This window comes from Grammomys surdaster, unplaced genomic scaffold (genome assembly GCF_004785775.1).
Source record: "Grammomys surdaster isolate TR1022 unplaced genomic scaffold, NIH_TR_1.0 126176, whole genome shotgun sequence".
NCBI classification, from domain to species: domain Eukaryota; kingdom Metazoa; phylum Chordata; class Mammalia; order Rodentia; family Muridae; genus Grammomys; species Grammomys surdaster.
The window spans coordinates 2612985-2685073 of NW_021620983.1; the positions used below are offsets into that span (position 1 = coordinate 2612985).

At 45.1% G+C, this 72089-nt stretch overlaps 2 protein-coding genes and 1 long non-coding RNA gene across 3 annotated transcripts in view; all 3 read right to left on the minus strand.

The window, feature by feature from the left end:
- Positions 1–10499: 10499 nt before the first annotated feature.
- Positions 10500–35682, minus strand: Smco2 (single-pass membrane protein with coiled-coil domains 2). Its single transcript, XM_028757537.1, has 9 exons — positions 35579–35682; positions 31670–31775; positions 28786–28919; positions 27661–27810; positions 26017–26092; positions 23698–23754; positions 17391–17447; positions 16358–16536; positions 10500–10698 (listed from the first exon to the last, which is right to left on the minus strand). Exons 1-9 carry the CDS (start codon positions 35671–35673, stop codon positions 10500–10502), a joined length of 1053 nt encoding a protein of 350 aa, XP_028613370.1. The 5' UTR covers positions 35674–35682.
- An 8428-nt stretch (positions 35683–44110) lies between these two features.
- Positions 44111–46016, minus strand: LOC114612545. Its single transcript, XR_003710045.1, has 3 exons — positions 45960–46016; positions 45239–45293; positions 44111–44219 (listed from the first exon to the last, which is right to left on the minus strand). It is a non-coding gene; the product is annotated as an uncharacterized LOC114612545 (long non-coding RNA).
- A 12247-nt stretch (positions 46017–58263) lies between these two features.
- Arntl2 (aryl hydrocarbon receptor nuclear translocator like 2) overlaps positions 58264–72089 on the minus strand; it is a 44796-nt gene continuing 30970 nt past the window's right edge. The window contains 9 exon segments of the mRNA XM_028757605.1: positions 58264–58400; positions 61264–61372; positions 63111–63195; positions 65643–65751; positions 67822–67880; positions 69368–69526; positions 69913–70023; positions 70472–70616; positions 70619–70711. Of these exon segments, the coding sequence (XP_028613438.1) occupies positions 58264–58400; positions 61264–61372; positions 63111–63195; positions 65643–65751; positions 67822–67880; positions 69368–69526; positions 69913–70023; positions 70472–70616; positions 70619–70711 (1007 nt within the window).

Consider the following 72089-nt stretch of genomic DNA (forward strand, 5'->3'; position numbering starts at 1 on the left):
CTAACATGTGTAGATTAGGTTGGCCTTGAACTCAAAGAGCTGCATCTGCCTCTACCTCTGGAACAGGAGTTGCTTACCGCTGCAACCCCCTCCCCTCATTTTCCTTACCTTACTTCAAAAAAATATTATTTTTACATTTATTTATTTGTGTGTGGAGGTCATGGTTGCAGTCAGTTCTCTCCTTGCACGGCGCAGGCTCTGGAGACTGGATCATGCAACTTGGCAGCAAGCGCCTTTACCCACTGAGCCATCTTGCCAGACCAAATGTGATAGGATTGACTTTACCCCACGGATCCTCACTTGACTCAGACAGTTGAGTGTGAGTTTAAATTGTCCCACACGCTTGTCTCTATCAGTGTCACAAGAATAGGGTCTCAGAAGCCTTTGTTGAATCTTCGCTTGGGCCCAATCAAGTCTTCTCAAAAGACAATAGGTGTGAGAACCTAAAGGTCAAACACTGGAGCAGATGCAAAGATGCAAAAACAAGCAACCCCGGTGAGTAGGATGTGAAGTGACAGAAAAAGAGATCAAAACAAAGCAGTTAGTGACTGAAAGCGAGGGGTTCTGAGAGTCCCATATGGAGTACTGGGTGGCCAGAAATCACCAGACAGTAGCCGGCATGGTTGGCAGTAGCAGTTGCAGATGCCATCGCAATGTAACTACTATAACAAAAAAATAGTAATTGTAAAAGTAAACACACACCAGTTTTAAATCTTTGCCGTATACTAGCATGAGTTCTGTAAAGCCTGTCTTATTTCCTAAATGGGTAGAGCCACAGAGAGCATGCATACTTCCTTGAGGTCACAAAACTCTGAACTAACGCTATTCCACCCCAGTTTGGCGCTGGTGCCTGCAGAAAGAAAGGCTATTAAGGCTGTTACAGCACTTGGGAGGCAGAGGCAGGCGAATTTCTGAGTTCGAGGCCAGCCTGGTCTACAGAGTGAGTTCTAGGACAGCTAGGGCTATACACTATACAGAGAAACCCTGTCTCGAAAAACCAAAAAAAAAAAAAAAAAAAAAAAGGTTGTTACATAGAGGGTGCATACAGACTGTCTAGGGGAGCTTGAGGCGTGCTCCCATGAGGCTCTGCGGCTCCGCACCTCCCCTCTCCCGCCCCCTCCCCTTCTCTCTTCGTCTCACACCCTTGTCTCTATCAGCTGGGATGATCTGAAACCCTTGAAAGAGCTTCACTAACCTATGGTGCTAATGAGGCACACTCGTGGGAGTGTTTCACATTTCCCAAGAGCCACAGGACAGGACAGGGCTGAGTGTTCTCTTCTGAATCTCAACGAGAAAATTCTGAAGCCGCTCGACCTAGTGGCTAAGATCATGTTTCTAATCTTGTTTCCTTCCTAGTGACTTGTTTTGGTGACAGTCTTAAGTCTGTCTTAGGGTCTATTTTGTCAGACACTACAGGAGTTCAGAATGTGTTACTCTACAACAGGTAATTATCATTGCATATTAATTAAATGTCATTATATTAATTACATGGTCCTGCTCCACCTCATTCCTTCCCTAAGCAACTGGAGTGAAAGAAGCTGTGATTACAAGCCCAGTGAACGAAGACCAAGAGAAAGAGGCCTGAACATCATGTTATCTTCCCAGAACCTCTCACTCCTCAGTCAGATCACGATCACTGAGGGTCCAGAAGAAGTTTAGCCGTGTTCTAATTAGGGGGGAGAACAAAGTCAGAGCTTATCTTGCTACCATCTTGTTTCAAAAAAAAAAAAGCAAAACTCTCTAGCAATCTTGCTTTGCTTTTATGAAGTATGAGAAGCACCAGCCAGACAAAAAAAACACTGCTTTTCTTATAAAGTTATTTGTAATGTTGTGAGCTTTCCTGTCAGTCAAAGGACAGGCGTCCATTCTTCTGTGAGGAGGGAAAAGAGTTGGACCAGAGCATAAGCCCTTCTGGGGAGAGGCTGAATTGCAAGTAAGTTTCGAAGAACAATCCAGAAAATCTACTAAAATATGTGTGTGTGGGGGGATCTAGTTAGATCTTTATGTCTTACACTAAATCTTACACTAAATTTTTTCCCATTATATCATCCTCTTTTAAAAAGAGTTTTTATTGGGAGTCTCATTGTAATATTCACCCCACTGGCTTCTAAATAATTCTAGAGAACAAAAAATATTTGTTTTTTATGTATCCTCCAGAACACCGCTCAAAATCCCCCCTGACTTTCTCCTTGTCCTGAGTGCTGTTTTTTCTGATCTCCGCTTTATTTGTCCTGCCCTATTTTAAGCCCCCGGGGCTGTGTTTGGTTCTCTTCTAAAGCTTTATTTATTTATAGAGTAAAGGAGTCATATGTGTGGAAATAATAACACCTTTGTCAGAAAGCGCTGGGATCCAAAGCTCACTTTAACTGGAGCATACTTCCTGCGCTGCGGCAGGCAGAAGCCAGAGAAGAGGAGGTCAAATCGGTATCTTTCCTGCAGCGGAGACCCCTCCTTAGACTGGAAGTGTTGGTTAAGCAAGGCTCTGCTCACTCCTGCAGAGTCCCTCAGCTCAGGTTCTGCTCTCTGGCCCCTCCTACCTTCCAGCTTCCTGCTTACCGACGGCTCCCGGACCCGACCATTCTTTTTCAGGGCCCTGGGACTTGACCCAGGCAAGACAATTCATGAGAAACTTTTTAACAACCTGCTCCTTGTCCTTTCATGTTCTCTGACTGCTTATCTAGAATCTTGTTTAATCTTCCCAGCCCTGAGAGTAAGTGGCGCTATTACCGCCACTTTCTGGATGACGAAACTGAGGCCTCAAAGTGGAACCAGCTTCATTCGCAGGTGAAGGTTGTAGTCACCCAGGGACATCCCCTGGGCATCCTCACAGGGCACCCCACATGGGTAAATATTCTGCAATGCTGTCTTCACATTTTGTAGTCCTGACCCCAGGCTAGCCTAGAACTTGCTATATAGCCCAAACTGGCCTCAGATTCTAAGTAGGTCTGCTTAGACATCTGCAGTTCTGGAATGACAGTTATAAACCATCACACTTGCTTGTAACTTTTTAACAAGAAGCCTCACGCTTCGCTCTGAACCTGCAAGTCACTTCTCTTATCCTGCCTCAGAGGGTTAAATCGATTTCCTCAGGTCACAAAGGCACTTTGCCAGGCCCCAGGAAACTTTGCCCAGTGGACCACTACAAGACAGAATCCATTTCGCACCTGCCTGGACTCAAAGTCCAGGTCAAGGAGCCTAGGGTCTGATGTCTTCTGACATGGTCCTTCGTGGCCTGTGGCTGGCTGCCCTCACTGTGAATCTCCACATATTCTTCAGGTTAGGATTATCGTAATGTCCTCTTTCTAACTAACACACTTTCCCCTTTAAAGTCCCCCCCCCCCTTTTTTTGGTTTTTCGAGACAGGGTTTCTCTGTGTAGCCCTGGCTGTTCTGGAACTCACTCTGTAGACCAGGCTGGCCTCGAACTCAGAAATCCGCCTGCCTCTGCCTCCCAAGTCCTGGGATTAAAGGCATGTGCCACCACTGCCGGGCAAAGTCCCCTATCTTTAAATATAGTCACATCCTGCATACTAGAGGTTAGCGTTTCTAGGGCTGCCCATAGCAGCCAGTAAGTAGGGAGCCACAAGACATTCCCTACGTGTTTGTTTGCAGTAAATCCAATGAAAGGATGTGTTTGGAGTTTTTATTATCAGAGTAGAAATGAAGGCACAGAGAGATCTGTCCTTGCTGCCCTGATACATGATACAAGCAACACAGGGAAAGCTTAGGTCTAACACCACACCGATGGGAACTTCAGTGCTGAATCCGCTGCTGGGCCCATCTGCTTTTCACAACCTACACAGACACGGCTGCCAGCGAAGACGGTCCCTCTGCAATAATAGGTTCTTGGGTTGTCTGCCTTCGGGAGATTTCAAAATAGCACAGTTAACTCTGATTTGAACCGAGGAGGAAGGGGAGGGAACCACCATTCCATTTCTACTTGGAAGCCGCACAAAAGCAGCTCTGTGGACTGAATCCCAAAAGCTGAGGTCTTTATTGCATGTTCAGCTGGCTCGGAGCAGCACACAGGGAGCAGGGGGCATTGAGTTTGCTGAGACAGCCAGGGATTAAGGTAGCTCTCTGAAATGATAAGACAGGAAATGCATTTCCAGTCTGGATGTGGACAGCGTTTGAATGCAGGCAGATTTGAAGTCTGGGAATGTTCCGGTACCAGGTGGCAAGGAGGGGAGGGCACACATTCTTCTTTCGATGTGTTCTTGAGTGACAAGCGAACAGAGAAGGCATTTCCTCTGCTTTCCGAATATGTACCGGGGGTTGAGGGAATAGCTGGGAGATACAGAACACACTGGCCTACCTGGCAAATTACTTCAGGTCTGCAGACCTCCATGTCTTTTTAGCACCCTGATGTTTCCTTGTCCCACTTCGCCACTAAAATTCAGGATCAGCAGTGGTGATAAGTGTCCTTTATATGTGAAAGACGGCGTAGAATTTTCATTTGCGCTAGTTTTCAAATGACTATAATGTGATCTCTTATAATTCACTATTGTAAAATGTTTTCCTAGGGGTTGGAACAATGGCTCGGTGTTTCAAAGCACATACTGCTTTTGCAGAAGACCTGGGTGGTTCAAGGTCCGAGCACCCACGTGGAGGCTCACCACCACCTGTAACTCTGGTTCTGTGGATCTGGCGCCCTCTTCTGGCCTCTATGGGTAATGCATGCATGTAGTACACATACATACATGCAGGGAAACACATAACGTTTAAAAGATTCTTTTGCGATTTAAAAAATTATATTCTAGTGGGGGGGAACAGACATCTTCCTGGAATGGTGAATAAATATCACTGATGATGAGCAGATGGGGTTTTCTCACTTCCAGAGATAACACCCAGAAAAGGATTAGAAAATACTCTGAAAAAAGAAAAAACTTAAAAGGATAGGACAAGATTATAGCACATGGAAATATGATATGGACCTAAATCCTATATGGAAAAAATTCAGTACTGGACAGATTATAGCACATGGAAATAAACTAAATCTATGGAACTGAATCCTTTGTGGAAAAAATTCTATACTGGACAGTTTTGAGACAACTGAAAAATTATATGGATAGCAATGTGTCAATATCAAGCTTTCCCCATTTCATAATTACACTTCAATCTATAGGAGACTATCCTGTTCTTAAAATATATGTATACACACACACACACACACACATTCAAAAATGATGAGGGGAAGTGTGACATATGCAGTTTCAAATGAATCAAGGAAATCTATTGAGAAACACACACTGAATGTGGCAGGGGGTTATTTCATGACTCTGAATAGAGAGTACGTGTGAACTTTTCATTTTATGTTTTGCAAAGTTTCTGTTTGATACTGTGACTGTGAGTGTAGTGCCTTCAGGGACCAGAAGAAGGCATCAGATTCCTCTGGACCTGGGGTTCCAAGTACTGGGATCTAAGCCCCAATCCTTGACCACACAGCAAAGCGGTGTTAACCGCTAAGCTATCTCCCCAGCCCCTTAGCACTACTGCAACTGTAAAACCTTCCCACATCTCTGCCCCTCTTTGTGTTTCTGGGGTTGGGGGAAGGGCAAAGAAAAGAAAAACCTACTCTGATGACTAGCCCCCGTGACTTAACTAGTACAGCTGCCTTAGAGACCCTGGGAAATGGATGCTCAGAGCAAGACTTCCACGTACGTGTGTGGGCCGCTCTAAGAACGGAACCATAAAGAAGAGGATGTTGGGGATAAGGTTGAGATGATGGAGAACTTAAGGTTGCCTGCAATGACTATATGACTTCGGCGGATCCCCAGTCAGTGCTGGTACCTGGGTGACGCTTCAGACATGTGCCCTGTGTTGGTCACGCGGACAATTCCCACAGAACAGGACTGTATCAGTTATGTTAGCTTACAGGGGACTCTGCTAGGCTCCTCCCAGGTACCTAGCAACGGCTTACGTCACCACCTGCTACCTCCAGGTGCTTCAGCTGTGGGCTGCCCCATCACTCCAGCTCTCTCGCGTGTGCATTCCCGGCCAGTCCCTCTCCCCGCTTGCTTTGTCTTTCTCTGTGCCCATCCTCTTGTCTTCCCTCATAGCTCTACTCCTATCTGTCTGCCTTTCCACATATCTTCTCGTCTGCCTCTACCCCTTCTCCAGGTCCTCACTCCCCTCCCTTCACCCAGATAGACCCCCTTATACCAGACCTGTTGCATGGCACAATTACTCAGGGGCACACCTTGGCAAGAGCCCACCAGGTAGCTCCTTGCCGCATTATATTTCTTTCTTTTTTGTTTGTTTGTTTGTTTGTGTTTTTCGAGACCGGGTTTCTCTGTATAGCCCTGGCTGTCTTGGAACTCACTCTGTAGACCAGGCTAGCCTCGAACTCAGAGATCCGCCTGCTTCTGCCTCCCAAATGCTGGGATTAAAGGCGTGCGCCACCACTGCCCGGCTCTATATTTCATAACACTAACTAAATACCTGAGAAAAAAGGGAGGATCTGTTCCGGCTTACAGCTTGAGAGGAATCAGTCCATCGAGGTGGGGACCGTGCAGCGGCTGGAACAGGAAGCAGTTGGTCACATTGCCTCTGCAGTCAGAGAACAGAAAAAAAGATGGATGCTGGTGCTCAGCTCACTTCCCCACCCCCACTCTTATTCCATTTAAGTTCCAGCCCCACTGGATGATGCCACCTACATTTCGGATGAGTCTTTTCCTCCTCAGTTCTACGTCTCTGAAACACTCCCACAGGTACACCCAGAGCTGTGCGCACTCAAACTCCTAGGTGAGTCTAAGTCCTCTCAGGTTGAAACTGAATGAAGATCAGTCCTCAGAGAGACCTGGGGTAAGGCAGCTTCTTGACCCGGAGCTAGGGAGGGAAGATCCTCACTCTGCAGCCAATACTCTCGGGGCAAGCAGGGAAGGCGCTGCCTTCCACGGGAGGAGATTAGATGACTCCACCAAACACACAACTGGGGTCAGAGGATACCTCTACCCTGACTCTGAATCCAAGTTCAAAGCGCTTATCACCACCGCATGCTTTCATTACTCAAAGAACGGCACACAGAGGCTTGTGGACGCTCATCTCTCCTCAGAGGCGGAGCCGAGCACATACTCATACAATGATTCAGACAGCTAACAGTGTGGAACAGTGCTGGGCTCAGCAGACCATGGCATTAAAAGATCTGGAAAAGATCTGACCCAACCAACCAAGACCAGCTAACAACTCCAAACACTCTTGATGTTAACAGTGAGTCACAAAGTTTCCCTCACTCTATAGAATTCTGTGTTTTCACTTCCAGCTTTCCAGGGTGAGATGCTGACAAAACTGAAAATAAAGAATAACACTTGCATGTCATGGATAATCTTTCCCTAGGAACAAACTTCTCAGCTTTGGTCAAAGTCCCAAGGAAAATCATCTTAGAAGTCAGTGCAATACTAACTTATCCTTTAAGGCTCTCTTCTTAAAACTATTATTTGTGCTATATAATTATCACAAGGCTTTGAGCTTCATTCGAGTTACTTAACCTCAAACTTCCTTTTAGGGTTTATAGAAAATCATTTGGTATCAAATCCAATAGTAAGAACTTATCTGAGAATTAGAAAATACATTCACCACCTTCTGCTTCCAATCTGGTCTGAACAGGCTTTTTATTTGTAAACAAGCTTTTATCCTCAACTTAAAAAAAAACACAGCATGAAGGGGCTGGAGAGATGTCTCAGCAGCTAAGAATACTGACTGCTCTCCCAGAGGTTCTGAGGTCAATTCCCCACAACCACATGGTGGCTTACAACCATCTGTAATGGGATCTGAAGTCCTCTTCTGGTGTGTCTGAAGACAGCTACAGTGTACTCATATAAATAAAATAAATAATATATATAAATTTATATGTAATTTTTATACATACACACACACACACACACGTAATGAAACCCTTTGAATGTTCATTGTTCCCAGAGGTTTTGATTGTGTGTGTGTCCTGGAAATTCCCTCTTTCCCCCAGCAGCCAAATCCCTTCCCCCAAGAAGTCACTCACCTCCTGATTAGCCTTGAGTGCTTCATGACTAATCTGTAATCCAGTTAGCTTTTGTCTGTAACAGCATGGTAGCAATTTAAACTCTGGAGAGTTTAAACTGTCTGGGGGATTTGTTAAAATAGAGACTTGGAAGGATTGGGACATTTGGAGGCAGAGCTAGATAAACAGGTAACGAAATGCTTCTATCTGGAATCCTGTGGATAGCTGATTCCAGAATTACACAAACCAATTACATCTACGACAACCAGTAAGGTTTTATAGTGATAGAACACCAGCATAAAAGTGATATTTGGGACTTGTGAGATGGCTCAGGAGGTAAAATCACCTGCCACACTGCATGCCTGATAACTTGAGTTTGATCCCCAGAATCCACAAAATACTGGATGAGAGGCACACATCCAAGACCACTCCTTCATGGTGACAGGCAGCAGAGACAGGAGAACTGCCAGAAGGCTTGCTGGCTTCCAGCAACTACCAGCTAATGTTCAGTACGCACAACAACAGAAACAACAAGAGGCAATTCACCAACAAGACGGAAGGAGAGCTAGCTCCCCAAACTGGTCCTGTGACCTTCATGTGTATACTCACATGCACATACACACGCACACTTACACACTTGCATATACACACTAACTGTTTATAGTAACATTTGGAGTCTTCCAGTGCTGTGTACACATTGGCAGTCTACACAAGTGGAAACAGACTGGATTTTGCAGCAGGGACCCATGTGTACGAGGTTTATATAAAGGTGACAACATGAGTGTGAAGAACAAACAGTACCTCAGCTTGGAAGTTTTCTATGATTAGCGACGGCTGGAATGTGAACTCAAGAATTCAGTGATGGAATTGCAAGTTATCTCAGAGATGTAAACCAGGCATGGTAGTACACGTCTGTAGTCTCTAAACTGGGCGTGCGGAGGCAGGAGGATTGCCACAAGTTTGACACCAGCCTGTTCTCCAGCAAGGCCAGCCAGGGCTGCATAGTGAGATCCTGTTTTGAAATACAATAAATAAATAAATAAATAAATAACCTCAAATAAACAAAATAGAAAAAAATAAAACCTTTCAACTTCTACTCCTGTTTCTTTTTTTTTCCAGGATGGTTTTCCTGTTCTTGCCATGAAAATACCCATGATTCAATTCAGGCATGAGGATTGGACCACATTCCACAGCTGTCTACCCGTTCGCCTTCCAATCCTCTATCTACACAACTACCTGCCATAAAGTCCATGTTCCCGTGTTTACCTGTCCATCCCTCCCTCTTCATGCCCACCCAGACCACCGAATGGGTTGTTTGCCTTTAGAGACAGGGCCCAAGGCTGGTCTCTGATTTGCTGTGAAGCTGAGAATGATTTTGAACTTCTGATCCTCTGGCCCCATCTGCTAAGTGCTGCGGTTACAGGCATGTGCCACCATGTCTGGTTTTATGCGTGGTTATAGGCATGCACCACCATGCCAGGGTCTGCACCATGCTAAGGATTAAAGCCAGGGCTTAGAGCATGCTATGAGACACCCCACCAACTGAGCTACATCCCAGCCGCCCCCCACCCCGTAACCGGTGGCTTACCCTCCGCCCTCCTGCCAGTTCCATTACAATTCTATCAGTTCTGAACAGCTCAGTTAGAACTACTTCCACATTACCTATGATTAGGTATGAAACATTCCAACATCCCCACATCAGTCAGAATTCTTTTGATCGTAAGCAACAGAACCAGATCTGGCAGGTTGAAGCAGAAAAAAAAAAAAAAAGAATGGACTTTCAAAAACAAAAATTCCACTAGATTTTCTTAAAATTCTTAAAGAATGTCTGACACAACACACTGTGTGTCTGCTCTCTCTCTCTCTCTCTCTCTCTCTCTCTGTGTGTGTGTGTGTGTGTGTGTGTATGTCTGTGTGCATGTGTGTATATGAGCATGTATGTACGTGTTTATGAGTGTGTTCATGAGTGTGCCTGTACGTGCCGCCTCTTACAGGAAGGCAGAAGCACAGTCTGAAGGGACCACCTGTAGTTGTCATTGCTAAGGGAAGACAGTTTTCTAAGGTTGTCAGAGGAGAAATGAACACTTTGAGAGATGCCCTCGAGCCCCAGTCCACAGAAGAAAGGAATTCTTCCGTCTCCAGGACCCCAGAGTTCAAAACAGCGACAGTAGAGAGTGGGGAGCTAGTGCATGGCTGTCTGGATGTGTCAGAGTGGGAAGAGAAAGGCTGGGGCCGGAAGTGATGAAAGCAGTCATTGCGTGAGCTCACCCATAACCCCAGCACTTGGGAGACTGTTGCAAGGGCCCACGAATTTGAGATTAGCCTCCCGTACATAGCAGCAAGATCCTGTGTTTAACTGACAAAATCCTTTTCATTTTTTTCTATGATCAAGTAAATAGTGTTTAATAACAAACAATACCCTTTATAGAATACTCAATGGTGTCATTTGAAAAAATAAGCTAACTGCTATACTATAGGAACATGTTTTATTGGAGGGGAAGAGTGCTATCGGTAACTTTGCATCTTTAGTACGGTAACAAATCTTCCGCTTCCAGATTCAAGAAAGGCGACATCATCTCCCGAAGATCCCACATGGTGCGGTGCCCCAGCAGGCTGGGCAGCACCCTTTCGAAGAGAAACGTGGCGTCCACAAACAGTATATAGCACGACAGTCCGGTGATGGTGACCACGTAGACCATGACGAACAGCTTCAGTGCGTGCTTCCTATAGTAAAGAAGACCCAGAACAGAGCCTCTTTGAAGGTGTGGACCCTCCATGCCCGCAGCTCCACCCTCCACAGTCACCCACCTATGACCGCAGTCAGTTCTGTAAAAGGTGGAAACAGCGCATGCGCATTCCCACAAGCTCGTTTGGTCCCTTTCGCTCTACGTTTTTGTTCCCTTTCTAGATATACCCGCATTTGTTTGTTAGCTACTACAGAATCACTGATGATGATTAACTCTTTAAAGATGTATTAATTTTCTCTCAAGCGAATGAAATTATATCTGTAGTATTTAAAGGGTGCACAGTCACCAAGCACACGAAGACATGTGCAGTGGCATATAAAATTCACTTTATATTATGCACTGCCCACAAGAGTGGGTATAAAGTAACTTCTAATGAACAATTCCATTGCGGAGCTCTTTATGAGGTTGCTGACCATACATACATACATACATACATACATAGATATAGATATAGATATCATACATTCTCTGACAAGATGTCTAAGTCCTTTGCCTATTTTATTTTAAAGTCTGGGTTGTATTTTGTTTTCTGGGTACTATAAAAGTTCTTTATGTGTTAAAGATACTAATCCTTAATTTTAAGAATTCTGAAAAAGATATATGTATGTATGTATATATACATATATACATATATACATACCTCTGTGTGTGTGTGTGTGTGTGTGTGTGTGTGTGTGTGTGTGTGTGAGACAGTACTGGCTCAGGATAACCAAGACCAAATTCTCAGCATAAAGGAGGTTTATTTGCCCCAGAGGGTCAGAGAGCAGAGAAGAGACAAAGACAGAAGAGAGAGGAGAAGGGAGGGGAAGGGAACAAGGGAGGGGGAGAGTATTTGTCCTAGGGGACAAAGGACTGCCTCTAAATAGAGAGAAGACAGAGGTGGCCCATAGAAAAAGGAAAGTTTATAAAGGTACAAGGGGAAACTCCACGTTAGGGTGAGGTGTTTAATTTTAAATCAGGCATGTTATTTAGGTGAGCCGAAGGGGACTTTTGACTGCTGGACTTCAATACTTTGATAGCTGGACCTTGGTAGTCAGCCTCAGGAGAAGGAAGTAGCCAAATAAGGGAACAGACCTTGGTGGCTAGCTTTAGGAATGTAACCTAACAGTTTAGTAAGGCAGAGGGAATGGGGGAGAAGGGCAAGGCCTGCCAGAGCTGTATTTTCCATACTTGGGCTAGCTACGTGTGTGTGTGTGTGTGTGTGTGTGTGTGTGTGTGTGTGTGTGTATGAGTGGGGGTGGGGAGGTCAGAAAACTTTTGGAGCTAGGTCTCTCCTTCTCTTGTCTTGAGGCAGGGTCTCCCTTGTTTCTGTGTTGTGTGACAAAAACATTTCCTGAGGAGAGGTAACACACAGTCTACACCCCCTAGAGAGGGAACCCACAACAGACCAAAGTACAGATACCACCAAAGTCCAACTTGGTGAACCATAACTTTTACTGGGGTTACTCGCAGGAATGTGGGTGAGGGGTCACTTACAGGATCAGAAGTGACTCAAAGACAGCTGCATCACCAAAGACTACCCCAGCACAGGTGACAGCTCACAAAGCTGGGGACCTGGAGCATACCACAGCCTGCAGGCAGCTCAACAGGCTGGAGAGTGTCCTTCCCAGGTACCTCAGCTGGACTAAACCTCTTCCAGGCAGCTCAGCTAGTTTCTGCTTCTTCCAGACAGCTGATCTCATCTCAGAGTCTCCCTTGAAGCCCAACTTCCTTCCATTGGAGGGGACTCTCAGTCTTTATTGGATACTCTGGCTAGGTGGGGTCTAGTGAGTCTGATCAGTTTCAGGGACTTCCTGAAGCTATTTTGAGTTGATTACCTTCCTGTTCAAGGAGCTTCCTGCAGGGTGGAAACTGTTACACACATTCTGCAAAGCTGATTACTACAGGCCAGGTGATCATAAGTTTCAGGGGCATCTCCTGTCCTCACCTACCAACCTTGCTGTGGGATTGCCCAAACTGCAGAAATATGCCACTGAAACTGGTTTGTTATGTGAGTTCGACCTGAGGATCGAATTCAGGTCATCATGATTCAGTAGAAAGCACTTTTGGGGTCAGGGCATGGTGGTGCACACCTTTAATCTCAGCATTTGGGAGGCAAAAGCAGGCGAATCTCTGTGAGTTTGAGGCCAGCCTGGTCTACAAAGCAAGTTCAGGACACTCATGGGTACAAAAAAGAACTGTCTCAAAAGAGAGAGGGGGGGGGGGGAGAGAGAGAGGGAGGGACCAGGGAGAGAGGGACAGAGGGAGAGGAACAGAGAGAGAAGAGAAGAAAAAGGGGGATGAGGATGAGAGAAGGAGAAGGGGAAAGGGAAGGGGAAGGAGGAGGAGGAGGAGGAGGAGGAGGAGGAGGAGGAGGAGGAGAAGAAGAAGAAGAAGAAGAAGAAGAAGAAGAAGAAGAAGAAGAAGAAGAAGAAAGCTAGCACTTTTCCCAATCAGCCATCTCCCTCCTCTCTGGTCTGATTCCTGACAATTTTCTACCTACTGACTCTATGGAGATGACTATACTATTTTAACTGACCTGACTCTTTTTTTTTGAGCCTGGTGTATGCCCCAAAATGATAGAGACAAGATCCCAGTTTCATAGCTTCATACATTGTTCAGAAGAAACAACAGAATTGAAACAATTGAACTACAATGTGACGTTGGCTCCATGGCGGAGATAATGTGCAGGCTACAGGGGCACATTGTGTAACAGCTCCGCAACAAGAAGACAGATCCAAACAACAGTACTCCAGAGAAGAGGCTGCTCAAGATTCTCTCTGGATTGGTGGCTGGAAATGAAGTGGCAGAGATTTTTCTTGGAGAAAGGACTGCTTCTATAAAGGTCAGCTCTATAAAGGGATCCAAGGACTCAGAAACCGAGCCTAGGACGGTGTGACACACTTCTACAATACAGCACAGAGCCCCAGGCTGATGCAGCTAACCTGAGCTATGTGCCTGCCTCAGATGAGAAGAGTCAAATGTTTCCATCAATGCCTCTCCAATACTTAATGAGGAAGAGGTTCCCAGACACATACCCAGAGAGCTCTGTTGTTTTCTAACAAAATCTCAATCCTTTTATTTTACCAATGAAGATTCAGGAGCCAGAGACTGGGGTGAAAGCCTGTTGGCTCAGAGAGACAGAGAAAGTACCCAGCTGACCTTTCTCCTCAGCTGACATCCCATCAGGATCCCCCTTCAGTTTGTTCCTCCATAAAACCTCCTTCAAACTCAATGTCCCTTCTTCTACTTCCTATGTGTCTCTCTATCCATCCTCCTGACTTGCTCTCACTCTCTATGTTTTTTTTTCTTAATAATCCTATGTTCACTTCCTGCCAACTGGTTGCCTGCTCTGCCTCTTGACCTATGGTTGACTTTATTTAATCCTGATCACAACATTCAGGCAGAAAACTCTTGGATTAAAGATGTATGCTAAGACTGAGCCACATCACAACTAAAAACAGCTTTTTTTTTTCCAGTAAATGACACAATCTCGGGGCTCACAGTGTGATCAGATATCCTGTAATAGAACTCCATATCCCACCACAGGGATACTGGTATATCCATTTTTTTATTACTACTCTATCTACAGTGGCAAGGAATAGAACCAAACTGACCTAGATGTCCATCAACAGATAAATGGGTAATGAAAATGTGGCTCATAGACACTATGGAAGTTAAATGAAAAAGAAAAATGAAATTTGCAGGAAAAGTAGATGAACTGAAAATACATAGGGTTAAGCAGGGTCATGCAGTTTCAAAAAGAAAGAAAAAATGTTCTGTCATATACAGATCCCTGCCTGTAATGTATACATGCTTATATGTAGTCATCTATAAGCGTGGGTACTGTATAGCATTTAGAAAGGGTAATATTGGGAGATAAGGAAGGACTGGACGCAGTCAAGGACGTGAGTGATGAAAGAGAGCATAAAGTTAATTGTTTTTCTAGTTTCAATTCTGTCATGGTTGTTTTCTTCCTTGTGGTTAGTAAGTGAATAGAAATATAATCGATAGTGAGGTGTAAACCCTAAGCCACACAGCCTCTGAACGCCGCATAGCCTCAGAGTACCTGACTGCACGGGAGCTCACCGAAATGCAAGGGTTTGGGAATGTGTGTGTCCGAATGGCTACCTTCATCTGGCTGTGTCAAAGTTTTAGTTGTGAGTTCTTAACAGTAAAGTGATTTCATTTTATTATTTGTTTGTTTGCTTGCTTGTTTCCTTGTTTATATATTTGGGTTTTTTTTTTTTGAGACAGAGGTTCTCTATGTAGCCCTGGCTGTCCTAGAACTCACTCTGTAGACCAGACTGGCCTCAAACTTATTTACAGAGATCCTCTCGAGTGCTGGAATTCAAGGCTTGTGCTACCATCGCATGGGGCAGGTTTCATTCTTTTAAAGAAGGAGGATGAGGGGGAGTGATCTTGTCTAGTAAACACAAGTTGTCAAATCTGTGTGATAAGTTGTTCCCTTTGATGGGGGTGATGACCAAAGCCTTTAGATTCTGATCAATAACGTGCAGATGGAGAGAAGGCTCAGCGAACTAGGTTTAGTTCCCAGCATCCGTGTTGTCCTAGTTAGGGTTTTATTGCTGTGACGAGACACCGTGATCACAGCAACTCTTCTAAAGAAAGACATTTTGCTGGGGCGGGCCTATAATTTCACAGGTTTAACCCATTAGTCATCATGGTATGAAACACGGCAGCGTGCATGCAGACATGGTGCTGGAGAATGAGCTGAGAGTTTGACATTGTGATCCACAGGCAGCAGAGAGACTGCCACACTGGGGTAGCTTGAGCATAGAAGACCTCAAAGCTGGCTTCCACAGTCACACACTTCCTCCAACAAGGCCACACCCACTCTAACAAGGCCACACCCACTCCAACAAGGCCACACCTCCTAGTAGTGCCACTCCCTATGTGCTAAGCATTCAAACACATGAGTCTGTGAGGGCCATACCTACGCAAACCACCACACATGTGATGGCTGGCAACCACCTGTAACTCCAATGGTAGGGGATCCAACACCCATTCTAACCTCCCTAGGTATCAGACATGCATACAGTATAAATACATCAATGCAATCAAACACCCCTACACATAAAATAAATGTAAAACATTTTTAAATTTTAAGAAAGGGTGTAGACGGATAAGAACTGGAGTCTCTGCTCAGTGATAGAACACTTGCCGGCCATGTGTGAGATCCTGAGTTCGGTCCTTTACATTGCACACATCTTAAAGTGGTTTAGAAAGATATTGTACATAGGTAAAATATATGTCACACGCCCATGTGACATATAGGAAGATTTATCTAAGGTAATAAGAAAGCTACCTATGCTTATATACTTCTTAATACAATATGTAAAACAAGAAAAAAATCCTACGACTTCAATCAACAGACAACATTCACAAAAGAAAATAACATTTTAGTCAACAGTCAGTCTTAAAATAGATCCTATGTTGAGAAGCTACACACATACACACATACACACACACACACACACACACACACACCATCTCACTATGTAGACCAGTCTGGCCTTGAACTCAGATCTACCTGCCTCTGCCCCTGGAGTACAGCCATTAAAGGTGTGTGCTACTTCTCCTGAGCGCATCTGATAAGTTTGTCAAGCCCATGCAAGCCCCATTTTCTAACTCACCACACTGCGCTGCAGGGAGGAGAGGGTAACGCTGACAGGCTTGGAGGAGCTTCGGGGAGCAGGGGCTCTTCTTGCTCCTCCGCGTCCACGTCTTCAGAGCCATGGGAGTCTGCGTCCGACCCCTGTGTGTAGTACATCTCCAGCTTAGAGTTCAAGACATTCATTTCCTTATGGAAGCTCTAGGGAGGAAATTCAAAGAGCAATCAACTACCTTTCCTTAATTAAAAAACAAAACAATTCTTGATGTCTCTCATTCTCACTGTGGGTGACAGAGGATGTTTTCCCTCGGTGACACCTCAGGTGGCCATCAGCAGGTGCATATCTAGTGACTTACACACAGCTGGGGAAAAGAGGGAGCCCACATGCTGACCTTTCCTTACTGGAATGGTACCCTTCTCCTAGATCTGTCTATTCGGTTTGATTATCTACTCCACGCATACGTATGTGGTGATGCCCACCAGCACTGTTCTCAGATACAGTGGTGCACATATATAGTGGTGTGCAGTTACAGGTATATGTGCACGGCTAAGCGTCCACGAACATTAGAGTGACAGCCACGTTAATGAGTGCGGATGAGGACCATGTCCCCAGTGAAATTGGTGAGCTAGCAGCTCTGTTTAGTGGGGTAGGTGGTGAGCCAGCACCACTGGTTGGGGGGGGGGTTGGTTCATTGTTTCTGCCACACACCCACATTTTTCCTCCTCTGGGGGAACAAACTCAAAGGCGAACTCATTTCTCTAGAGAAGAGACAAGAGAGGTCTGAGTCTGGATAAGAGAGACGGGAGAGAGGTCAGACGAAGAGCTGCCGCCTGCATTGAGCCTTGCAGAGTGCAGAGCGTGTAACACGGATCAGGTTTCAGATGAGTTATGGATCAGACACTCCGGAAACCGTCAGGTGTTCTTTTGGTCCAAAGCAGAAGCCCAAGAGGAGGAAAAGCAGACATCCAACTAACCAGAGAACACAATGAGGTGTAGTTTCGCTTCTTGGGAAACCAGCTAAACTGTTTGGATAGGTGAACTTGGAACACCTCACCTCTATCCGGTCAATGAGCTTCTCCTTCAATTCACAGGCTTCTTTGCAAGTGTCGACCTAAAAAGATATCCACAGGTCTGAGTAAACTGACAAGGTTGTCGTTCTGGATGACAATAAGATCTCTCACTTTTGTACCATGTACAAAGTGGCTGTGCTGAGTGGGACAAACGTGTACTGGTGAAATAGCTCCTTCGACAGTTGATTTCTGGGTCTGTGGATGCCGCCGAGTGGTGGAGTGCTTACCCAGCATGCACAGGGCCCTATGCTCCACGAACAGTGGTGAGCCAACAGGAGGCAAACTGCTTATGAACCTCGTATTGCAAGAAAAATAACCGGCAGCAATGAGGGATACTTTCAGTCCTTTACATGCTGTTTCCCACAGCATAGTGGTGCTTGCCTTTAATCCCAGCGCACAAGAGGCAGAGGCAGGCAAATCTCTTCGAGTTCAAGGCCAGCTCAAGGACTACATAGTGAAACCCCATTTCAAAAGTAAACAAACATAAATAAATAAATAAATAAATAAATAAATAAATAAATTTACAGGAATGAGAACTGCCTGAGAGGCAGAGACAGGAGAGTAGCAGAGCAAACTGGTTAGCTAGACAAGCCAGAACTAGAGCACATTGTATGTATCAGTGAGAGACGCCATAATTAGAGCACATTGTATCCAAGGGAGACCACAGAATTAGAGCACATTGTATCTGTGAGAGACCTTGCCTCAATAAATAAATAAATAAATAAATAAAGTGGAGCGTGACTGAGAGAAAAATGCCTGGTATCAACCTCAGGCCTCATGCACAGCACACACATACACATATAAATAAGGTAAAAGTATAAGTATATACAGCAGCCCCTTGCTGTAAGCCATTCTTTTCTGTTTGTTACTCCTTTTATGTCCCTTAAAAATCTTCTAGTGCTGAAGAGATGGCTTAACAGTTAAGGGCACTGGCAGTTCTCGCAGAGGACCACGAGTTCAGTTCTCAGTAACCCCATAGTGGTGGCTCACAACCTCTGTAACTCCAGTTCCAGGGAATCCATCGCCCTCTTCTGGCTTTCATGGGTACTACATTTGTGTGGTACATGGACATACATGCTGGTAAAAACATCCACATAAATATTATTAAAAACAAAAATCTTCCACTAAGAGAGAAGCTGGTGAAAAAAGTAAGTTTCTGTGAAAATAGGGAAGTATCTCTCTTAAACAGGTAAACATTTCTAAGGTATAAGTGTAAGATCTCATCATATCAGATTGAATATATGGGCTCTGGCTCAGCGGAGTGGCTCACTGAGAGAGGAACTCTTCCATTTGCTTCCCGTGTCTCCATCAGGTATTCTGAGAGAGAATTCCTCATCTTGTCTTGATTCTTAAGCACTAACAGGAGCAGGCAGAGGCTTTTCACTCTTTCTTCTTTTTCTTAATTTTTAAAATTTTTTATTTTTTAAAGATTTATTCACTTATTATGTATACAGCATTCTGCCTGCATATATGTCTGCAGGCCAGAAGAGGGCACCAGATCTCATTATAGATGGTTATGAACCACCATGTGGTTGCTGGGAATTGAACTCAGGACCTCTGGAAGAGCAGACAGTGCTCTTAACCTCTGAGTCATTTCTACAGCCTTTTTTTTTTTTAAAGATTTATTCATTTATTATATATATGAATACACACACGCACACGCACACGCACACACACACACACACACACACATATATATATATTTATCATTCCTTAATTTTTTTTAAAAGATGGGGTCTCGGATATTCCAGGCTGACCCTGAGTCTGCTGGGCAGCCAAGGATGAACTTGAATTCATATCCTCCCAGCCTTTACCTCCAAAGCACTGTGTGTCTCACCAGACCTGTTATGAGCAGTTGGTCTACCCAGGCCCTATTATTTGCCTGTCGCTGGTCCACACTCCTAGTCCCAAGACTGAGTTTTTGAGGCTTACTTTCTCATGGTAAACACTCATGTGCCAAATCCCAACTGCCCAAATAAACACAGCTGATAAATTCAGATGTCAATCTCGAGCTGTGAGGTGGTGACAAGAGGATGATGACATCTCACTGGTACAGAAAATTCCCAAGAAAACTGACCTGTTAAGAGCGGGTTTAACAGCTAGCCTGGGAACACACATGGAGGGACCCATGTCTCCAGCTGTATTTGTAGAGGAGGATGGACTTGTCAGGCATCAGTGGGAGAGGAGGGCCTTGGTCCCTTGAAGGCTGGATGCCCCAATGAGGGGGAATTCGAGGGCAGGGAGGTAGGAGTGGGTGGATGGGGGGGCACACCTCATAGAAATAGGAGGAGGGAGGATGGGTTAAGGGGTTTCTGGGGGGGGGGAATGGGGAAAGGGGATAACATCAGAAATGTAGATAAATAAAGTACCCAATTTAAAAAAAAAAAAACCAAACAGATAAAGGAACTGGGTATGGCAGTCAAACATTTGAGACTTTTTAGCAGCAATTTAACATTACCCATATTACAGGGTAATGTCAAGGACATTAAAATTGTCAAGGATAAGAGACTATGTAACAAGCCCATGAAATTTTAAAACAATATCTTCATAAAATAAAAAAGAGGGAGATATATCCCTGTATACCACAAATTTATTTAAATCATGTTCTTTTTATTTTTTATTTTAATTTTTTTTAAATGGATGCCAAGGAACTTTCTGCTAATGTCTATGGCACTCTACAACTAGGCATACTTATGCATAGGTGAAAGGGAGGATCTACTTACTGGCATAAGGCATGATCTTGATCAGGTATTTAATATGGGGAAGAGGGCATGTTTGTGTTTCTTCTGCAGGATGCTGAAGGAGCATGGTGGCTGCCAGAGCAATGGGTGAGACATCCTGATGCCAGGACAAAGAATGATGCTGACCTGTGAGCTTGCTGAGTGCCCTGACAATGGTGACAATGGTGACTGGGAAGCTGTATTGGACATATGTTCCCGACCCACCATTACTTACCTATACCCCTGATGGGACAAGCTGCCTTGCCTCAAGATTTTAGACCTTGTGGAGAGAGAATTGAAAAGAGGAGCTATAATGCCTCTTGAATTGTTATTAAATGTGGCCAGTTATTCAGATTCAATCATGGACTGGTCTGGAAATCAATCCAATATTGTAAATAACAATCTTCATTTGGAAGTCTGGTTCTAGACATTTTCAGAGACATTATGGAAATTAGCTGCAGTTCCCTATGATGTTATGTTAGCAAGAGATAAAGTTGGGGCAGGATCTGGATTTCAAACAGGTGTTAGCACATGTGTTAAGGCTCTTTTAATTGTCAAGTTAAAAATACTTTTGTTTCTTCTATAGTATTTAATGTAAGTTGCATTGATTGTATACCTTCAATATACAATATATATACAATATATATTCAATATATATAGATATAGATAGATAGATTGTATACCTGTGTTTGTGTTTTGAAATCCAGCATGTCAGTTATGGAGGTCAATCAACCAGCTTTTGTTTTAGTGCCCTGAGTATCACAGAACCTTGGTATTCTAAAAATAGCTTGCAAGTACTGGAAGAAATGAGTCAGGCTTTAAAAAGAAGCAAGAGGGTAGTGGGCTTGATTATTGCTGATATAACAGCTTTAATTACATTAATTTCTAGCACCACTGCTTCTGCAATTGCTGTGACACAAAAAGTTAAGACAGGTACTTTTGTTAATCATTTAGCAAAAAAATGTTACTAATGTGTTGAGTATACAAGAGGATTTAGATAGGCATTTGGAAGAATGGATTGGTGCTCTTTATCATATTCAAATTATCGGAAGGAGGTTCAGAAGTTAAGGGTAAGTAGCCATCTCAAATGTCATGCCAAATACCATTGGATTCATGTTAGTTCTAAAATTTACAGTGGTAGTCATTATAATTAGGAAGAAATTTAAAGACACTTTCAGTGTATTTGGCATAATCCTAACACCTCTCTTGATGTTTTAATTTTACATAGTGAGCTTATGAATTTCAAGAATGCTGCTCTACTGAGCACTGATACAGTAGATACTGCAGATACAATTACCCAAGGCCTGAGGTCAGTATTTCTATTTTGGTCAAGCTTTAAGAATGGCATATATAGCTTGATCATGCTAGCCTTTTTTGTCCTGGGAATACTTTTTTTCCTGCCCATTGTGTTAAAGCTTTTCTTTAACAATATCAACATGTTGGCAGCCAAAAAACATGGCTTGAACCTGAAAATGGACCCCCCCAGACAGAGTTTTTAAATTAACAGGCTGGCAAGCCAAGGATGGGTAACATTCTGCAAAGAGCCTTACCAATCTAAGACAGAATTGCATTGCTTTGGATAATACATATTCCATGACAGGTAAGGAAGGCATTATTGTCAGAATGACCTAAGACAGGCTCAGTCTGGTTAATGAAAAAAAAAAAGGGTGGGGGAGAGACAGAGAGCCTTTGGGGGCTGCTTGGCAAGAATCTGACATGGGACAAGGACAAGGAAATGGGATGCTTAGCAGGAATCTGACATTGCCCAAGGACAAGGAAGTAGGCTTCAGGCAGGAATCGGACATTAGGGTAGAACAAAGAAGTAATTTCAGGTAGGAATCTAAATCTTAGGCTAGAACAAAGAAGTAGACTTCAGACATGAAAATGACTTTGGGTTAGGACATGGAACTAGGCTCAGATACTTTGGTCATCCTGATAAGCCCTTAAAAACAGTGATCATGGGAGTGTTTACGTAATTGTGTTTAATGCCTTGCTTGTTCTTTGACTATTTGTGTTTATTGTCTTGCTTGTTCCTTGACTAATTGCATCTATTGTATTGCTAGACCCTCAACCTAGAAATGACCTTAATACATGCATGTAATTAAAATGGTATAAAAGCAAAAGGGAGGGGGGATGGGATAAGGGTTTCTAGGGAGAGGAAGTGGGGAAAGGGGATGGCATCTGAAATATAAATAAATAAAATATCCAATAAAAATATTTTTTTCAAAAAGTGGGTTTAAGACAAGGTGAGTCTGATGACATCACTCAGTATGTTAAAATGTGCAAATAGAATTTATAACTGTGGTTCTCACCCTGTGGGTCTTGACCCCTTTGGGGATTGGCCTGTCATGACCCTGTTGGTGATTAAATGAACCTTTCACAGGGGTCACATATCAGATATCCTGAATAGCAGATATTTACATTACAACTCACAACAGTAGCAAAATTACAGTTATGAGGTAGCAATGAAATAATTTTATGGTTGGGGGTCACCACAACATGAGTACTGTATGAGAGGGTCACAGAATTAGGAAGGCTGAGAACCGCTCATTTAGACAAAGACAAATACATAAAAATGTTCATTGTGCTTGTCTTTGAGGTTCCAGGTTCTTCTCTTTTTTGAGTGTGTGTTGTTTTTGTTTGCTTGTTTGTTTGTTTGAGACAGGGTCTCTTTACATAGCCCTAGCTGTCCTGGAACTCACCATATAGATTAGGCTAGCCTAGGACTCACAAAGATTCCCTGCCTCTGACTCCTGAGTGCTGGGATTAAAGGCGTGTGTGACCACACCAGGCTATTTTTCATTTGTATGTGACTTACTTTCATATTGTTTTAATTTTAAAATATGTGTTACTTTTGTTGGAAGGAGAAACACACACATGTATTATGTGATTGATATGTTGTGTGATGTTAATACAAATAGGGAAAGAAGAGCAAACGTGGATTTTTACTTATCTTTTTCACTTTTTATCACTGATTATTGATTATTACTGATTATTTTTAACTCTGATTATTTGAAGCAGGCAGCACTCATGTTGTGAAATGTGCTGGGGTCACATGTGAGAGAGAGTACGTAGAAATCTGTTCTCTTCTTCCATCGTGTGGGTTCTGGTGGTCAAACTCAGGTTGTCAGCTTTGGTAGCAAGCCCCTTTACTCACTGAGTCCCCTTGCTGGCCTGAGACTGGCTCTTTTTATTAACACACTAGTGTGTGTGAGTGTGCGTGTGTGTTCATGTGTGTATGTTCATGTGTGTGTTCGTGTGTGTGTGTGTGTATGTGTGTGTTTATGTGTGTGTGTTTGTGTGTGTTTGTGTGTGTGTATGTTTGTGTGTGTGTATGTGTGTGTTTGTGTGTGTATATGTGTGTGTATAGCTACAGATTGGACTTAGACTCCTCAAACATGTTTAGACAAAGCTTTACTGCTGGGCCACTTCATCTTGGAGTCACAGAGTTTTTCTTCTGAACTGAGTGTAGTGACATTGAGCCCTTCCCCCTAACCCCCAGGTCCTGACGTCTATGAATTTTAAATCTTATGCTTACGAGGGTTGTTTTCCCTCCTTGACGTCTCATTACCTGGGTCAACTTGATGTTCACTTCCTTTAATTGCCTTCTAATTTCTGTGATCTTCTCCTATAACATAAGGATAGCGGACACATAATATAAGGATAGTTAGAAGGAATGGTCTACGAAAAGGAAGTAAAACAGTTTTTAGGAAACATAAGATGTCCAACAAACTTCAGATTTCATAGTTCCCCTCCCCTGACAATGTGCTGATGTATAAAACCATCACTGAATCATGTCAGCAAGATGCAGTTAATTGGTGGGGCTGGAGAGGTTAAAACACTGGCCACTCATATAGAGGGTCTGGCTGTGATTCTCATCACCTACATGGTGAGTCATAACTGCCTCCTATTCCTTCTGCTCCAGGGAATCTGGTGCCATCATTAGACCTCTGTGAGCACTGTATGCAAGGGACACACATCCAGACAAGCAGGCATGCACACACATGCACACACAATTTTTTTTTTTGAGACAAGGTTTTTCTGTTTAGATCTGGCTGTTCTGGAACTTTCTTTGTAGACCAGGCTGGCCTTGAACTTAGAGATCCCCCTGCCTCTGCCTCCCAAGTCTTGGGATTAAAGTCCTGCACCATCATGCCTAGACACACAAACCTTTTTTTAAAGGTATGACTGACCACACCCGACAAGTGGGCGAGTACCAGGAGTACTGATCATCCTGAGCAGCCAGCACCCTTCAGCAGCATGTGGTCACACCTGGGTGTATGTATTCACCCTCCTTTTGAACCATGTTAATTCATCACCAGCCCCTGAATCTTGTGGTTTAATAAGGAGCTGTGCCATCCGGCCGCTGAGCTTTCACCCTGATCTTCTGCCTTCACCTCCCAGGTGCCGGAACTGTAGACTTTCTGTGTCATTTTCTGTTTCCTCCCTTCCCCCTTTAACTCCAGCAACTGCCAGCCTATCTTCTGTCCTCAGGTTTTGCCTTTTTCCGCGTCACACAGACGGAATGTGACATCTGCATCCGTCTGAGCTGACATCTTCAAATAGCCTACAGTGCCCGAGATCAGTCACACTGCTGGGATGATCAGAAATGTGTTCCTTTTTATGTCAGGAGTCCCTTGTGCACTCAATACATGGCCTTATCCATCTATCAACTTGTGGGCATGTGACCTGCTTCTGGTTCTCAAGCTCATGTGTGGCATTTGGCATGTTTGGCTTTTAGCATGTACACAACTTCGCACAGCTCCAGCATGCTTTCATACATGTGCATAACAATTTCTCCTTTTCCTGTTACCTCATGTCTTCCTGAGTGGGGTGGCTCACACCAGTAAACACAGTGCTGGGGAGACTGAAGCAGCTGGGTTGCTGAGAGTTCAAGGCTAGCCTAGGCTACAAAGTGAGTTCCAGACCAACCCATGATTAAGAGAAGACGCTCATCTCAAAGCAAAATGAAACAACTCAAATAGGCCAGAGAGATGGCTCAGCAGGTAATAAATAGCATTCGCCACCAACCTGACTTACATCCCTGGACTCCACATGGTAGAAGGACAGAACCAATTCTGGGAAGCTGTCTCTGAAATTCGTGCCTATATACATACATGCATACATACATGCACACACATAACATATCCATACATACATGCATGCACACATACGTGTACATACCCATACATATGCATACATATACACACATACATATCATACACACGAACACACATGCATATATATATGCACACATGCATATGCACACAAACACAATGCATACACATATACACACATATGTGCATATACACATATACATGCATGTTCACATACACACATGCATACATGTATACATGCATGTACACACATACAAAACATACAATAAACAACATAAATACAATAAACATTTAAAAATAAACGTCAAACAAACAAAAATTTTAAAAAGCTTTCTTTGAAGGGAATCTCTGAGAACACAAGGAAATAAAGAAATTGTACTCTTTGGTGGTTTGGAAATATCACAAGAACACATCAGGAGATCATCAAAGGCCACACAGTCAGCATCTTGCCTTCTAAGGACACAGTTAACTAATTCCCATTCCCGAGATGTTTTCTCTGGGTTAGTGGGGCTGGGATTCTGGGATTCAGTCAGGCAGTTCTCCTTAAGGCTCCTTACTTCATGACAGCATCATGACAGAAAGAAGACTACGGGGAGGCCTCACCCACTGTCTAGGAAGCTCAGTAGAGTCCAGCTTTCTGGGCATAGAACAAGGGAGGTGGTGTCCCCTGGAGGAAGGCTCTTGGCACTGTCTGGCCAGTGCCCTCCTGTGATCGAGATGAATCTTCCTCTGGCTATGGTACAGGCATCAGGAAGAGTCCGAACTCAGCTTACCTCAATGTCTGCTTCCTGATCAAGGTCCTCCAAATGTTTAGACTGGTTTTCCAGGGATATAACCTCAGTTAGCAAGCTACAAGCAGACAAAGAGATGGACTAAGTCTTGTGGACTGAGGGAAAAAAAATCATCCAACATGGGAGAGATTTCCACTCTTTCAAAACTGGAGTGCTGTTCTACACAGAAAGGCACAGTAAAGAGAATCGAGTCTCGGCTAGACTAAGCCTCTACTCCTGTTAAAAGGCACAGACTGAGAGAGAGGACTGGTTTTTCCAGCACTGGGGCTTGAACCAAGGCACTTGCTTGTACAGGAGAAGCAAGCACTGAGTTATGGCCACAGCCTGGGCTTTGGATTTCAAAATCCAAAGGCTGAGTATCTGGGATTTTATCTGAACTCTATCAAGGACCTTCACTTCACTAGCAAGTCGGGCACAGTGGTATACACCTATAATCCCAGCGCTCTGCGGTAGAGGCAGGAGGATCAGGAGTACCACGCTAGCTTAAGCTACATGAGACAGAGCTTTAAAGCACACACACAAGAAGAACAGAGACTAACGGATTCTGTGACCGATGGAGGTATTTTGGTCCTCACTGTGTTGGCTCCATAACTATGTAAAACCCACAGGACCTTACATGAAAGAACATAACTGTCCTGCAATAGAGTTATACTTTAATTTAGAAAGGAAATTTATAGCGTATGGGATCTGGATCCCTTTTAATGCTTTGGAGGATGAAAAGGTCCGACGTGGATACGGGTGAGCAGACGCTTTGAGATTGGTAAAGAGGAAACAGCTAGGAGTGTAGCTCCTTTGTGTTAGCAAGGAGGTGGGAGGTCAGACATGTATTTCTAATAAGAGCTTCTGTTTGTTAATCATTGACTGTGACTCACAGTGTGAACCTCACAATATGTCAGTGAGGAGGCTATAATTAATAACCTTTTATATATGAGGAAAGGCAAAGCCTTTAAAAAGTAATTAATTCATTCCCCCCCCCCAAAAAAAAGGGTCATCAGGATTCAAGCTCGGACTTTGTAATGGAGGTGTAGCTCAGTCGAGTGCTGGATTTTCATTAAGACGTGGGCTCAGATCCCAGCATAAAACAGGCTGTGGTAGCACACTCCATAACCAGAAGGTAGAGGCGGGAGGCTTAGGAGTTTGGAATTACATTCAGAATGCAGAAAGTTTGAAGCTAACCTGGGCTGTGTAACACTACTTCAAGGGAAATAAGTAGAGTTCAGGAGAGATGGCTCGGCAGTTAAAGGCAGAAGGACTTCGATCCTCAGTACCCACAAGGCAGCTCACAACCGCCTTCAACTCAAGCTCCAGGGGATCTGATGCTTCTGGTCTCCTGGGTATCTGTGCTTACATGCACACACGTACACGTACGTGCACGCACACACACACTCATAAGTAACAACAATAAAAATAAATAGAGAGTTATGCACACCCAGTATGTGAGAAATCTCTCAGAGACGAGACAAAGACAAAGAGCTAATACAGGTCTGGGATGTCGACTTCTAACCCTGAGATTATGCTCTTGCCCTCGTGGTACCGCCTGCTTGCTGTACCATGCACGGTGTCTTGAGCTTTAAAGCAGGAAGGCGTTCGACTATTTCCCTCCCAGTCCCAACATCCAGTGCTTACCTCTTCACCGTGTTTTCCGTATTATTTATTTTTTGTATAATGTTGTTGATTCTCTCCAGCCAGTCACAGTGGTCGGCTCCAAGTTCTTTCATCTGGAGGCCCATCTTTGCATGCCAGTAGTTCAGCTTGAGGATCAAGCTCTCTGGGATGCTGTGGAAGCAGAACCCTAGTCATTGGGAGGTAGGAAGTAAAAACACCTCCTATGGCTCTAAGTGACCTTCCTGTGCATTTTGTATTACTAAAATGGACCAATTGACGACTTGTTTATCCATGTAAACAGGTCTTTAAAAGTCCAGATAAAGCAAACAGTTTTTCAAAATATGTATTATGTTACCGAGAAGCAAACCTAGGGTCTCACACAAAGCAAACACTCAACCACAGAGCTACATGCCCAGCCTGGAGAATCGGCTCAGTTCCTTTCGAGCTCTTCTTGCTCTTGCATAGACCCTAGGTTTGATTCCCAGCACCCACAGAGTGGTCCACAACCATCCATAACTCCAAGTTTAGAGGATCTGACGCCCTCTTCTAACTCCCTTGAGCACGCACACAGTACACAGACATTTATGATGCAGGCAAAACATTCACACACATACTTTTTTTTTTTAAAAAAAAAAAAAAAAGCTTTATATATTTTTCTCGAGGCTAGGGTTGAGCCCAGGGCTTCACACATGCTAAGCAAGTACTCTACCACTGAGGCCCCAGTTCTAAAAACAGTTATATTTGAAATCTCCCTCTATAGAGTGAACATTGGGCAAGGATGGCGGCAGGGGAGGAGAGGCGTCCAACATGTGACATGCAAGGGCTTACTGGCAGACTTTTGATGATGATTGGAATAATTTTCATATAGAAGAAGTTATCTGAGACTGTTGACATACAAATCAAGTCTAAACTCCAAATCCAAGGACACACAGAGGGCCTTCTGACCCTATCAGCATCCGCAGCCAAGGACGGGCTGACTCTACTATCTTGCTAGGTAGGGTCAGCCAGTCCCTGTTCACGTGGATACTGCTTGGTTCAACTTGTGCCTAGAGTTTGTCAGTCTTCCAGGCTTTCTCTGAATGTCTTCCCAGGATTCATTCTCTCCCCCGTCAATCCGTTCTCTTCACTGGGTGTGTCCAAGCTTACTGGGTGCTCTCCTCCGAAGACGGTGACAGTGGAGGTGGAGACGCTTCGGGGCCCTTGCAAGCTAGTGTTACTTCTTGCTCATCCGGTTTGCTTGCCGGGTTCTGGCCGTGCTCGGACTCCTGCTCCAACCCATCCTGGACAAGATGATGGCGGAAGAGGAGTAAAACAAATGAGTCATCGAGAGAGGCGGCGGCTCCTCCAGCCCTACCCGACAGCCTGCCTGAGCCCGTGCCTTCTCATACATGGATGAGAGAGGGAGACGAGCCCTCTCTGTTCAGCTTGTCAGAGGCTGGGGCAGGCATCAGCCTCCCACAGAAGAGTGGTTTTCAGGGTGAACAGTAGAAATGTACCCGACCATACACTCCGAAACTTGACTCAAATGACATGGCTGTTCTGGTCTCTTCAGAAACTCTGTGTGTTAGCCGGGCAAGGGTGCGTATCTGTAATGCTGGCCCTCAGGAAACTGGAGTGGGAGACTGCTGTGAGTGTGAGGCTTAGACAGTGAGTCTTGGGCCAGCCCAGGCTCCATAGTGTGTTATAGGCCAGCCTGGGGTATATAGACCACAGCAAAACAAGAACAAATGAAACAAAACACACAGTGGGGGCCTTGAACTTATAAAACAGGTAGAAGTGTTTCCTATTAGGACAGTCTGTTGAGCTATGAAAACTAAATGCATGACATAGATTTTGTCCCAGTGTTAGTTTACATATATATATATATATATATATATATATATATATATGACATAGATCTTGTTCCATTGTTAGTTTTAATATATATTTATATATAAATAATACACACACACACACACATATATATGGAGAGAGAGAGAGAGAGAGAGAGAGAGAGAGAGAGTGCTGGGGAGATGGCTCAGTGGTTAAGAGCACTGACTACTCTTCCAGAGGTCCTGAGTTCAATTCCCAGCAACCACATGGCGACTCACAACCATCTGCAACGGGATCCGATGCCCTCTTTTGGTGTGTCTGAAGACAGCAACAGTGTACTCATATATATATCAGATAAATAATTCTAAAAAAGAAAAAAATACAGCTCTAGGACCCAGGTTCAGTTCCCAGCTTGGTCACCCATGACTCCAGTCCCAGGGAAGCTGATGTCCTCTTCTGGCCTCTGAGAGCACCAGGGATACGCACGGTACACAGATATATGTGAAGGAAAAACTCCCGTACACATAAAATACACAAATCTCTAAAAATGACATAGCTCTAAAAACCATTTGAGGCACAGCTGAAGAAACCAGAACACAGAGGGAAGGAGGATATTAGGCTTCTTTATGTGTTAAACTGCTAATTGCTCTAGATGTGATGACAGTGTTTTGGAAATGTAGAAGAAAATCTTTATTTTTAGAGATGCTTTCTGAAGGCAACAGGAACAAACTGTTACATGCTGTTTGACCTACTTTTAAATGGCTTAGTGAAGTGCATTTATTTATACGCACAAAGATAAAGCAAATGCCATGCTTTCTGCTAACTGACATGAATGCTATTTAAAAAATACCATGGTAAGGACATCGCCGACCATTGTTCTGGGCTTTTATGTTCTCCTGTTACTTATTTTCATGGCAAGGGGTTTGAGAGAAATAGCATACTCTGTTGTATTTAGTCCATGAAAGCCGTTCTTTCCTCTTCCCCCACCTCTCTCTTTTTTCTTTCTTGTTTTGTTTTAGAAAAATATTCAGTTCTCTAGCATCTCAATCCTATACATGCTAAATGGCTAAAAATAATAATAACCTACCTTAGAATACTTCTGTCTCTCTCTGCGTGTCTCTGTCTCTATCTCTGTCTCTCTCTGTCTGTCTCTCTCTCTCTCTCCCTCTCTCCTTCTCTCTCTCTCTGAAACTCTACTGTAAAACAGTTTTTCTGACCTTTGAAGAAGTTTTAAGCAAAACTCTCCTGGGCTTCAATCAAACAAATTTAAACCGGAAAGAGAAAAGTTTGGGGCGGGCAAAACAGATTAGTTCGCCACCAAAAGACCTGTGTAAACCCCAGCCAAGGCCACAGGCTCACACCTCAGCATTCCTCAGAAACAGAGTCTGCACCCTCAAGTCTATCTGAGGCTCAGGAATGCTCTCAGCCTTTGCAATGGTAACTCATTGACCCTCACGCAACACAGTGGATTAACCGGGGGGCACCGCGCAGGTATGTCCATGTCCCAATATGCTATGTGTCTCCTTATTTGGACAAGAGTCTTTAAGGTAGACTTTGTCATTGAGTTATAAAAGCTTGAAATCGGGTCATTGTAGATTATTTGGACAGCTCCTCAGTCCAAGGGGAGTGGCCTTAGCGTGAGACAGAGAAGGTATAGCTATGGGACAGGTGCAGGGAGGTGGAGACAGAAACCACAATGAGGCAGCCGCAGTCAGCGCAGGCGCAGTCCAGGAGGAGGCAGGGTATGGATTCTCACATAGATGGAATCAAAGCAGAATGAACGAATTCTGTTGGAAGACTTTCTGCAATCAGAGGATGATTTTACGCATAACCTTTGCTCTAAGGTGGCCTATGCCAATTGTAATTGATCCTCGCAGACAAAACCAGCACATAACATATGGGGGGGGGGTGTATAGGAAAGCTAGGAGGACCCCTCCGTGCGGACAGCAGTGGGAAGCAGTACCATCCCCTGCCTCTCTGTTTTAGTGTTAGACCTATGAAAACCCTTGGGCATTCTCTTCCTGCTTTGAGACACAAGGCGACGTCATTCCTTTACCTGCCGTGACATCGATGTCTCTCCTACTCTTCCTTCTTTTGCGTCTGTTTGTGGGTTTGGTGCGATTGTACCCAAGGCTGTCCTTGAACTTCTCACTCTCCCATCTCCATCCGCTAAGGGCTGGGATTACAAGCATATACCATCAGGCCCACCTTAGCTTACCCATTTTTCAGTGTCCGTCTTGTAAGGGAAATCAGTCTGTAGGTCCTCAGAAGGTTTGTCTTTTTCATCTGGTCTGTCTGAGATGTGGTCCATTTCGATCATTTCCCTTAGCAAATGCAAACAACACAGACAAAGCAGACAGAGGTAATTACTGTACAGTAGGAGTTTAGACTGGTCATCTGCCCTACACGATTCTAATGGAGATCTTCGGAACACACCTCAGCCTCAGGTATATCTGCTACGCTCATACTGACTTCGTCCTGTGTGAACAATGTCATGTACGGTACATTTTGCAGAAGAGAAATAGAAAGGCTGTATAAATATTTGTTGGGTGAATCCATAAATTATTTAGCAGTGAGGTCCCAAATTTCAAATTGCTGCTATTTGTGTTTATATGTATAAAAGTGTGGGAAAGGTAAACATTAAGCAAACAAGAAAGGCTAGAATCTCAAAACAATCTACCAAAGTGTAGATGGGCAGAGAGGACCAGGTCTGTGATGGGACAATGTGACAATGTTATTAGTGTGACACTCACTCTAAAATAACCTGGGAGGTGGGCCTCTGGGTATGTTCTGGAGGACTGTCTTGACTGAGTTCATTGGGCTTGAAGACCCGCCCACTGTGGGCGGCGCCATTCTTTGGTTGGGCTGGAAGCCTGCCCACTGTGGGCGGCGCCATTCCTTGGCTGGGCTGGAAGACCCGCCCACTGTGGGAGCTGCCATTCCTTCGATGGGCTAGAAGACCCGCCTACTGTTGGATTATATAAACAGAGAAAAGATGCTGGACAGATGCAGGGGTTCATTGCTCTAAGCTTCTTGTGTATGGATGCAATGTGGCCAGCTGCATCAGTCTTCCCCTGCCTTAATTTATCCACCAAGACGGACTGTGCCTTGAATTGTGAGCAAGATCAACCTTCTCTCTCATGGTTGGCTTTTGATGTTGTTTTGTTTTTTAATTGCAGCAACAAGAAAAGAAACTAAGACATACTGGTTACCTTTCTCATTGCTGGGATAAATCCCTGAGAAGGAACAGTGAGGGGGACAGTCCACCGTGGTGGAGAAGGTATTGGGGAGAGCTTAAGGCTGCCTGTTCACACTCAGTCAACAAATAGAGAGAGACCAGCAGTAAAGGAGCCCAGCTCCAACCGGCTAAGGCTCCGTCCAGCAACAGGCTTCCTCAGGTAGGCCTCATGAAGGTTCCCTGGCCTCCAAAATACCATCAGCTGGGACTAAGTGTTCAAACACACAGGGCCGTGGGGAAGCTCTATTTAAACCACATCTATAAACATTGAGTTCTCCCACAGCATTCTCTATTCTTCCACAGAGTGTGTGACAAGCATGCAGGTTCCCACAGGTCTATATAAATATGAGGGTATTTGTATACATTATTCTGCATTTTGAACTTCCTTTAGAATAACCTGTTTGGAGTCCATTTCATACTAGTACACTAGGATTTCTTCATATGTATGACTCTATGTTGGGGTTGTATAATTTTTTATTTCTCTGTGTGTGTGTGTGTGTTTGTATGTGTGCACGCGCACATTGTGTGTGTAGTGTGTGTATGTGTGCATGAGTGTGCATGTGTGTGTGCATGTGTGTGTATTCATGTTGTATGCATGTGTGTGTGCAAGTGTGTGCATATCCATGTTGTGTGCATATGTGTGCATGAGTATGTGTGCATGTGTGTGTGTATCCATGTTGTGTGCATGTGTGTGTGCATGTGTGTGCATAACCATGTCATGTGCATATGTGAGCATGAGTGTGTGTGCATATGTGTGTGTGCATGTGTGTGTATTCATGTTGTGTGCATGAGTGTGTGCATGTGTGTGTATCCATGTTCTGTACGTGTGTGTGTGCATGTGTGTGCATATCCATGTTGTGTACATGTGTGTGTGCAGAGATCAGAGATCAGCATAGAGGTCTTCTTCTAATGCTCTTCATTTTATTTCTTGAGTCGTCTTTCACGGAGCCTGGAGCTCACTGTTTTGGCCGCACTAGCTAGCTAGGCAAGCCCCTGGGTTCCTCTAGTCTCTGCCTCCCAACACTGGGGTTACAGTAAGAACTGCTGCACTCTTTCATGTGGATCCCTGTGATTGCACGACCAGCACTTTACCAACTGAACAGTCCCCACAGCACCCCAGGAAAATAATAATACAAAGCAATGCTGTAATGGCCATCCTCCTGTCTGTGTGCTGTGTGTGGGAGTCAGAGCCAGCACATCAACAGGCAGTTCCTGAACCCTGCTTTGCTAAACTTTCCCAGATTGCACTTTGCTTATTTATTGCTACTGCTTTGGCTTTTGTAGACAGAGCCACATATAGTCTCTTTGAACTATGTAGCTGAGACTGGCCTTGAACTCCTGACCCTGCTGCCTCCACTTCCAAATGTTGGGATAACAGGCATGCACCAATATGCCTGGCTTCTAACCTGTGCTTCAAAGATGTGGAATTGATTTATACTCCTGACAGAAATGGTGACTGAACCACAACATTTTTCCAGAATTGTCTATTTTTATTTTTTTAATTTTTTTTCAAATATTTATTTATTATATATGAATACACTGTAGCTGTCTTCAGACACACAAGAAGAGGGCATCAGATCTCATTACAGATGGTTGTGAGCCACCATGTGGTTGCTAGGATTCGAACTCAGGACCTCTGGAAGTGCAGTCAGTCCTCTTAACCACTGAGCCATCTCTCCAGCCCCAGTATTGTCTATTTTTAAAGTTCCTGTTCTCTGCTAATCTGATATTTAAGGTGGAATGGTGGTTTGATGTTAATTTCTCCAGGCAAGTGAAGCAGAGAATCTTTGCTTGTGCGTTCTCAGCTTAGTCCTGTTCTCACCTGTGTGACAACTGTGTTAGAGCCCCTGCCCATCTCCTACTGGGCTGTTGTTATTTTACTAAACTGCATTTATGTGATACATACACACATTTTTAAATGAATCAGAACAACTTTGCAATGTATGTCTGTGGTAGGTCATATCTGTGGACCCTGAGCCCAGAAGTGGTCTAGGGACTTATCACACCTACCTTACTCTGGTGGTTTGAATGAGATGCTCCTGTAGTCTCAGCCATTTGACTGCTTGGTCCCTAACCTTGATGGTGCTGTTTGGAAGGTTTAGGAGTGTGGCCTTGTTGGAGGAAGTTTGTAACTGGAGGTGGACTTTGAGAGTTCAAAACTCCTGCCGGTTCCAGTTTGCTATCTCCACTTCACGTTTGTGGTTTGAGGTGTGAGAGCCCTCGGCTGCTGCTCCAGCTGCTGTGTGTGCCACCTGCTGCCTCTGCTCCCCATCATGGACTCACCCTCTGAGAGGCCATGAAAGTTCTTCTGTAAACTGCCACAGTCCTGGTGCTTTATCACAGCAAGAGTAATGAATATTCACACGCAGGAAAAGGTCTTGGCATTTATAGGCGTATGTAAACTGTCTTTAATCCCAGCACTTGGGAAGCAAAGGCAAGCAGATCTCTGTGAATCTAAGGCCTGCTTAATGAGTTCCAGACCAGCCAGGGCTACACAGTGAGACACCATCTCAAACATAATTGGTAGCAACAAGAGTTACCCGTTGGATCCGTGGTTGCTTATAATCACAGGATTGTGTGACTAACAAAATGTAACTGTGCATTCTAAAAGGCTACGTCTTTAGCAACTGTAGATAAGGGAGCCGTGAAGGAATCTACAAGAAGCAATCGATTTCCTAAGTGGAAATTGGAATCTTGGCAGCTCTGCTGCTGATGCCTCCTTCACACCACAAGCCTCACAAGTGGCCCATATCACAGTAGATACTTATGAGCTAAAATTAGATGAACTGGAGAGGAGAATGTCCACCCTGACCCTGAACCAACGTCTCATGATGGGTCTCCTGCTGAGGCAGGTCCCAGAGTGGCTCTGGTGAGCTCAGGCCTACTTACATCGAACCTTCAGTCACGCTGATGTTTTGGAGAAGATTGCTGCTCTTCTCAGTCACCTGAAGTTCCTCCCTGGCTGTCCTCATCTGCAGAGACATCTTGTCTTTTCTGAGGGTCGCCGGTACGAGAGCCGTCACTTCAGTGCTGCAAGAACAGTGACAGGAATCTGTCAGCAGGATCAACAGTCCTCTGACATGTGGCTAATTCTTCCACAGAGAATGCAGCCTGTCTCCAATGCTGCCAAGATGGCTGTCATTCTATGAGACCCCGAAAGCAAGCTCTTGAGAATCTCTGTTCAAGTACACAGGGAAAGGATTTGTGTGTGATCATCTCCGAGGATGGCAGCTGATGTCTAAGTCGATAAATCACCCTTAAATAGGGACATCATAGAGAAATGTCTAACATTTTGGGGTAAAAGTCTCCAGGTTCGTAAGTTATTTCTGGTTATATAACATACTTGTTGCAAAAACTAGAAAGCAGAATATAAAGTCACTAGTATATCAGGGCCAAATAACCATAGATGGTCTCCAGGGATATCCAGATGTAAGCATTTACTACTGAGATGGTCTGTCCTCTCTGTCTTTGGAACTCCTGTGTGTTTCCCATTGCTGACAACTGAGTCATTGCTAACTCCTCACTAGTAGAATACCTTATCAATACAATGATGTAATACATTCTCATTAGAGTGACCCCTGCACCCCTAACTACTCAGGCTACTGTCCTAGAACTGCGGTTATTTAATCAAAGTGGGTATCATAAAGATTCTTCAGGATTTAGAGAAATACTTCTAAATTGAACTTCAAAACAACAACAACAATAACAACATGTGCCAGGCGGTGGTGGCGCATGCCTTTAATCCCAGCACTTGGGAGGCAGAGGCAGGTGGATTTCTGAGTTCGAGGCCAGCCTGGTCTACAGAGTGAGTTCCAGGACAGCCAGGACTATACAGAGAAACCCTGTCTCGAAAAAAAAATAAAATAAAATAAATAACAACATGTACAGAGTGAGTTCCAGGACAGCCAGGGCTAATCAGAGAAAACAAAAACAAAGAAAAAAAAGTTTGTCTGTAAGACTGTGAACTGAAATCGAATCCTTTGCAAAAGCAGCAAATGCTCTTAACCAAGCTCAGCCGCTTCTCCAGTCCCCACTCCCAAATTGAACTTCTAAAGGCTCTATCAACAGGTACCACCAGCATCTGTGTGTGAGCCCTGCCCTTCCTTCTGGCCAGGTGAGCTCACTAGAGAGCAGAAAATTGTGGAAGGGTTGGAGTACTTTAGCGACTTTAAAATAAAGGAAAGAAATACAAAGAAGGTCCCAGTGGTTCACATCTAATGTCCCAATACTTCTGAGGCTGTAGCAGGGGAATTATCTTCAGTTTGAGGCTAGCTCAGGCCAGTCAGGGCTATAGCATGAGGTTTTAGCTCCAAACACACAGGCAGAGAAGGGTGAGACAGAAACACCTGTGGAAAGCTTTAAGAAGGTGACAGGGAGAGGACTTTCTTGGTACAGAGACAAGGCAGATCTCTGGGTTTTGCTAGCCAGCCAGCCTAGCCTACTGAATCGAGAACTCTAGATCAGTGAGAAACTCTGCCTCAAAAAATAAATAAATAAATAAATAAAGTGGGGCCTTTGAGAGGGCTAAGTAGGTAAATGCACTCACTGTCCAGCCTGATGACTTGAGTTTGATCCCCAGAACCTGCCAGGTGGAGAGAACTGATTCCCGCAGATTGTCCTTTGACCTCTGCATGCACACCAGAGAAAATGTGCACACACGTAAATATCGATGGATTTTTAAAGAATCAAAAACAAAGTGAGTAGCAAACAATACACATCCACACACCCATGTGTGCACAACAGAAAAGGAAGTTAATCTATTTTATATTAACTTCACATAACACAGTGGTAACAGTAGTGGGTAACAGTACTGATTACAAACACAAAGCACTTTCCCGGTTAGTAAGGCATGATCGTTACATTGTTTCATTCAGTCCTCACCATTATGGAGCAGGCCATTAACAAGCCAGATCTTAACCTTTCCTACTTTTAGATCAGGAAACTGAGAGCAGTGGTGACCTATAATTTATCCAGTTTCATTGCTAAGACATAGTAGAAGCGAGATTTAAACTGTCAGTCTGCTTCACAATTGCCTATGAACAGAAAACTTTTTTTTCCACTTCCACAGGTTTGATGACAGCCGGTTGACCTCCGAGGCAGTTCCACCTTCTGAAGGTAACTTCTGATTGTCTATACAGCCAGAAGAAGCACACTACTCTAAGACAACACACAAGCTCTGTGCTTGCAGAGCACACAGAACCTCCCGTCCTCCCTAGCCTCACCTGATCAGCCACTTCAAGGAGAACCCAGCGGTTCCTATACACAGGGACATTTGGAAACATTCATTCTTTGGGGTTTATTTAACGGCAACCCCTCTTCTCCCTTGAGGAGGAACACAGAGGAGCCCATACTCTTGTCCTTCCCCATCTTGTTATCATTCGTACCTGGGACGTTTGACTGGTGGCAGAGCCTGTGTTCCCTAGCTCCTGGGGCAGAGAAGCCTTGCAGGTTGGTCCACACCTGGGCAGGAAAATTTGCAGTTGGGCCTGCTCTCTCTGGCATTCTACTTGGAACCCAGCATGCAAAGCTCCTAACTCCCTCCCCTGAGAGCAAAGACAGCAGTGTCCCGTGTCTCTAACCTGTAGCACCAGCTTGCCTCTTAGCCTTCTGATTTCTCCTCTAGGGTTAGGACCATCTCCCACCCTGTCATCTCTTCATCCATCAACTGGCCTCAGACACACAGTGACCTGGGGTGCTCATCTGACCACAGCTCCCTCCACCACACACCATCTTTCAACTTGTCTCATCTCCCACTGTCCTTTGACCTTGGAGCCTCCAACCTCCTCACAGATGCTCAAAGGCCTCCCACTGGACGACTGAATGCTCCTCTCTGTTCAGGAGAGCAGTTGACCTTAGAGGCAGCGGTTGCACGCCTAGGGTTCTGACCCTCAACGACCACACTTCCTCTTGAAGTCTACATTTCTGTCATTTCCAGCCATCATCTGTGGGAAGCCGGAATCCACAGCAGGACCTAACCGGCTGACCTCCACGACTCTCAACTCCTGAGTCTTTTCTCCTCTGCCGGCAGTATAGAGATGAAAGTGGGAAAGCTTACAAGCCTTACCTTTGTTTTGCATCCATGTTTGAAGCCTGGTTTTGCCACATGACTGCTGCTTGGTTTGGGGACAGAGTTAATTACTTTGTCTGGAAGCGGGGTTTGGTGATGTCTACCTAAGGGAAACACTGGAAGGATTTAGGTGATTATTGGGAAGGAGTGGGAAGCTGGGCAGTTTCAGGAGCTCCAGGTAGAAAGTAGGTACCTTGAGGACAGCCATGAGTGCTTGCTTCGATGGCTTTCCTAGCTAGAAGAGTGGCCAGCTCTCCGAAGGTGCTCAGAATCTTACCAAGGGTACTGGGGAATGCACAGCGAGGAGTTGAGATGTTTTGACAGGATCTCTGAGGCTTTGTGCTCATCACCACCTCAGCTCGAAGCTCCAGTCAGGAGTCTCTTTCCTATGACCTTTGCTTTACCTGGTTCAGAGGTCAGATTCTGTCCCCCGCCCTCTGGCAGTGCCTGCTGGGATAATCTCCAATCTTTGGGCTCCCACCTCAAATCATAACAATGCCCTTGTCTTAGGAGTCCCAGGACTCCATGTTTCTTTAGGAGGAAAACAAATCACAAAATTCTTCTTATTTAATCAACACCATAATAGGAAATACTTTTTGAATGTTCACTAATATGCCAGATATTCTTGTATATATATTTTACATATATAAGCTGTTTTTCTAAACAATTCTTCAACAGAGGAAGGATCTGTGACTCATATCCAAACCTAGATAGTATGGCCTCAGGCCCTTTAAGTATACTTAGCGTACTTAAAAGTGTATTGTGGTCACTCTTAATACTGGGTTCTCACAATGATGGTGGTGGTGGCGGTGGTGGTAGTGGATCCCCATATTCACCCATACAAAGAAAATAAATGTAGTTTAAAACTTCGGGAGAAATGGCTGGAGAGATGGATCACCAACTGAGAGTGCTCACTGCTCTTCCAAAGGACCCAGGCATGGTTTCTAGCATCTGTGTGGGAAATGCCTGTAACTCCATCTTAAGGAGTTCTGGTGCCCCTTCACGGCCTCCAAGGGCACTGGCACACATGTGAGACACACACACACATACACAGAGAGACACATGCTCGCACATACACACACAATTAAAAATAAAATATTTTATAACCAACACACATGCCGCTCAAAAAAAATTTTTTTAACTAGGCAAAGAATTTTATTAACCTTTTCCAAACTTTATTCCCAGGCTTCTTCAGCTTAATTTGCCACGAAGAATGAATCAGATATAAGCGAAAACTGAAAAGAGCTGTACTGTGTAGGGGTGGGGGGCTTGGGCTTAAAAATATTAGAGATCTAGATTTTATCAAATCCATAATAAAAAAATTTAAGGGGCTGGAGAGATGGCTCAGCGGTTAAGAGCACTGACTGCTCTTCCAGAGGTCCTGAGTTCAAATCCCAGCAACCACATGGTGCCTCACAACCATCCGTAGTGAGATTGGATGCCCTATTCTGGTGTGTCTGAAGACAGCGACAGTGTACTCATAAATAAAATAAATAAATAAATCTTTAATAAAAAAAATTTAAAAAGCAGTCATGATATGAAATAGCAGCTCCTGTAACTTCTGCAAGTGTCACCTCCTTCAGAAGCTGCTTCATTCCTAGAAGCCTCGTCAAAATTCTCCACCAGATCTGGAACTTCATCATCGTCCTTCTCTCCAGGAGCAAGTGATGCTTTTCTGTCCAGATTGTTTGGGCAGAGCTTCAGCCAGTCTCCTTAAACTAGTCAAACTCTCTGCACCAAGCTGGTTTAGGATTCTGGGAAGTGTTTCTGTCAGCTGCTTTGTCTCCGTGTGGCTTGTAAGGGTGAAGGTGTGTGCTGCCAGAGATGCCTGAAGTTTAGGGTTGTTAAAAAGGATTACTGTTACTTGGTTTGTAAACATGTTCACCTCCTCAATACCAGAGATATTGTTTACCCCTAACTTATTTAAGGAGAACTGCAGCTTTTTATCATCTGCTGTGGCTGTTCTGTGAACCACCTTCTTTCTAATGAGCAGTTCCTTTCCCACCAGTGCACACTTGTGCCTGCAGTTTGGCGAGGTTTTTTCCTGGTTCATGATCATTTCTTTATCTTGTCGGAGTGGAAATGGCACCGTTCGGGGAACTAAGGTTCACGCTCAGGGTGTCTCATAAGGCACACACATGCAGGGACACAAGATGGCAGTTCAGCACGCAAATTTTAATGGTGAAACGATTATAATCTTGTTGAAAGTATAAATTACATAATAACTGTCTGTTTTACTGAAGGCTTGGCAGGGGCATCATGCCTTTCCAGCTGGTCGACGCCCCTGTCAGAAGGCCAGGGATCTTCATGCTGACCTTGACAACTGCTACAATCAGGGGAAACAAGTGTCAAAAAAAAAAAACTAAAAAGAACATTAAGAAGAAGCAAGCTTTTATGGTTTCCTGTGACAGGCTGTGTCTCTCTGGGGAGGGAGGCAAAGGGAGCTCAGAAGGCACAGCAGACCCTCGGGGCTTCTGCAGAAGGGAGGACGTGTGGTCAGCCCTCACCCAGTCAGCCAGTTTGTCTCCATGAAGCTGCAGGCAGTTTTTAAATTTGGGGAGTAGGAAGGCTGCAGGGTGGAGAAACTGCTGGAGTCAGCCTTTCTGTTCTCAGGGGCGGGGATAATCTGGTAGAGAAAGTCTTTCTGTTCTTCGATGTTGGGATATTTGTGACATTTTTCAGGGAATATGTATGAATGAGTTCCATTCTCTAGCTGGGCTGTAATTCAAAGTATAGATTTTCAGAGATTGCGCACAGCCACTTAAGCAGAGAAGCAGCTTTTATCTGGGCAGAGTCTGGCTGGAACTCCAGATAAGCCTGTGAACAGCGTACAGGCAACCATGTTACAGAACCACCTGGAAGAGTGCCGTGGGATAATTTTCCCATCCAGTCAGTTCCTAGAAGCCATGCTCTGAGGCCAGGGATGGTATCTCACACGCTGGAAGTTCAGCTCCAGAATCTCACCTGCTCCAGAAAGTGGCCCAGATTCCAGATACTTCTCCTGAGACACTGAGGCTTCTAGGTTTCTCCTTGGACATCGACACATCGGCCTGAAATGCCCAGGGAGAGCTGGCTCTGACACGAATGCCCTGGGCTGCTGACATCAAACTTCAGGACCCAGCCTATAAGGGCCTAGGAGGAAAGTTTCAATTCTCTAATCAACTCTTTCTATAATGTGATCTGAAGAATAAGCTTTATAAATAACCCAGGGCTCTCCCTGCCCCACTGCAGTCCCTCTGTTAAACTGAAGGGTTCCTTCTAAACCACAAGCCCCACACCAGGTAGGATCTCTTCACTGGGACTGCATCTACTGTACCCAGTTCCTCTTGGCTTACAAACACTCCCTGTGGAGAGGGTTAGACACTAACAGTAGGGAAGGAGAGGTCCCTGTTAAGAAAACACCAGCTCCAGAAGACAGGCCCAGGAAAATTCCAGAGGAGAGCGCTAAGAATGGGAGTATTTGGCAGAGCTATGGCTGACCACACGAACAGGAATAGTTCCCTATTCTCCATCAGTTCCCACTGTTTAGGTTCTGTATCTGCCAGCTGACTCTGGCTTTCAGAAACAGACACCAAATCGCGGGCTGTACACATTCCCGGCTGCTGAGAGCCCGGTGTCTCGTTCTCTCTGCTCTCTTCCTTCAGCTTTCCCGCTATGAACACGATTCTCTTCCCCGTCTAGTCAGTACATTGTTTTCTGCAGCCTGTGTCTGGAGTTGAGGCAAAGGGCTGACAGCTGGGGTGAAACAGTAGAGATAAACCTCGCTCAGCGTTGTTGGCAGCCAGTTCAAGGCCAACGAATCAACAACAGATTGAGGGGGGTGTGGTGTTGCAGGCCGGTGATATCAGCAGTTGGCAAATAGGAAATCCAAGGTCATTCTGGGCTACAAAATGAGTTCAAGGCCGACCCTGGTATATATATATACTAAATATGTCTTTAAACAGGAGTGCACATAAACCAAGTTTGCAGATCGGTTGGTGGGTGTCAGTATGAGCAGAGGCTCATGGGAGTCCTAACCCTGCAGCTCCCTGGGACAAGCGCTTACTCAGCCTTAGCTCATGTGCTGTTCACAGGAGTGAAAAGAACTGAAGTGAGAACGGCCTACAATCTGAGTGTCTGAAGGATGACCAGGAATGGTCAAAAGTCTGTTCCACACAGTAATAAACTGAAAGGCAGATGTGCTCGTGCCTTTGATATTCACAGGAGAAAAGATGACCGAGGACTGGCTTGGCAGTTTGGATTCTACTAAAATCAAGAACCCCTTCGGGTAGAGCAAAGTCTCAGGAAGATTCTGAAACTTCTCTTTCGCTTCCACCTAGGAGATGTTGTTTCCAAGGGGTGGGGTGGGGTAATGCTGTTTAAAGACACACTGTTGCGGCACTGAACAGACAGACCCAGGAGAGCAGCACACCTACAGACTGAGCTGCCATCTTACCTTGGTCCTGTCTATTTCTTCATTCTTAGGTGATAAGTACATTTACTTGAAATTTAGCTTCTCTATAACCAAACATCATTTTTATTGCACTTACGTGGAAAGGGACAGGCTCATGCAATATTGAGAATATGGAGGACAGCTTCGGAGGGTTGGGGTGCTCTCCACGTGGATCCTGGGAAATCAAGCTCAGGCCGTCAGCCTTGGCGGCAGGTGCCTTTATCCACTGAACCATCTCCCCAGCCCAGTGGACATTATCTCTAACAGTACCTGGCTAATTAGAGGATTCTCTGCTTGGGACTCGACTGTGGCCTGGCAGAGCTTTCTCTGTAACTCTAAGCTTTATCTGAGAACTCTGGCTCATGATAACTTACTACCTTTGAAGACGAGATTCCCAAGAGTACTTGCGATGGCAGATGAATGCTCACTTACACACAGAGTCATCCTCAGCAGTAAAGTAAGGCCTTGGCCAGTTTATACAAGTTCCCGTGTGGAATGGCCGTTAGGCATCAGAAGGCCAGGTCATGTGCTGCCCCTCAGCCAGCCCAGGTGAACAGGCATGGAGGGAGGACACCAGTTATGACCCTCAGCACAGGACACACAGGCTGGCTTCCAGGGCAATGACCTCCATGGACCTGTGAGATCTGGCTTAACACCATGTTCCTGCTCATGGCTTCCAGAGGACCAGTGCATCTGACAAGAGCCGTTTGAGAGGCTATTCTGATTGGAGTCAGGATCATGACCTAAAACTGGCCAACAAGCTAAAAGACAAGTGTGTGGGGGGCGGGGAGCTGGCAGAGCCCTGTGCTTTCAGATCTCTGCAGCAGTGGTGTGGCTACAGAGTTTGGGGTTCTGTTTTTAAGGAGGTCTCACTGAATATGCCAGACTGACCTTTAATTTGAGATCTCCTTTTCTTGCCCTCCCAAGGCATCCACCATATGCCCAGCTTTGGCTACAGACGTTAGACACCGGTAGCCAGGCACCGAAGCCCATGAAATCGGTTTATCATGGAGAACCTCCTTCTCTTGGTTCTACAAGAGAAACACTTCTTCAGACCAGAGAAGCCGAGCAACAATGAGCAAAGCCATGAGTGACGGGTGTCTGTGTTGCCAAAGGATTACTCAGCTGATTAATATTATATCATTATGTATTTATTGGAGACATGCTCTTATGTAGCCCAGGTTGGCCTCAAACTCACTATGTAGCCAAGGATGACTTTGAACCCCTGGTCCCTCTTCTTCTTCTTCCCCAGTGTTTGGAATGTAGGAGTGCTCCAACATACATAGCTCCTGCATTTTATGTATTGCTTAATTTTTAACACAAGGTCTCACTATGTGGCCTGATACTCATAGTAATCCTCCTGCTTCGCTTCCTTAGACACAAGCTGTAAATCCATCCAAGGCATAAATGCTTTTAAGATGAGTTTTCTCTGTGCAGGAAGTTTCCAAAAGGAAGATGTGTGTGTGTGTGTGTGTGTGAGTGAGAGAGAGAGAGAGACAGAGACAGAGAAACAGAGACAGGCACGGGGCAGGCGGGAGAGAAAGACCTTATCAATTCTGTGCTACTGTGTTGACCAGAACCCTCCTCCAGCATTCACTGTCTTGAGTACAGTAGATTCTGTAACTTACTGCTGGAAAGTTCTCTGTAAGGGAGAGCTGGCTGACCTGTTACTTACTTTGCTTTTTGGAAGTCCAGAGGACAGAAAGCCTGCTTATCCAAATGCTTATGCAGAGACCCAGGCAAAGCATCTGCTTTGACTGAAATTACAAGAAATACCTTTACGACCATAATGCTTCATCCAGCAGCAGCCTCTGCCTCTGATGGTGGTGTGCAGGAATGCTAATCGTGATAACAGGCTTTGGGGTAACATGGGATTTGAGGAGAGTGCAGCTTCAGACTGACACAGCTGACCGAGCCATACAGATTTGGCAGGGTGACTGGGACCTGAAATAACCTCAGGGCCTCAAGGTGAAGGGTCAAAGGACTGGAATACCTTTCTCTATGCAACTGAGGCTGGTACAATAACTAGATTCTTCTGTTCAAAGCTCACCTGTCAGCCTGGAGCCATAGCTCAGTTCCATGAGCCAGTTCAAGGCCAGCCCAGCCTACATAGAAACAAACAGATCAATGAATAAATAGTTCATTTGTTTGTCAATCCACATTGTATCATACAGAGGCTGAGGAGATTAAATGTGTCATTTCCAGAAGCCCAAGGCCTAACAAGTAGCAAACATGCCTTTAAAAGAGTATATCTGGAGCTCAAGTACTCTTGTTATCCTGACACAAGAGGAAAACATTAAGTTCCACTCGCTGTTTTCCCCTGTTTTTACTTTCCTGCAGCAGGAAGAAAGCAGGGTGAGGAACTGTTTCGGGAGATATTTAAAATGGCGGCACCTGATCTGTCTTGTGTTACAGAGCTGCCAGTTTCCCAAATAGGCTAGGCCTGAAGTCACGAGCAGCGGTGTGGTGTGTTCTTGCTGCTGCTGCTGCTGCTGCTGCTGCTGCTGCTGCTGCTGCGGCTGCGGCTCAGGCCACAGGCTCAGGATGGCCAGAGCCACCAGCCCTTCCACCCACAAGATGCCGGCGTGGGAGATGGCTCTGCCAATCTTCTACACTGTCTACACTGTCTCCACAAGCCTGGGCTGACCCCAGGCCATCCCACCATCACGAGAGCCTGGTAGAAATAAGACTCTAATGCTTAGATTATCCAATTTGGTAATGCTCAATAACAAGATGCCCACACAATTGGAGGTGTTTCCCAATCAACTAACCTAGATACAAGTTGTTACCCAGGACTGCTCTTGATCCATGGCATGGTTCTCCAGCCTCCTACATCTCTGCTCCCTAGCTCCTCCTCTTCCTCCCCTTACTCCTCCTCTTCCTCTCCTTCCTCTTCCTCTCCTTACTCCTCCTCTTCCTCCTCTTCCTCCTCCTCTTCCTCTCCTTCCTCTTCCTCTCCTTACTCCTCCTCTTCCTCTTCTTACTCCTCCCACCTTAGCTCCTCCCAACTTTCGGGAAAAACGTGCTGCTACAAGAAACGATAATGGACTTAACATGTCCATAAGTCACAAGCGGCATTGGCTAAACTCTGTAAAATCTCTCTGCTTGGGAGCCACGCGGTGGGGAAAGGGGAGGTCCCCTTACAGTTACTGCACACCTGCTGGTTCGTGTTGTTCTGAGTCCCTACTGCTATGTCGATAATCCTGACACAATGCACCTGAGCGCCCTGCAAACCACACGTTGGGGTTGGAGAGACTCTACCCCTGCAGGGCTCACGAGTGGGGGCACTGTAGCAACTCAGGTGGGTGGTGCAGGCAGCAGAGTGTGGGTGCGCCCTATACACCCTGAGTCAGTGCGCTGCTCCATACTTGGTGATGAGAGTTGGGTCAGGCATGGCTGATGTTGGCTCTCTTGCTTGTGGGGCCTGGCCCTGGTTTTGGTAGTAGTGAGAGGCCTGAAGCACTTTGTTTCTGTGACCAGTGTATTGGCTCAGGTGTTTCCCAGAGAGAGGGTGGGTGGGAACCATGACACCTACTGTGTGCTCACACAAGGCCCTGATAACACTGGTGGTCAGGAGAGGTCAGGCGTGGTAGGAATCTCAGCGAGCTGGAGCAATTAAGGCCTGTACTGTAGCTGTTCCTCTCTGCAGCTGTTGCAGGGACACCTGCCTAGGAACAGGGGACTTCCGATGCCTGCGAATGCAGAGTGGCTGGGACTTGTCTCACCCCAGCTCTTAGCTAAAAATGTCCACAGGGAAAGGCAGATAGAATGAGAGCAGGACATTTCCCTGGTTGTGGCTTCTCAGGGTAAAGGCAGCAGTCAAGCTTGCTTCTCTCAGCTCCTTCAGGTGAAGTGTCACAGACATCAGGTGAAGTCACACAGCGTCCAAGTGTCACAGTGTTCAGGTGTCACAGTGTCCAGGTGTCTCAGTGTCCAGGTGTCACAGTGTCCAGGTGTTCAGATGAGGTGTCACAGTGTCCAGGTGTCTCAGTGTCCAGGTGTCACAGTGTCCAGGTGTTCAGATGAGGTGACACAGTGTCCAGGTGTCACAGTGTCCAGGTGTTCAGATGAGGTGACACAGTGGTGATAGCTAGCTGTATTTATCAGTGGATTGATTGGCTTTTCCAAGACAATGTCTTGCTGTGTAACCCTGGCTGGCTTGAAACACTGTGTAGACCTGGTCATAGTGAAGATGTCAAGGCAGGAACTTCTGTTGCAGCATGCCCACAGTCAAGAGCAGAGGTAGATGAATGCATGTGTGTTTGCTTTGGCTTATGTTGGATTTCTCCAACCATACAACTCATGACTCCCTGCCTAGGGAATGGTGCTACCCACAACCAAGATGGGCCTTCCTCCTCAATTAACGGAAAATCCCTCAGAGGCACACCATAGGTCAACCCATTAAGATAATTTCTCAGTGAGTCTTTCTTCCCCGGCAATGCTAGGACAATATCAAGTTGACAATTAAAAATGACCATGGATGTGTGTGCGTGCGTGTGTGTGTGTGTGTGTGTGTCTTCTGGTGAGGGGGACAGACCTTTCCTGATTCATTGTCTCTGATGGTCACACTGAGTCACTCTCTGGCATTAGAAGGTCCCTGCCCTCCCTCCCTATGACGCTATTTCCTTACCCATTTCTTTCTTCCCAAGAGCAGGAGTCTCATGGGCTCAGACAACAGCCCAGTAGAAAAAGAAGACCTTGATCCCAGGGAGCCAGTGACGAGGGCTGAGAGCCAATCAGAGTGGCAGAGGTCTCAACGGCAGCGAGGAGGATGATGGGGTGGCTTCCCCTCCCCCTATCTGCCTTGTTCCACAAAAGAAAGTAAAATCTTCACAGTGAGATTCTCAGTCTGGGGACATTGAGACTTTTACACACTCCACTCAGGGGCCTGGACAGTGAATACAGATGGGTATTTTGGTTTTTGTTTGGTTGTTTGGTTTGGTTGTTGTTTGGTTGTTTTGGTTATTTGGTTGGTTGGTTTGGTTGCTGTTTGGTTGGTTGATTGGTTGGTTTGGTTAGGTTTGGTTGTTGTTGGTGATATGGTGGTGGTGGTTTGGTTAGGTTTAGTTTGTTGTTGATGGTGGTGGTGGTGGTTTGGTTTGGTTAGGTATGGTTGTTGGTGGTGGTTGTGTGGTTGTTGTGGTTTGGTTTGGTTAGGTTTGGTTGTTATTAGTGATGTGGTGGTAGTGGTGGTGGTGGTTTGGTTGTTGTTGATGGTGGTAGTGGTAATGTGGTGGTGGTTTGGTTTGATTAGTGGTGGTATGGTAGTGGTGGTGTGGCAGTTTGGTTAGGTTTGGTTGGTGGTGATGTGGTGGTGGTTTGGTTAGGTTTAGTTTGGTTGTTGTTGATGGTGGTGGTAGTGTGGTGATGGTGGTTTGGATTGGTTGTTGTTGTTGGTGGTGGTGGTTGTGGTTTGGTTTGGTTAGGTTAGGTTCGGTTGTTGTTAGTGATGTGGTGGTGGTTTGGTTGTTGTTTATGGTGGTAGTGGTAGTGTGGTGGTGGTTTGGTTTGGTTTGGTTTGGTTAGTGGTGGTGTGGTAGTGGTGGTGTGGTAGTGGTGGTGTGGTAGTGGTGGTGTGGTAGTTTGGTTTGGTTGTTGGTGGTGTGGTGGTAGTTTGGTTTGGCTTGGCTTTGTTTGGTTGTTGGTGCTGTGGTGGTGGTGGTGTGGGGGTTAGGTTAGGTTTGGTTGTTGTTGGTGGTTTGGTTAGGTTTGGTTGTTGTTGGTGGTGGTGGTTTGGTTAGGTTTGGTTGTTGTTGTTGGTGGTGGTTTGGTTAGGTTTGGTTGTTGTTGTTGGTTGTGTGGTGGTGGTGGTTTGATTTGGTCACCACACTGAACTGCTAGCAGCATCTAATAGCCAACATCTCTAGGTGCACAGGCCTAGTTCCCACACCACACAGCAGGACTGTCACAAATGCTCACAAAAATGACACAGAAATCCCAGACTGTCGTGGTGACCTCAACACTGTGATGTGTCCCCACATGGAAACCTTACTGGGAGTTTATAAACACATCAGGATAGTTCACACTGCACATGGACACGAACAGGAAGGCAGCTGGACTTTGGGAGCAGGTGCAAGATTGTGGCTGTGTCTGGTATAAACCACCCACTAATGGCCTGATGCCAGGCACCACCTCTCTATGGCAGGCATCCTCCTACAGATGTCTCCTCTGCTCCAGAGTGTAAGATATGCCCAAAGCAAAGATGTCCTCTTGTCTGACTTGAAGCAGGCCCCACTTCTCAGAAATCACTGTGTTTTTCTAAGTTTGGACTGTGAACTGTTCATAGCTGGGTGTTTTCTGTTCAGCTGTCGTAGTCATTAGATAGCTCGTAGCTAAATTCCTCACACTAGCGTGCATTTAGTGTTATTTATAGGCTAAATATTCTAATTCTAGAGTTAAAAGAAAATGCATTTTTAAGTTTCTTTTTCCAAAATGCCAGCCAGTTCTCTTTTCCTTAGCCTAAAATTACAAAAACAACTTGTGTCCTTCGTCAAAAGGCCCATCCATTGCTTGCTTTGCGTGTTCTATTTGGAAAGTTGTCTCTATATTCTGATCCTTAAACTGTAGGGAATTTTATTGTGTTTTAAGTTATCTATTTATTTACTGATGCCTGGTCTTGCTATGGAGCCCAGGATGACCTCGAACTCACAAGCCTCCTGTCTTTGCCTCCTATGCAGGCCTTCCTATCTCCCACTGGAGAAATCTACCACTATCAAGTCGTGCAGAAGGAGGGTCCTGGAGGAGAAGCCTTAGCAAGCTTGATAAGCTGTATTAATTTTGTCACAGATGTTCCTCTGGGAGAATTGCTGGGCCATTTCTGCTTGTCAGCCTATGGGAGAATCCTGATGTGTGTTTTTGAAGTGATCCCATCAGACACAGATGTCACAGTCCTGAGACCACAGACAACACCACTGTGGACATTACATCCCTCCCCCTGACAGGGTTACACAGTAGCCCAGGTTGGCTTCAAGCTTGCAGTCCTCCTGCCTCCATTTCTGAAGTATAGATACACCCACACCTGGCCTTATATTTCTTTTTGATGAGTTCCATTTCACTGTTAAATATGTTTGTGATGGCTCTTGTGTTTCAGCAGCACACAGCGCATGCTATAAGGAACACCCAGCCAGGCGTGATGGCCCAGGCCTATAATGCTAACACCCAGAGATAGAGGCAGGAATATAAGTATTCAAGGTCATCCTCAGACTAAGTTAAAGCCCATCCTGGGCTCCATGAGAAAAAAAAATCAGCCAAAAAAGGCCACAGTAACTTTTAAATAGGTATTTATGTGAACTTAGGTAAAGGATGCTAGGTCTGAAGGTGTGTCCCTGTCTTGCCTGATGACAGTACCTACTGATATCATTTTTAATGACATCTTCTCTGAACTCCTGAAATGAACCAACTTAAGAGATACTCACTGAAGCTGTGAGAACACAGACATCAAGAGCTAAATGGATCATCAGGCTGTAATGGCATATGCCTGTGTTCTACAGCTCATTTAAAAAAAATAAAATAAAATAAAAAGAGGGCTGCTGAGATGGCTTAGTGGTTAAGAGCATTGGCTGCTCTTTCGGAAAACACAGGTTTGGTACCAGCATCCACATTGGCCGTTCACAACCATCTATGACTCTAGTTCCAGGTGATCTAATGCCCTCTCATGGCTTCTGTAGGCATCATGTATGCATGTACTACACAAGCACACATACAGGCAAAGTTCTCACACACGTGAAAATAGAGTGAGCTCAGAATGTGGTCAGAGAACCCCGATATGTATTTCTCCAAAGAATGTATACAAAGAGCAACAAGCATATGAAACACTCTCAGATTTCCACATATCAAAACCACAATGAAGAAGTACCAAAGACCCTATAGGAACCCTGTACAAGTATGAACCCTGTAGGAAGTTAGAAAGGAAGCCAAAATCTAGAGTTGACAAGACTGCACAGAACTTCTGTCTTAGTTAGGCTTCCATTGCTGTGAACAGACACCATGACTAAGGCAACTTTTATAAAGGACAACATTTAATTGGGGATGGCTTCCAGGTTCAGAGGTTCAGTCCATTTGTCATCATGGCAGGAGCATGGCAGTGTCCAGGCAGGCATGGTGCTGGAGGAGCTGAGAGTTCTACATTCTATTCTGAAGGCAAACAGAAGACTCTCTTCCAAGCAGCTAGAGGGAGCATCTCTTCCATACTGGGCAGAGCTTCAAAGCCCACCCCTGTGGTGATACACTTCCCCCAACAAGGCCACACTTTCTAACAGTGCCACTTCCCATGGGCCAAGCATATTCAAACCATCACAACCGGCAACATTATAAGCTCTTAGTCAGAATATGAAACAGTAAAACTGTGTGGAAAGTGGTGTGTGTGTGTGTGTAGAATAATATTAGAACTCTGGCAGCTCTAATGCTAAGATCCTGTTCCCCAATTGGCTCTTGATCTGTCAATAAAGAAACCTTGGGCCAGTTGCTGGGTGGAAGGTACAGGCAGGACTTCCAGGTCCCAGGAAGAAAAGGCAGATGCAAGGAAGGAGAGTTTTGCCATGCTTTGGGGGGAGAAGAACCCAGCTGGGGCTTGTGGCCACTGACTGCTACAGGCTGGAAGTTAGGGATGCTTGTCGGGGGTAGAGGAGTTTAGAAACTGAAGTTTACAGCAAGTGGAAGAGACTAAGAAATCAATAAGGGCATACTTTCCTAGGTGGGAGATAGCAGTGCCCAGCAATTGTGTCAAGAAGGCAAGTTAAAAAGGAAAAACAGTGTGTGTGAGTGTGTGTGTGTGTGTGTGTGTGTGTTTTATCTAAGGATTCAAGGGAAGCTCGGGTGGGGGCTGGTAGCATGGTCACCTCCCAGAGCTAAAGGCAGGTAAAGCATAAAACTACACCCAACATGTGTGGTTGCCTCGAAAATGTTTACAATGGAACCTTACTCATCTCTCTCTTATTCTCTATATAGATTGACTCAAGGTTAGATTAGATTAGTCTAATAATATAGATAGATATGTAGGTAGATGATAGATATAGACAGATGACTAGATAGATGATAGATAGATAGACAATAGATGTAGATAGATGATAGACAGACAGACAGACAGACAGACAGACAATAGATCTAGATAGATGATAGATAGACTGACAGACAGATAAGGATAGAAGTAGGTGGGTGGGTAGGTAGAGGTATGCACACACTGAAAGCAGGATCTTGAAGAGATATCTGCACATCCAAGGCCATCAGGTTCCCAATAGCTAAGAGAAAGACGCCCCAGATCAGTCATCGGATGAGTGGGTAGTGTGGTAATGTGCACACAACAGAATGCTACACGGTCTCAGAAAAGAAGGAAGCCTGGTCACGTGGTACAACCACAAACCTCGAGGATAGTGCGTTAAGTGAAATGAGACAAATCAAGAAAAGACAAATACTTCACACGGTGGATTTGCACAGTCTCTAAAAATAGCCTGACTCATAGATAAAAAGCAGGGGCTGCCAGTCCCTGGCGACAGGGAGTCATTCAGTGTGAAAGTGCCAGCTTTTCTATGCCCACCCTTGTTCTCAAGTAATGACCCAGAGACCTTTATATTATCAATAAGCTTCTTGTACTATAGCTGGGCAGATACTCAGCTATTCTAACAGCGTAATGTTGACCTGGACTGCTTCCCAGCCAGGTGACCCATCCGTTATCACCATCTTAGTCTCTCTCTGGCATCTCCTTCTTCATTGGCATCTCCATGGCAACTCCCTGGGTCCCCAATGGTGATGCCCTCTGTCCCATATGAGACCCTCTTTTTCTTTCTCAGAGACAGCACAGGGACTTTCCTAATGTAGATTGATGGGGTCTTTTGTCCAGGATCTTCCCAACTCTGCTATGTTTTTATAGTTGTAATTCTTAGAGTTAAAAAAAATCCAAACCTGTGCCATTGCTCAGTGGTGTGATCCTCGAACTGGCAGCTGGTACAGGAAGATTGCGAACGTTTTAGGCTAGCCTGGGATACAGGGTGAGTTCAAGTCTAGCCTGTAATACGTAGGAAGGCCCTGTCTCAAAAACTACATTCATACACACACACACACACACACACACAAACACACACACCAAACTACAGTACTGTCTTTATGACACTTTGACGCAATTCTTGGACAATCATTTCTTACTAAAATTTTAACAGATATAGAAGAAAGAAGTAATACTGTGTAAGCTATAAAAGTCTGTCACGCCAATGCAATGGAATCAACCAAACAGAAACAGGACACACTGGAAGAAAACACTAAACATCAGTATCACAAAGCATGAGGGTGGGGTGGGGATGGTGGATTCTAGGTCCAGGCCAGTGAAATCTGTAGAAAAACAAATTATAATTTTTTAAAAAAAAACATTCCAGAAAGAAGAGATAAGAAAAAAGTGACATTATGCCTCATTGGGAAACCCAGCATCAAATTCTACTTTAAATGGTCAGGCGCTGACCAGCACATCAGTGTGGACAGACGCTGTGCACTGCTCTGCCCAGAGATTCAGACACCGACCTTTTCCTCACTCTTGCTTCTACATTAGAAACTAGTTCACAGAGCGTCAAGCAGAGAAACTTTATTAAACTGAAAAAAAAAAACCCAACAAACTAGTTACTCATATAAATATAATTTAATTTTACTCTTTTCGTTATTTGCCAGAGACTCTTAAAAATAGCAATATATACAAACAAGAGAGTCAGAAAGACCAGGAAGTGAAATACGAATCCTCACTCAAGAAGTCTGGGCGATGACAGCTCCTCAGAGGTCAGAGGCCAGCAGCCTGCCAGGCTCTCTGAGGTTTGCACTGACTGGCATATCCGGGAACTTCTCTGTACAGCGTGAGAAGGATCTTAAGGCTCTTCCAACAAACATCTCTCACTCAGCAGTCAAAGGGCCAGTGTATTCCAGACAGGGAGGCCACAGGTGCCTCACCCAAGCCCCAGGGAATGGGAATTAATCCAACAAAAGCCCCTCAGAAGAGGGAGAGAGGCACCGAGTAGCCACTCCAGCCCGTAATCTGCATTGCCTCTGGAAAGTTCTAGACATCAGCCCTGTTCTCCAGCTGGGCATACCAGAAGTGGTCAGCTCTCCACCTGGGTCTGACATGGGTCCCAGGGACACAGTAGGCTCAGGAGATCTTGTTGGGTTCACCCCCCAGTGCTGAGCCTGCAGACCTGGACTGCCAGTTTATTATTTATTCTGGTTTCAATGAGGCAGAGCCTCATCATGTTCTCAAACCAGCCTCAAACTCACAGTGATCCTTCTGCCTCGGCCTTCTGAATACTGGGATTTCAGGTATGGCTTTTTACAGGAGACTACGAACAACTTCCCCCCACCCCCCTCCTTATTCTACCAGCGTCTGTTCCTTCTGTATTTCCTGGTGTCTTCCTGTCTCTCAACAGGTTTCTGTATTTATCAGCCATATGGTGTCAGTCTTGAACTAAAGCTTCATTTATCTTCAGGATATGGTAAGTTCATGACAACTTTGGAATCTCACTCTGCAGCTTGGGTTGGCCCAGAATTCTCAGAGACCTTTTTCACTCAGCCTCTGAGGATCAGGACTAAACCACCTCATCCTTCAACCTTTTGTCCGTTTTTATAATATCCACCTAGGAAAATGTCCTAGTGTGCTGCTGTCCAGTGGAAACGTATGATAGCCACACTTAAAAAAATAAAAAGAGCAAGGTACATGGATGTAATCCCAAAACTTGGAAGACGGAGCCAGGACTGTGAGTTTGAGCCAAAAATAACATAAAGGTTAAAGGATACACATACAATTTATTTTATTTTATTTTTTTTACTTAATCTCGTGTATTCCAAATATCATTTGAACAGTGAATCCAAACTTGTTAGTACACTATTTCATGCCTTTTTATGATACTGTCTTGAGCACCAGTGTCAGTCACAGGTACAGCTGCAGGAATGGACATACAGCCCTGTGTCTACCATGGGCTCCACACTGTGGGTCAGAGTCACAGGATCAAAGCCAGGACCAGAGACCAAGCCTCTTACCATGAGGCACAGGTACAGGGACTCTACTAATTTAGGCTGATGGGGTCTTTTGTCCAGGCTCTTCCCCAACTCTGCTATGTTTTTATAGTTGTAATTCTTAGGGTTTAAAAAATCTAAACCTGAGCCATTGCTCAGTGGTGTGATCCTCGAACTGGCAGCTGGTGCAGGAAGATTGTGAAAGTTTTGGGTTAGCTTGGGATACAGGTGAGTCCAATTCTAGTCTGGGTTACATAGGAAGGCCCTGTCTCAAAAACTATATTCATACATACATACATACATACACACACATACATACACACATATATACATACTCACAATACATACATTTGTACATACATACACACACATACATACATACATACATACATACATACATACATACATACGTACATACATACTCACACACACACACACAGACTACAGTGGTGTCTTTGTGATACTTTGATGCAATATTTGGACAATTATTTCTTACTAAAATTTTAACAAATATAGGAGAAAAAATAATATTGTGCAAGCTATAAAAGTCTGTCACGCCAGTGCAATGGAATCAACCAAACAGAAACAGGACACACTGGAAGGAAACACTAAACATCCGAGGGCGGAGTATCACAAAGCGTGAGGGTGGGGCTGGGGAGGGTGGATTCTGGCCCAGGCCAGTGGGATCTGTAGGAAAAGATTTCAGTGGGCTGAAAAGGAGTGAAGCTATCCACAGAGCTTGAACACAGCCCTCTGCCCACGAGTCTCAGGAGCGGTCTGTCCTCTGGCTGAGAGCGGCACAGCCATTGTGAAAGGTCCTGGCCCCCGAAGCTCCTCTCGGATCACGAAGGCTTGTTCCACCTGCTTTTGTTTTGAGACAAGGACTCACACTGTAGCCTAGGACGACCTAGAACTCCCGATGTAGCCCAGGCCGACTTCAGATTCACAGGTGTCCTTCAACCTCAGCCTCCTGGTGATGGAATTACAGATGTGCAACATCAGGCCACCTGCTCTTTAGGGCACATCACCATGATATAGTGTCCTCTAACAGGAGCTGCTAGAAACCTGCCTGTGTGCTGTCCCCTAATGAAGTGTTGCCTGACTGTGTGCTGTCCCCAATGAAGTGTTGCCTGACTGTGTGCTGTCCCCTAATGAAGTGTTGCCTGACTGTGTGCTGTCTCCTAATGAAGTGTTGCCTGACTGTGTGCTGTCCCCTAATGAAGTGTTGCCTGACTGTGTGCTGTCTCCTAATGAAGTGTTGCCTGACTGTGTGCTGTCCCCAATGAAGTGTTGCCTGACTGTGTGCTGTCCCCTAATGAAGTGTTGCCTGACTGTGTGCTGTCCCCTAATGAAGTGTTGCCTGACTGTGTGCTGTCCCCTAGTGAAGTGTGTGTGCAGACCCTGTCTGGACTCCAGAGAGTGGCATCCTTCATGCTTCTTCAAAGCTGAGGCTTCCAAATCCACTCCAACACCTTTGGGCAGGGGTTCTTCAGTTCATGCTGAACCTGGATGTCTCAAGTGGAGCCCAGGAAGGGTGCTGGCCCCTCATCATCAAGGACATGTGTCAGCTCAAGTAGACAGTGTGTGGACACATCCTTATGCACTCAGTCATTGCAAAATGGCACACGAGGTCCCCAGCACGCTGGTGAGACTTGCCAATCACAGGTCTGACAGAAGTTCTGCTTGATCTACTATAGCCCCAAGAGTTGGCAGGATGCAAGGTCACAGAAGGACACTAAGGTGAGGGTACAGAGAGCTGTTCAGGTGTTGAGGGGTCAGGGTGGGGAGATGTAGCACCACAAAGAAGAAAGAGTGGATTTGAACCTGCAATCGACCCAAGAGCTTCCCTGTTACAGCCCACATTACCTAATTTGCATTTGTAAAGCAAAGAAGAGGGCCCATGTGAGTGTACTCAGCAAAGACAATTAAATAAAAAAACACAAGGTAATCGGTGTGACTTGGGGGCCGGAGGATGACTCTGTGGTTAAGAGCACTAGCTTCTCTTCCAGAAGTCCACACTTCAAGTCACAGCAGTCTGTACTTCCAGTTCCAGGGGATCTGATGCCCTCTTGTGGCCTTTACAGGTACAGGCATTCGAGTAGTACACAGACATGTGTGAAGGGAAAACAACCCACACCCTCCCCCTACACACGCACACATGTGTGTGTGCGTGTGCGCAAAATAAAGTACAACTTTTAAGAAAGGCAAATAGGTAAAAATTTAAATAATCTTTTTATTTTATTTATTTTTAAAGACATGGTTTAATAAATCCCAGGCTGACCTCCAATTTGCTTCGTAGTCAAGGCTAACCTTGAACTTACGATTCTCCTGCGTGCTAGGATTACAAGTGTGCACACCCACATCTGGTTTACAGTGCTAGGAACTGAACCCAGGGCTTTGTGCATGCAAGGCAAGGACTCTGTCAACTGAGCTGCATTCCTAGGCCAAATTTTAAATCCTCCTAATTCTTACACTCCATTTGAGCTATCTCTGGGTAGGCTACTGTTTTAAAACGCCTTCTAAAAATCTAAATTAATACTAGAAAGTTGGTTTCTACATAATTTTTCATTGCCTCATGATTTCAGGGATTGTAGTTAAGCTGGGAATTGTGATGTATGGCTTTAATCTCAACACTTGGGAGGCAGAGGCAGGAGGATCTCTGAGTTCAAGGCCAGCCTGGTCTACAGAGTGAGTTCCAGGACAGCCAGGGCTACATAGAGAAACCCTGTTTTGAAATACAAAAACAAAAACAAACAAAACAAGACAAAACAAAAATCCCAAACTCAAAAACAAAAGTATACCAAAAACAAACAAACCCTAACAATGTGATTGGTAGCAGTTTTTGGTCAGAATATTTTAGCAAAAATATGGCAGCCTGACCCCTAAGCTGCTTGCTTACTATGTAGAGAGAGATTGATAAACTTGGCTGTTTCACTCTGGAGGAAAATGTCTGACTCCACACATCCCTGTGAGAGTAAAGTGTAGATATATAAAAATTGGTAGACTATTAATAAGAGATTTAAAAAGTATCAATACAGTGCTCAAGAGTGAAACACTCTAAAATGATTCTCATGTTAAGAGTTCAAAGTCAAAATGCTAGAGTGTCCACTGGATATCACTCAAGTCCCAGGGATCGCCCAGGCCCCCCTCTGCTTCGAAGTAATTCATGAACGCAGCCATGGCTGTGCTGTCGCTGTCACACAGGGCATCAAACCCCAGCTGGGCACCGTCACCTGTAAGTTAAAACACGGGGTTATGTAAGTATAGGGAGGTCATCAATAAATACCTGTAGTCAGTGAGGCAGGAGAGATGGCTCAGAGGTTAGGAGCACTGGCTGCTCTTGCAGGGGCTCTGCATGGTGGCTGGGGGATCACAACCATCTGTAACTCCAGTTCGAGAGGATCTAGTGCCCTTCCCTGGTCTCTAGATGTAGGCACTAGACACGCGTGTGATGCACAGACATATATGTGGCCAGAACACTCTTGCACATAAAATAGATATAAAAGCACAACTGTAGTCAAGAACAGCAAAGCCAATGGCAGTGTCCGAGGTTCTGTTAGTGAAGTGTTTGCCTACCACGCACGAAGCCCTGAGTCTGATGCCCAGCACTGTATAAACCAAGCATGGTGGTATACACCACCAATCCCAGCATGAGGCGGGAGAACCAGAAGTTCATACATGTTTGAGCCCAACCTGGAATACAAGAGGTAAGCCTAGGTGAGGCTTAGCTTTTTTATTTTATTATCTGAATTGGTGTTTTGCCTTCATGTATGTCTGCATGAGGGCATCAAATATTGGAGTTACAGACAGTTGTGAGCTGCCACGTGGGTGCTGGAGATTGAACCCAAATCCTTTAGGAAGAACAGTCAGTGCTCTTAACTACTGAGACGTTTCTCCGGCCCCGAGTCTTAGCTTTAATTGTCAACTTGCTGCAATCTAGAACCCGGGAAGAGAGTTTCTGTGAGGGATTGTCTGGACCTGTGAGGAATTTTTATAAAAGAGCCACCCTGACTGTGGGTGATACCATTTCACGGGCTGTGTCTTGAACTGTGTGAGCACGCAAAAGCAAGCTGAGCAAGTGAGTGTGAATCATTTCTGTCCGCTCTGACTAACAGCTTCTCCTCAGTGGTGGACTGTGACTGGGAACGGTGAGCTTTCTCCTCTGAGCCGCTTCTTGCTTTATCACAGCGACAGGAAGGAACTCAGAACGCATGTCTTTAAAATCAGGTAGAGTCAGGGAAGGTGAAATACATGTCTTAAATTGCAGAAGTTGGGTTTTAAAATATTATTGTATGTGTGTGTGTGTCTTAACCACATGTGTGTCTGTGTGTCATATACATGCAGTACCAGAGGATGTGTCATGTGGGTGCTGGGAATTGAACTTGGGTCCTCTGGAAGAGCAGCTAGTGCTCTTAATCACTGAGCCATCTCTCCGGGGCCCTGACATATTTTAAATGAGCATATGTATTTCCTAGTGGAAGATCACACTGCTGACTGAGGGCAGACTCCCAGAGAGTTGTGAGTTGGAGGCTGTGCATGCAGGAGCCGGGAAGACATTTGTCTGCCTACGCTGCGAAGAAAGACCCCCCAGTGGAGCCCGAGACAGAGCAACAAATTCTGAAACTCTGGGAAGCCAGAGATTGACAAAGGAAATGAGGCAAAGAGATGGCTCAGTGGTTAAAGGCACTGTCTGCTCTCCCAGAGTTTAACTCCCAGCAACCACACGGTGGCTCGCAACCATGGATACCACAGAACCAGGGATCTGATGCCCTCTTCTGACATGCAGGAGTACATGAAGATGGAGCACTCATATAACAATAAAATAAATAATTGTTTTAAGAAGAAAAAGGAAATGAGAGCTGGGCAGTGGTGGCCTTTAATCCCAGCTCTTGAGAGACAGAGGCAGGAAGATCTCTGAGTTTAAGGCCAGCCTGGTCTACAGAGTGAGTTCTAGGACAGGCAGGGGATGAAGCTGAGATGAGATTGAAATACAACACAGTTTGGACAGAGAAGGTTAAAACACAGTAAAGGGCAGTTCCTGGGTGAGATGAGGGCTCGCTCGGTCCCCAGCCCTGTGACTCCGGTGGCACTGGGATTTGCTACAGCAGAGCAGTCAGGCATGAGCCCAGCTACTGCATCTGTAGTCACGTCGTAAGTGAGTGATTAAATCTTATGCTTTAATAAAGGATTTAGATTTATTTATTTTACATATCTGAGTGTGTTGTTTGTATGTATATATGTGCACTGCACGTGTGCCTGGTGACTGAGGAGGCCTGGATCCGGGGTTTGATACCCTGAAACTGGAGTTACAGATGGTTATGAGCCAGCATCTGGATGTTGGGAACTGAACCAGAGTCCTCTGCAAGAGCAGTAAGTTCTAACCGTTGAGCCATCTCTCCAGGGCTCGTATACTTTTACTTATTTATTTTATTTTATTGTTTAGCATGAGTCTTTTTTAGTTTCTTGGTAATTCTTGAGAATGGACTTTTTTTCCTAGATGAAAATACTTTTAAAAACTTTATTTGAATTACCAAAAAGCCAAAACTGGCTCAACTGATGACCAGATCCTTTGTGACAGGTTTAGTGAGTGACACACAGGGCAGGAGAAAGAGCTCAGCAGTTAAGAACTCTTCCAGAGGAGCCCTGTATGATTCCCAGCACCCACATGGCAGCTCATAACCCGAGGCTCGTGTTCTAGGGGAGACAATAACCTTTCTGAGGTGACTGCATACATGTAAGACAAAACATTCCACATACCATAAAAATTAAAAATCATAAAAAACAGTGACTGCTGACCATTGTGCTAGGATTCCAGGTGTGGAGATCCTGAGGGTGTTTTGGGAGGGGGCTTTTTGAGACAGGGTCTTTCTATTAGCCCTGGCTGGCCTAGTGCTCACTATGTAGCCCAAGATAGCCTTGAACTCACAGTAATACTCTAAATGTTGGGATTACAGGAATGCACTCCCTGATGGAAAAAAAACAATCTTGTTTTTAAAACTACCTGCTTCTTCAAAAGTCGTGTGTGTTTAAGAACACAATGTTGAAGACAGAGACTTTGGGAATGTACACGGTGTCTGGTGACAGGGACAACTTAACCAAGTAGTGGTCCGTGAGAATGGGCGGATTCAGTGCTCTGTTGTTGCCTGGCAACCCCCAGGCCTTCTGTTTCGGAAGGACTCACTGCAAAGAGCTCCCTAGCGGACTCCTGGACAGACAGACAGGACCGAGCGGTCAGCACGGCTCCTACCTGAGCACAGTGAGAGCCCTGGGTGCTGTCAGAGCAGCTGGCACCAGTGCCTCCATCAGCTGTGCACGAGTACGCATGTGCCGCACACCCCGCGATCCGCACACAGCTTCCGATTCTGAAGCCGAGAGAGCCGGGTTCCGTTTCTGAAGCTGAGAGCGTCACCAGACTCCAAACCAAGGCATCTAACACTAAAGCCTGGATCCATTTGAGTGTATGTGCATGCCTCTGTGTGTGTTTGTGTGTTTGTGTGTGTGCGTGTGGACCGTATCCACAGCTATCCATATAGAGGCCAGAAGATTTTATTACAATGGCTTATATGTCCATTTCTATGAGATTGCTGTATTTGCTAAACGAATAAGTAAGATAGGAAGACATGTTATAACTCCATACAAGTTTTATCCATATCATGTGATGTTTGCGGTTTCCGGCCCATGCTCCGCAGATCACATGTCCTCTTCCTCCTCATCCTCCTCATCTTCCTCCTCCTCCTCCTATATGCTCAGAGCTGACTGGCCACCTCATGCTGTTTGCTGTACACCACATAGATTGTCACACGTTTCAGTCTTCAGATAGTAGCAGGCTTAGTGTCCCCGACCCCACATGGGGATCAAACCCAGGTCCTCCCATGTGCCAGCCAAGAGCTCTATCTACCACTAAGCTATATATCCTTTACATATTTTTAATCATTAAAACCTTTTTATTTTGAGACAGGGTCTCACTAAGTTGCCTAAGCTAGCTTTGAGGTTACTCTTTATGCCTGGCGGGCCCTGAATTCACCAGTTTCCACCTCCCAAGGTTCTATATGGCAGTGTGCCCCACCAGCCCCACCAACCCCACCAGCCCCACCAGCCACACCAGCTCCACCAGCCCCACCAGCCACACCATCCACACCAGCCACACCATCCACACCAGCCACACCATCCACACCAGCCCCACCAGCCCCACCAGCTCCACCAGCCCCACCAGCTCCACCAGCCACACCAGCCACACCAGCCCCACCAACCCCACCAGCCCCACCAGCCACACCAGCCCCACCAGCCACACCAGCCCCACCAGCTCCACCAGCCCAGGGTGTAATTACTGTACATACAACACACATTTCAGTTAGCTGTGTTTATCAGTTTGACCAAGTGGTCTCCGGTACCTATTCTATGGCCCATTTAAATCTCTTTCAAACCACATGAGTACTCCTAAGCCTCCAAGTTAGAATCTGTGATGATCGTAAACGCTTTGCTCTCTGAGCACCTAGCGGGTGTGGCAGCCACCATTTGGAGAGCTTTGGTTTTAAGTGGTTACGGTGGTGAATGCCTGTGATCCCAGCACGTGGAGGTGGAGGCAGAAAAATCAGTTCAAGGTAATCCTCAGCTACACAGTGAGTTTGGGGTCAGCCTGGGCTACATGGGACTGTATCTCAAAATATGTTTTTGGTTTATATTCCATCACCTAACCCAGGGGATGTGTTATTATCATACCTGCCTTACAAGTAAGGACACTGAGGCAGAGTTGAAATTCTGAACCCAACATTACAAAGACTAGGTCTGTGAGCCACACCCTGGAGCCCTTTCATGTGCCTCTAAGAGTGTCTCCTGTAACCACTGACCTACACTGCCCCTTAAGATGGCTGAGTCAGCAGAAAGGTCCACATATCTTTATAGACTGGCCTGAGACAATGAAAAGGAACATTAGCTGCACTCACCAGCACATGGGTGTTCCCACAGTTTATACTGTGATTAGCTCTCACTTCTGAAGGGTTTCCATCTTCTGGGGATGAAGAGTGTAACCTGAGAAGTGAGGCAAGAGATATTTATTCCTTAGTCAGGATTCTAGAAAGGAATTCTCTCCTCTGGATGCATCATAAGTCACTGGTAAACAACAGCAAGAATCCTCAGACTGAATGTTTGGTATTCAGTACTCAGACCAGCTGACTTCTTACACGACAGACTTATTTTTGACCCTGGAGTGCTAAAAAACACTACACACACACACACACACACACACATGCTGTGGTGTGCACTCAGCCACACACATGTATGCTATGTATGCACTGATACACACACATGCAAGCTGTGTATTCACTCACCCACACACATGCAAGCTGTGTATTCACTCACCCACACACATGCAAACTGTGTATGCACTGACACACACATGCAAGCTGTGCATGCACTGACACATGCATACTGTGTATGCACTGACACACACATGCAAGCTGTGCATGCACTGACACATGCATACTGTGTATGCACTGACACACACATGCAAGCTGTGTATTCACTCACCCACACACATGCAAGATGTGTATACACTGACACACACATGTAAGCTGTGTATGCAGACCCCCACACATGCATGCTGTGGCATGCATTCACCCACACACAAGCACATACACAAAATAAGTAAACAAGATGTAATAATTTTTTAAAAGTAAGATGCTCAAGCAGACCCCTGGCTACAAGGGGAGGAAATTAAGAACTTGAAACTGAAACTCAGCTGAGGCCGAGATGCAGAACAAACAAGGTGTGGGCTCGCTCAGACTATCTTTCTTTGTTATTTCTCCATTTCGGTACCTTTTCTATATACCGTAAATATGTATCGATGTGCATGAGTGTTTCCTTGCATGTATGTCTATGCACCGTGTGCATGCCTGGTGCCTTTGGAGCCCTGAAGAGGGTGTCAGATACCCCAGGACTGGAAGAATGAATGGTTGTGAGCTGCCATGTGGGTGCTGGGAATTGAACCTGAGCCCGCTTAACTGCTGAGCCAGCCCCTCTGTACATTGCAAAGTATTCTAGTATACGGCTCCATCGGAGGGAATCACTTAGTAATTTAAAACCCTCTTCAGTGGCCCGCCATCACAGTCTTATTCTTTCACAGTTGGCTATGACAGCTTGTTTTGAGACTCAGATTAAATATATTTTTTTTTTGAGACAAGGTCAACTATGTAGCCCAGGCTGGCCTGGACCTCACTATGAAGATCAGGGTATCTTTGAACTCATAGAGCTCCTCCTGCCTCCATTTCTCAAGTGTTTAGATTAATGGGGTGCACTATTGTGCCCCACCTAAATACATATTATTTTATATTAGGTCTCTGAATGTAGCCCAGGCTGGCCTCACACTCAGAAGGATCATCATCTTGCCTGAGCACCACGGGATGACAGGTGTGTACCACACCTGGTTTATCCTTGTATTTTTTTATGCATTGTGTCTAATCTTCATCCAAAGTTATTTCACTAATTTACACTTTCTAAAGAACTGGGGATCTGTTTTTTCACTCTCTTCAACACAGAGGATTACCAAACTTTCAAATCTTGCAGACTCTCCTGGATGAAAAAGTTCCAGACCCGCTGTTTAATTGTGCGTGTATCCATTTAAATATGGGTGGAAATGAACAATTTCTAACATTTCTTGGCCATTCTCTCTGTATTTGTCATGTCCACAATTTAGCATCAAAACAATTCAGTTATTCTAAGAAATTGTTTTATTTATTTTAATTTTATGGCTATGAGTGTTTGCCTGCATGCATGTCTATGTACATGTATGACATGCCTTTGGAAGTGAGAAGGAGTTGTATTTCCTGGAACTAGAGTTACAGACAGTTGTAAGCCCTTGTGGGGTGCTGGGAACTTAAGATAGCTTTTCAACAAGACCAACAAGTGCCCTTAACTGCTGAGTCGACTCTCTGGCCACCTACAAAATTATTCAATAACTCTTCTTTATGCTTTACATGAAGTTTAAAGTATAAATATATAAAATTCAACATATTTATGATAAAAAGTTCTTTATATGTTAAAGATGGTTACTATACAAAGCACACACTTTCTGGTTTATGTTCATTTATTTTAACTTTATTATAACACTGAAGCTTATGCTTCAATTTTGAACTTTTATGCAACTATCAATTTTTCTTCCTGAATTCTGGACTTCATATGATGTCTAGAAATAACTTGTCAAAAATAATATTATAAAAGTCCTTACCTGGGTGGCAACTGCTTGCAACTCCAGCTCCTGAAGATCTGATGCCTCTGCCCCTGTAAGCAAGCCCCTCATAGGCACATACCCAGCTACCCTGGTCCTGTCCTACTGCCTACTGGTACACTTACACACACATACACACATGAACACTCACATGCACACGCATACACACACAAGTAGGAGAATGACTGATCTATATGCTGGTTTAACTACAGCAGCCATTTATACGAGAATATTTGTAGTAATAAAATTTTACCTCTGTAAATTCAGAACCTCATTTGCAAGATCTGTTCCAATACTCCCAGCACCAAGGACGGTCCCTGTGGATATGCCCGGCACACTGCTGCAGGATTGTCTAAATGAGTCTAGGCAACAGCACAGGAAGAAACTCAGTGGAGGGCGTTAAAGAGTACACAGACTTAGTTTGTGGCTTTCTTTCTACTCAGATAATTTCCTAGTTTTCTCCTGAAAAGAAATAGAAGAGTCACACCTTAAAATATCAGAAAACATGTGACCTTTCATTCCACAATTCCCAATGTTTGAGACACTGTGAGCAGTGACTACAGATGTGCACAGAGTCACCAAGGGCACAGCTATGATCCATGACCTTCAGCATGACCCATGACCTTCAGCATGGTCTCTTCCTTTTTGACCCTTACACCAAAGTCAGGGAAACACCACTTCATATTTCATAGTTCCTTTTGTGTTGTTGTTTATGTTTATTTTGTTTTATGTGTATGAGTGCTTGCTTGTATGTAGGTAGGTGCATCTAATGCATACAGTGCCCATGAAGGTCAGAAAGGAGCATGGAATCATCTGGAGTTACAGGCAACTATGAACCGAGATATGTTGAGAACCAAACTCAGCTCCTCTCCAAAAGCAGCCAGTGCTCTGAACCCCTGAGCCATCTCTCCAGCCCCAGGAGTTTGTTTGTCTGACTGTTTTTACTTTTTGTTTTCTTCAGAACAGGGTTTTTCTGTCAATCCTGGCTGTCTTGGAACTCACTCTGTAGACAAGGCTGGCCTCAAACTCAGAGACTTGCCTGTTTGTTTCTGCCTCCTGGTTTTGCTTTGTTTTGTTTAGATAGTGTCTTAAAAGTAGCTGAGGCCGGCCTCTTACTCCTAATCTTCCTGACTCTACCTCCTAAGTGCTGGGATTACATGCATATGTCACCACCATATTCAGATACTTTAAAAAATACATTTTGCATATAAAATATAAGCACATCCCTGTGGTTAAAAAAAAAAAAAACCCTGACATGGAAAAACAGGTCCTTTGTGATAGTCTGTCATTTGTCTAACGGTAAGCCATGAACGCCGTGGATAAGGCTGGAGGGAGACCATGTGACAACACCAGTCTGATTACAGGGAACTCTGTCCAGTGGGGAACCAGTCAGGTAAGCAGCAACTTGTATGTGGTTATACTACATGGAGACAGGAACTGAGTGCTCTAGCACCTCAAGGGACTATTGTTCCTGGAAGTTTCCTGTGTGCCTTCTGAACTGGGTCTCTTGTTCATTATTGTGTGTGTGAATGATGTATGTGGCTGCCTGCATGCTACACCACACACGTGGAGGTCAAAGGACCGTGTGGGGAAGCCTGTCCTCTCCCACCTCTCCTACTGGAGATTGAACTCAGGATGTCAGTTTGGAGGCGAACACCTTTACCTGCTGAGCCACCTCACAGGCCCTTAGATTTTAGTGTATGCGCATGTATGGTATGTATATATGATATGTGTGGTGTGTATATGTGTGTGTGTATATATGTGCATGTGTTTACATGTATGATATATGTGTTTATATGTATGTCTATGTGTGTTTATGTTTACGTGTGTGTATGATGTGTGTGTTGGTGTGTATGTGTGTTTTGATGTGCATGATGTATGTGTGTTTTGGTATGTGTACATGATATATGTATGTATGTATGATATGTAAGATGTGTATGTGTTTTGATATGTATGACGGATATGTGTGTATGTGTGTATGATATATGTATTTATGCTGTGTGTATGATGTGTGTATGTGTATATGATACGCATGTGTACGATATGTGTATGTTTGATATACATGTGTGTATGTATATATAGTCTGCATGTATATGATATATGTTTGTGTGATGTATATATGATGTAGGTGTGTGGTGGTGGAGGAGAGAAGACACATTGTGATGTCAGTCCTTTCCTTCCACCTTGATGTGTGTTTTGGGGACTGAATTCAGGTCACTCTCTGTACACAACAAGTGCCTGGATTTCCTGAGCCACCTCTCCTGCCCCTATGTCCTTATAGCCAAGTGCCTGGAGCCTGTCCAAACATTTCAAAATGTTTCTAACTTCCCCTGGAAATTTTCTCCTTTTTTAGACAGAAAAACATATCTCCATAGAAGCCATACCAGATGATGCATGTGAGTTATAATCCCTAACCTGAAGCTCCCGCTTACCTTCTGAGGACTGGCTGCTGCCGCCCTGAAGCAAGGATAACCTGGTCTCGTTGTGCCCCCTGGAGGTCAGAAAAGCACATGACATTCCCTGAGGGGCAGGAAATCTGTTAATGCAAATGGTTTGCCAAATCAAATACTGGCTCCAAGTATTTGATTTGCCAAATTTCCACTCATTTATATTTTATTGTTCACGTCAGCTAAGATCGGGCTCTGTGACAAATGCCCCACTGGTCTCATTCCCACATCGACAGTTCACCTAGTGGGAAGGTCCACAGCTGTATCAGAATGGCTGACAGGGCACACAGGCGGTACCTGCCTCCTAGTATTCTGTAAACTAAGCATCAGACAAGCAAATGGAGCTGGTTTGATAAAACCTTACACCTACTTAAAAACTTAGCAGGGCAACAAAGCTCAGGCCAGACTGAACAGGCAGTGAACGCCAGCCTAGAGGCGAGCATCCCCCGAGGACAATGGTGGATTTCTGTTCACTCTAGGCTGTACTGGGCAAGTTCTTGTGGTACAGAGGCACAGCAAATACATTGTTTCTTTTTTCGTTTTATGTTTGTTTCAAGACAAGGTCTCTCCTGACTCTCTTGGAACATGTTACAAAGACCAAGTTTACCTCAAACTCAGAGAACTGCCTGCCTTTTATCCTAAGTACTGACATTAAATGTATGTGCCCAGACTTCTCCCTACCAATGCTGGGGACTGAACCAAGGGTCGTGTACATGTTAACCAAGTACTCTACCACTGTGCTATATTCCATCTACCTCCTCCTTCTCTTCTTCCTCCTTCCTCTTCCTCTTCTTCCTCCTCGTTCCTCCTCCTCTTTCTTCTCCTTTTCCTCTTCATTTTCTCTTTCCTTCTTTCTCTCTTTCTCTCTTTCTCTCTTTCTCTCTTCCTTTCTTTGCCTTTCTGTTTTTTTTTTTTTTCTGAGACAAGGTTTCACGTAGTCTAGGCTCGCCACAAACTCCCTATGTAGCCAAAATGTCTTTGAATTTCTCATCCTCCTACCTCTACCTCTTGAGTGCTGAGAACACAGGTATGCATGGCACGGCCCACCTTTGCCACCACGACCACCAGCCATTATACCAAGCAGGAAGGGGTAGATTACAAAAGGCCAACATTCAGGTTAATCTGAACAACTAATGTCAACGGTGAGTGAAGGAAGTTCTCAGACCGCTGGCTGCTGCAGCCTCAAGTTCTGCTCTATGGAATCACCAGCTGTGGACTGAAAATACCTGTGGGGAAACCCTGCATCTTCCCCAAACACAGAGGCTTATTCCCTGTTGCTATTCCTTAATGACCTGGAACAACAACCACTCCCATGACTTTACATTGTACCAGGGGCTGTAACTAATGCAGACCTCATCTAGGGACGGATGTGGAATTAGCCCACATAGACCTGGCGTCTGTGCCCCATCCCCTGAGAAACTGAGCTGTCATATAGACAGAGAACCATGCAGTGTTAAAGGCGTCTGAAGAGAAGCAGAGATACACATTTGAAATTGGGTCAGAGGTCTTAAGGGCACAGAAAACTACTCACAGAACCAGAGTGTTGACAGACATGATGTACTCCAGCTCTTTGGTCCAAGGGTTGGTGAAGCTGAACCACTTGCTCTTCAGAGTTACAAAGGAGCCATCCTTTACTCTGAATCTGTTCGAGTCTATTTTTTCCTTACTCTGCAGAATTTCACAGGAAAAGCTGCAGTCATCAACGTAGCCTGCACAACCAAAGTCTTCAAACTGGGAGTGGTGGCTCATGACTGTAACTCCATCACCAGATGGCTGGAGAGGGTGTATGCCAGTTCCAGGCCAGCCAGGGGGCCATACTGAAACCCAGACCAAAACCAAACACCAAACCCAGACCAGGGGCCTGAAAATCAACTCAAGATTTGGATTTCAAAAGCAATGAGATATTGAGATATTCTTTATTTAGACAAGGATTAGCTATGTCGCCCAGGCTAGCCTCCAACTCCTGATCCTCTACTGCCACCTCTCAAACACTGAGATTTTTTAGTGTGATTCATCACACCTTGCTGAAGTCGTCATTTTTAAATTACCCTCAAAGCATGTCATTCAAAGAATTACCTACCTGCTTTGTGCTTGTTAGTCAGATTACTGTGGTCATTCTGATGAAAATACTCATAACACAAAGTTCCCAAAAGTTCCTGAGGCAGGTATCCTAAAATTGCCGTTGCCCTGGTTTTGAAACAGAAAAACATCATGGCAGTTGCTGATGGTGATGCCTTCCAGAATGGCTGCAGGTCCAGCACAAGTGAGACTGCAGGGAAGCAGCCTGGGGAAAGAGCTAGCCTGGGCTCCTATGGCCTGCCCTGATTCTCCTCATCCACAGACAGACTGAAAACAGGACCCCAGATGAGGCCCCATGACGTCCTGGTGATGCCTGTACAGGGAACCTCCGACACCGACCACCCCGCAGCCATGGAGCGGGCAGACTCAGCACCACTGCTAGGTTTCCTAGGTTTGCCCTCCAGCCTTACCAAAATCACCACCATCACCATCTCACTATTCAATTAAATTATACTTCCTCTTCTCGAGCCCTAATTAGGAGAAAACTGCGGCAGAGCTACCAAGCCATGCTCCACTGCCCCAGTGGCCTCTGGGCCGCGATGCATTGAGTGTTTACCTCTGGTCGCCGTAGACGAATTTCCCGTTCACTGCGAAGCGGGTTATGAACTCAGCCGGTCTCACGTTGATCTTGCCACTCTGCTGAGGGACGACGTATGGATGCAACCGTCCCATAGCCACAAGGCAGGTAAGAGGACCGCTGCTTTCCCTCTGTCTGTCTCTTTCTCCATGTCGATAACATTCGGAGACTAGCGTCTCAAGTATCCAGTGCAATGGACGGTATGGAATTTTCTATGGTCTAATGAAAAATCATAGCAATACACTTAGGTCCCTGTGGATACTGATGTTACACCCCTCCTCCTCCTCCTTTTCCCTCTTCCTCCTTTTTTTTCCTCTCTCTTCCTTTTCTCCTTCACCTTCTTCCTCCTCCTTCCTTTTCCTCCCTTTCTCTGCTTTTTCCTTTTCTTTTTTCTTTCTTCCCTTTTTTTTTGAGACAAATGTATTCTGAAGCCCAGGCTAGCCTCTAATCAGATCCCTATGCATACCAGGCTATCCTCTATTCCCTGATACTATTGCTCAGCCTCCTAAGTAATTATAGACCTATACCATTCTGTCTGTCTATTATGAAAAAACTCACAATCTCTTACTGTTGGTTATGACGACGATTACTAAACATATATGGTCATAGTAGGACCACAGATATTTGGTGAGCAACTGGAAACACACACAGACACACACAGACACAGGCACATGCACACACACACACACACACACACACATATATATATATATATGGAGAGAGAGGGAGAGAGAAGAAGAAGAAGAAGGAGGAGGAGGAGGAGGAGGAGGAGGAGGAGGAGGAGGAGGAGGAAGGAGGAGATACTTTGTAGAAAAATTCCAAACAATTAATTCCCATGAAGCAGCTTGTCAAACTGGCCCACCAAAATAAAAAAGGAAAAGAAATTGTATGTTCAAATAACAGGAAGGTTTATGGGAACAAAGAGCTACTGGGCAGGCTCAGAAGACGCACGGTGCACACACGCCACAAGCCTTATAAAAAGTGACATAGAGGTTAAAGAGCAGCGGAAAAACCTGACACAGGTTATTTAAAATGCTCATTTGTGACTGGCCTTGCAGAAAACCAGAACAGCCACTGGCACTACTCAGAAAGGCCGATAGCACAGAAGGTTCCATTATCACTGTTACTGAGTGTCTGATATGTGTGGGTCACATGCACCAAGGCCTGCAATGTGGAGCTCGGGGGACAACTCTGAGAACTTGTTCTCTTCTTCCGCCTTCATGTGGGATTAGACTCAGGTCGCCAGGCTTACGTGGCAAATGCCTTTACCCACCGCACCATCTGGCTGGTCCTCAGCAATAAGTCTTCTTTTAACAAAATGGTGTTGTGAACAGAAAAGGATGTGGGTTGTCCCAGAGGCTACAGCTAGCAGCAGTGAGGAGATGAGAGTGAGATGGACCAGACAGTGCTGCAAACGCATAACTCGTCCAGTCTCCTCGACCGTCCTGTGAGATGCTCTAACCATCTCCGCTCGGCTTTGGAAACAAGGGAAGGCTAAGGTCACGGAGCTCAGCTGAGGACTAAACTCAGAGGCGGCTCCAGCGCTCAGCCTCTGAGCCTCTGTGCCAGTCAAGTTCATGACCTTCATGGAACTGTC

Bases quoted from the DNA above. Each gene is read 5' to 3' on its own strand.
- Smco2 (XM_028757537.1), bottom strand. From the start codon at position 35,673: ATGTCTCTGCAGATGAGGACAGCCAGGGAGGAACTTCAGGTGACTGAG. The intron at 27,811-28,785 runs GTAAGCTTGGAC...CTGCTTCCACAG, and splicing joins TCTTCGGAGGAGAGCACCCA to CATCCCAGAGAGCTTGATCC. The intron at 17,448-23,697 runs GTAATGAGACGT...ATATCTTTTTAG, and splicing joins TGAACATCAAGTTGACCCAG to GTCGACACTTGCAAAGAAGC.